Source organism: Glycine max, chromosome 9 (assembly GCF_000004515.6).
Source record: "Glycine max cultivar Williams 82 chromosome 9, Glycine_max_v4.0, whole genome shotgun sequence".
NCBI lineage: Eukaryota > Viridiplantae > Streptophyta > Magnoliopsida > Fabales > Fabaceae > Glycine > Glycine max.
In genome coordinates this window covers 30,056,062-30,128,150 of record NC_038245.2, presented here as the reverse complement: position 1 = coordinate 30,128,150, position 72,089 = coordinate 30,056,062, and the positions used below count along the sequence as shown (strand labels likewise).

Below are 72,089 nucleotides of genomic sequence, written 5' to 3'. Positions count from 1 at the left end.
AATGGTGAAACCAATTTTAGATATTATGACACAAGTATTGTTCATCAAGACAAATGGACAATTAACCAGAAAATGGAGGTTAATGCACCAAAAGTTCTAAATCAATATCTTCAAAGTCCCACGTCTAGATATGTCCACAATCAACATAAAGTGAAATATCATATGAATTAAAAAAAGAGAGAGAGAGCAAATTATGACCTTTTGTATCTGGAGATTTTTCTTTCTCAACATTGCTGCACAATCACAATTGGTGGAAGGAGGACAAGGAGTTCTCAACTCACTCTCTAATCTGGCTACCTCTTTTTGCAGCTGCTTGACCAATACCTTATCAGACATCACTACATTAACCTGTGCTTTAGTAGTCACTTGTTTTGCACAACAAGCAAAAAGAAGAGTGTTTCTAGTTTGCTCAACATGGCTCCGCGCAGGGCTCAAAGTGCAAATGATGGATGTTCTAGAATTGCCACCTAAGGAAGGCTGCAGTATGCGCGTCAACTTAGAATCTCTGTAATTGATGTGTCCTTGTCTTCCTTTATTGAATCCAAGCACATGATGTCAGCCAATAGAAACTACTGAATTTTACATTTGAACAACTTCATAGAAAGTGTAGCCCATCAGATAATTATACAGTGAAAAGCTCTTTCTAATTAGTCAGAACACAAGGTACATAATATGAATATCTGTCTTGCTTCTTCACCCAAATTTTTATTTACTGGTAAAGTTAACATTAACTAATATTCAACCCTATACAAGGAATTCAATATCTTATAATTAATAAAAGAAGGCTATCTTAATGCTCTTTTTCTCTTTTTTGAAAGAAAGGCTATTTTACTGCTATGAGCCCATGATGAAATCAATAATTTCAATCTGATAGTGGCGAAAAGAAAAAAAATAAGCTAGTCAGTTCTTGCATAGAAAATACAAAGTTAACCTTGTAGCCTGACAGGTTGTGAAGTCATAAACAATGAAGATATGATTAATTAATCAACAATAAAATAAGAGGCAGGCATCCATATGACTTACAGTTGAATTAAACAATCCAGATGTAGGTTTGCTAACAATATTAGAAGCTGAATAAAGAAGGTAGACACCATAGGCTAAGAAAGAAGGGGACAACCTAAGTTTACGAATAACTGTTCCAAGAGTGAGTAAACTCCGATTTATATGACAGCCTTCTTTCAATCTGGACTCAGCTGATAATGCTTGAGATGCACGCTCACTCCCTGCCAAATCAACAAAATTCTGCAGAGAAAAGAAACAAAAATAATAGTAAAATGATCTAAACATTTTATGTCGAGTGAGAGGAAGAACTTAAAATGTTAAACATACCACACTAGCAGCTAAGGTGGTTGAGCTGCTTTTACCCATGAATTCTCTGGCAGAACTTTCAATTGTCTGCAAGGTTACAATTCCAATAACAAAAGTCAACAAGATATAGACAACACAATGCTCTAAGCAAGCAAGGGGGAAGGCACACGCACCAGTCTGATAATTTGGTGAGATCGAGAACTCTTGTCATTGAGGTATGAGTTTCATTGAGTAGAGCTATACAAAACAAAATAACATTTTCAAAATCATGTGCCTTAAGAAGAGGGTAAACTTGTTCATACTTGCTTCAAGGAGGTGTTGTTAACTACCCAACCAGCCACTACTCTGATTAGTGACCAATTTTTACCAAGTGGGCGACTCCTAATGAATTGAAGGCATGACATGGAAAGCCTTGGTTCACAAAAGGTTGCAGTAGAACCTAGTCACCATGCACTCATGAAGTTACTCAAAAGAGTAAGTGTGCTTGTTATAAATTGCAACCTAATCACTTGTAACTCTCCAAGGTCCACTATCTAGTGCTCTATCTTTGTGTATATTCCCTGTGGTCCCCTTTTACTCTCCAAGTTTTCTATACCTCTCTTTCACTTCGCCATTGTCATTTGGCAAGTTTGCATGTTGCAAACGTTTCACAAGGAGAAACTCAATTTTAAGGACCAAAACGTCAAAGATTGGATTGAGCTCAATTAATTTATGTTGACTTGGAACAATTTAGTTGGACTACAACAATTTCAAAAAATTAAAAGGACTAAATGCTTAGTAAAAACATAAACTAAAAAGAGATCCAAAACCAAAAAATGGAAAGCAAAGTTGGACAAATTTTAAAGGAAGCAATAGGACATGTCTGCAGTCCATGGTAGCAATAGGGTCTGTTCTGCCCATAACGCAAATAATTATAATGATGGGCAACATAAAGTGGAAGTTGCAATCATGAAATTGTTGTTTAGATAAGAAGAGATGCTTCATAAAACAAACGGATCCAGAGTTGGTGGCAGTGGTTTGTGCATCCTTTATAGGCTTTCAATATAGGCTTTCAATCTCATAGAAAACGAAACATAAATAAAAAAAATCAAGCAACCCTTATAACTACAAAAATGAAATCAAAATCAAACAAACATAAACTTGAAAAAAGAAAAAAAAACAAAGATGAGTGAGGGAGAGAGGAACTTACCAGTGAGAAGAAGAAAAGCCACGGAGAGGGAGTGGTAGCTCGTGACGCTGCTGAGAGGGAAAGAGAGAGAGCTTGTGATGGTGTGCTGAGAGGAAGAGAGAGCTCGTGGTGTGCGTGCAATGAGAGAGAGAACACTCGTTGTGGTGTGCTGAGGGAGGGTTACGAGGAATTTTAATTTCTTTGCTTTTTAATGAGAATTTCAAATTCTCTTAAATTAGTATATTAAAATACTTTGTAAAAATGACAATATTTTAATTACTTTTAAAATATCCCATCCAAACATATTAGATTATTGAAAGGCAATTTAATATCTCTGGTGAAATATTTTACCTAGTTAAATTTTCTCATCCAAACACAACTTTAACGCTCGACACATCAAAAAAGGTAAACACTAATTGTTTCTAGCTTCCTATTTCCAAAAAAGCTCTCAGCGTGCTCCTAAAAACTTGTATTTCCATAAAGTTTCAGCTTCGTCCTCTAGCCTTTCTTTGTACTCATTGAGTGACCAAAGGAATAAATCCATGGCAGTGCTCATTCTAACCACTTTCTCATTAAGCTAAACATAACAATTTATATAGTTAGAAAATAATAAATTAAAATGATAATATTATAAACAAATAAAATAAAATACCCATCGCACTAACTTCATTCGGTTGAAAGCAATGCTCCATATTCATCCATTCAAGAATCCAAACGACAGGGTTGTCACTGTATTTTGGGTTTAAATAAAATTTCAATATTATTATTATTTTATATTCATATATAAGAGTGGCAATATGCTGGAATAAATTGTCAATTTGATCCTTGAAGTATATCCTTTCTCCTAAATAGTCCTTAAATTAATGAAATTATATAAATAGTCTCTAATGTATTAAAAATCATGTTACAAAGACCTTTAAGCATTATAAAATTGTTCAAATTGGTCCCAATGTTAGTAAAATCTATCAATTTAGTTAAATTGATTGATATTCAATACTATAGGAATTATTTATATAATTTCATTAGTTTAAGGATTATTAGAAAAGAGGGTAATGCTTGAGGAACTAAATCTATGATATATTTCAATATATTCACTAATTTAATTTAATCATCACTATTAAAATATTATGATTTTATGACGTACATTATAAAATGTTTATTAGAGATCATTTTAAAATATAAGATGATGATATTTTTTAATTAAAAAGACTAAATAATTTGTATTTTAACGTATTTTAAGACTATAAAGAATCATCTTAAAATAAAATATATGTTAATGGTAAAATTGTAAATAAAATGATAAGAGACATCACGGGTCTTTCGTTTAAGACCGTCGTCGTTATTGGGAACATTATTAATTAATTCCCTCCGCATTGCGCCCGCGCCACCACAGCTCCTTCCCTCACCTCTCCACTGCAGCTCCTTCGACGTCGTCACTACAGGAAGCTCTCGCCCCCTCCATCAGTCACGCTGTCTATCACCGTGTATATTTGCGGCTTGTTTGGGTGCCCTAATTAGGGTTTAGAATGCTTAGTATTTGGGAACGTACCACGAATGGTTTATTTGGCATTGAGATTCTGTGAGCAATGTCAACATAGACCATTTCGTGGACTTTGAGTTGCTGTACACATTGCTACACACCCTAATGCCATTAGGGTAACTTGTATGTTCCTGCGATGAAGTTTTGTTTAACCAGATTCTTTGAAAATTGTAGGAGACCCATGTTATCTGGTTTTATCTTTAGTTTGAGCATGGGCATGGTTCACGACCAGTTGCGGTTTTAATACGGTGAGTGAATGGCATGAACTCCCTTACATGTTCTGTTTCTCACTGCACTGCCCTTTTAATTAACAGTGGTTTTCAATTTAGGTTGAGATGCTTAAATGGAACAAGTCATATGATTTCTGGTAAGGTCATTGCAGTAAGTATTAATTAATTAACACGATGTGTCCCACTTCTCATATAGACTAGGAACTTGCCAGGAACATTGGATGTTACCTAATAATTCATTTCTTATATGCATTCAGGAGATGATTGCAATTAGAAGATCACTCGTTAGTCTCTAAGGTACATACTTAAATGCATTCTTAATGGTTTTCATATTTCTTGAATCCTTTTAAAGTTGGTTCTTATGTGATGCCCCTGCATAGTATTTTGTTCCATGTATGTGAAAGGTGCAAATTATGTGTACACATTAATGTGGTTTGTCTTGACATAGCTAATGTAATTGATGTTTTGATTTAGTTTCTATATTTATCCAATCTTTTGCATGGTTTGTTCACCTTATCTCCTACACAACAGGTTTTCATTTTTTTTTTCAACACTGTAAATTTGGTTTGTTCACATTATCGCAGCCAATTTTGGTTACTGAGATAGGAACAACATTCTCAATTTTGATTAAAAAAACAGTATCCTTAGTGTGGTGGTTTCTGGTTGTAGCTTCTTCCAGCAACTTAGATAACTCGTCCACCTTCTTGATAGATTCAGGTTCCGTAATTCGGAGTTCATCATTTTCTTGAAACATACAGTGCAACTCATTTTCTTTATCCAATAAGTTCTCCTTCAATTTCATGTTCTCAGCTGTTGTTTCCTTAAGAGCTTCCTGCAGTTGGATTGCCTCAGCCTCAACTTCCTTCAGATTTTCCTTCAACTGAGCTTCTTCCTCCCTGTTGGCATTAGCTTGTTCCTCTGTTTCTTCAAGCAAATAAAGAAATCTTTTTATTTCTTTTTCCAGGGACACCTTCTCTTCTTCATTTTCTTTATGCAGCTGACTAATTGAAGCTCTCTCTGCTCCCTCTCAGCCTTGGAGTTCTCAAAGGCACTCTTAGAATTTTCAATACTACATACAAGAACATCAATCTCATGTCGTGCCTCATCAAGCATGGACTCGTATTTTTCATTAGTAGCTTTTAACACTAACTTTAAGTCTTCAATCTGGGCATCATAGCTTTCACTTTTAGCTTGGATGTTTAGTAGATTTTCTTTGGCTTCTCTAGCATCTGCAGATACTTCATGTAATGAAGAAGCTAAGCTTTCCATTGCCTTTTTACTATTTTCTTCTTCATCCCTAGAATTCTCCAATTCACTGATGAATAAAGGTTTTTCTCTTCTAATAAGGCTTGAACACTAGAAGCAGCAAGCTTTTCATCGTTCAGAGCCTGTGCTTTCTCTTCCTTAACCCTCTGAAGTTCAGTTGTCAGAGCCTCAACTTCCTTTAATAGAAACAGTTTACATGTGCTACTCCTGCACAGGTTCCAATGCTGTGCTTGGATTACCATATGCTAGCTTTGGTGGTTTCTCCACATACACATTGTGGTGTGAAAATGCAAGATTCTGTCCATTTTTCAGTTTCCAAGAAATTTTAACACTTAGGATCCTTGAATCTTGAGGACCAGATTTCCAATTGATGCATTCACCATTAACTAGCTAGGAAGTAGAAACTGGAAAATCTGGCTTATAGTTAGAAGTCTTGACAGTGATGTGACCAAGAACAACAAAATAATCAGTTGAGGAAGGCACAGCATGATCAGGACCAAATGGTCTGGATTTCATGGAAGGAGCATTTGGCCTATAGCACAAAGCATGGATTCCAGTGAGAATGTAACCATTCATTTCAATTGTACCTTCATGTATAACCCATCCAGGGGCATTTCCCTTGTGCTCACTTGTTAGGACTACTTTGCTAAATTCGCTTGACAGATAATCCATTCCATGGGAAGTGAGTAGTAAAGACGTTGTTTTGTTGATGGTAGAAGTGAAGTCAAGTACAAGTTCCAATGAAGAATTGTATCAGATTTCATCTGCATTTGTCACAGATTTCAGGTGTCAAATGGACTAAGAAAAGCGGGTAATAGGAATCTCAAATTGTATATGATGATTTTGGTGAACTAGTCAGTATGTGCACTATACCATTGGTTAAGGAAAGATACATACTTCACTTCCCTTCCCTCAAATAAGTATCTAGATTTAGCTCCCTAGGAAGATAAACAATTTTTAAGTAAACTTTTATTTACACTGCTGTATTGACAGCTATTTTAGGTTAGATGAGTCTGATGGCCAGAGATGTAAAGGCATAAAATCATTGGTGCATTTGCCTTTGCGAGAGTTGGTTCATGACAGTATTAGAGCCTCTATGACCAGAAGGTCTAAACTTCAACCTTTGCCACTATAATTTCTAATAAAAATTTGAATTTCAATGCAAAGCAAGTAAGCTTCTGCATTTTTCCTAGTTCAAGCCCAAAGGGTCTTACACAAAGTGGTGTGTTGAGGATAAATTATTAGATAATCTTCGATCACATGGTCTCCATTAATCTCCCTATGATATGTTATCAAGTGTTATTAATTTTTCCTTGTAAATTGAAAATTTTGAATACATGTCATATAAAGATTAGTTGGGACCATAAACAGTGGTGGCCCTGGACCACTTTATAATTTCTTGTGCTTGAAATATACAAATAGAAAACAATTCATGTGCCTTTAGCTAACAATTTAAGATTTTGAAAGACATGAGCATGTAACCTCCCTATCATGCTTCAAACCTGAGGATAGAGATATGTACACATTTTCCAGAAATTTTAATAGAGGTGATAGCTTACAGAATAAATGAAGTGGATAGGCAACTTGGCTAAAATGGACTGTCCTTGAAAGATTCTTCTCTTTAAGTAAGTACCCTCTCCAAGAGATCCTTTGAATGTAATATTTCCCCCTCCACTATATGATGCTTCCTTCAAGCTACATTTTATAAGCAAGACAACATATACTTGGGAACTTATCTGAACTAGTTCTGAAATGTAGTAATTTAATACCTTGATTTAAAATAGAACAGAAAAGAAAGGAGGCATACAAAATCATGGAAGGTTGTAATACTACAAAAACTAAAAGTACATAACATAATAATATGACAAGTGTTTGCACACTATCAGGTCAGCCATCAAACTCTATAAATAAGTTCCAGAAGCACATAATCATAGCAATATGTGATGCTTAATCATATTTCCAGTCTCTTGGTACCAAAACAGGTCCTCAAAATTCAATAAGGAAAGGAGCCTATAATCTACACTGAATTTTTTGTTAGTGTATCAGTGCCTACCATTTAGGCCATTTTTTGGGGATAACGACTCGCTATCAAGGCATTTAACCTCCTGTATACAAACACCTCGTTTTTATATTACAGAGCACGTCTATAACAGGAGAATTTCCTGTACAAATTTCTGCTGTAGCTACAACTATAACCTAAATAATTATTTTCCTAAATCCATAAAACAAATATCAAAGAGATATAAACCAGAAGATGAGGCTTCTGAATCAGCTACTGTCATTATCGGCAGGCAGCGTGTACCACCTCCTCACTAGCAACACACCACTAGCTAACCTCAATATTCTTAGACACTGTAAACTTTAATGTCCCCGAAAATCCAAACTTCCTGAAAATTTGTTTGACAATAGGCAGTCCTGATCAATTATAAGTACCAGAATTGAAAAATCTGTGGACAGAAAAATTATACTACTTACCACATACAACGTTGGCCAAAGTTATCCCAGAGGTTCAAATTAAATTGGCTCAGGGGAGTGACAGCATGGCTTTTCCCAAAGTTATACGCCATATCGTCTCAAAGCATTGCTCAAGCTTGGCATCACATTATATGCTTGATATGATCTTCTGAGTTCAATAATGGAACCAACCTGGATCAATAAAACCAAGGACTAAGTGAATCTATACAACAGACTAGGAAGTTGAACAAAGAATTTGATGGTTTATGTATTATGTTTAAAGAAAGTCTTTCAAATTTTCAGTACTGTATATAAGTATGACTCTTGAACCAATTCCATTTTTTTTTTGTAGAAGGAAAACTGTTCAACTAAATCCCCTTATACCCAATGCAAATCATTTATTTCTTTTTTTGGGTGATGAAAATAGAAACTATAAATCAGTAAGATACTACCAATACTAGTGACATGCCAGTTATGTGCTCCCAAAATTGGAATTACATAAAAAGCAATTCAAGCCAGGGAAGTGCAGGTGGCATGAATTTCTTGCCTGATAATGTGGTGTTACCTATAAGTTTGCATGCAAAGTATAATTACAAGAATCCTCCTTGCACTTACAATAATTAGAACTGATGTAAAACCAATAGCAAATCCAGCATTGACACGCCGCAAATAGTGGTCAAGAACGCTTGATGCAGTGGCCAGAACACTTAACAATAGCCCCCCTGCAAATTTTCCACTGGGTAGTGAATTAACATCATGTAACTGGAAAATACAGGCCATTCACCAGTAACATACCCCAAAATCGTGTGGATGCCTGAACCTTGGAGAGGTACTCTATGGTAGCCTTCCCAGGCTTTATGTTTGGTATTCTCGCACCCATCTTATTTAAATAGTCAGCAATTTCCTTTGGCATGTTATCCTGTACACAATCCACATGTAAGACCATTTACAAAATTTATACTAGTCATTCTGATAATTGTAGTATGGAAATTTTTAATGAGCATCAATTCAACCAGTTTACAGTAAATGTATTTCAATTGTGTTGAAAATAATCAAAATAAGAAGCTGAATCAGATAATTGCATAGATACATAGAGGACAGCTTTGATACTGCTTTTCTTGCTCCATTCCATATTCTCAGTAGAAAGCAAATTTAGTCTACAACAGTACTAAGGAGAGAACCATTTGGCTCCATACAATAGTTTAGTTTACATTTACAGTTACACAATGTCTTGGCAACTAAATTGTGATCCCTGCCAAACTTTTGCCAATATCATTCCTTAGTCCCTCAAAATAATTCCACTTGGAAATGTGCTAACCCAGTTTCTTTACTGCCAAAAAATCTGGTCTCCAATCCTAAATTGGTTTTACACTCACCAGGGTATAAGCTGCTGCCTATTCTTTGTTCATGCCAAAAACAATGTATTTTTCATTTCATATTACCTGGAAAACAAAAAACATAAGAAAGAAATACGATCGAATTTCAGGGTCAAGCTTGAGATTCATTGCTAACCCATATAGTTAGTTTGATAGAATAATTTGATAGTTGAGTTAGTTACACGCAGAGATAATGGTTGCAACAAGGCAAGTTGCCTATAAAAAATGCTTGGGTTGAGAGGGAGTGTTATGAACAGAGGATAAAAACAGAATGCAGAGACACAGAGGTAAGAAGCTTAAGACAGAGACAGAAGGAAATTTGCTTATATTCTTCACATCTCCTTCTAATAATACACCACCTATATATAGTTATATGCGCATGCTACAAGACAAAAGCTAATAACAGAATCTCTAAGGCACTAAATAACAGAATTATAAAAGCATAAGGCACTACTCCTCCTAACAGAATCAAGCACTACTGCTCATAACAGAATGGAGCACTACAAAATAATGGATTTGGTACCAAAATCCCTTAGACATAATCCTTCAAGTGCTAAGGTGGTTTGGTTTGCCTCTTGTTGAGTCCTTATCTTCCTCTTCCTATCAGGGAGACTGTATGTTGTGATTTGGGAGGAAATTCAGACTGTTATGATACAGTCCAGGCCTGAAATCAGGCTGTTTAAAATCACAAGTGACGGCTCCGATGACAAGATTGACCACTTGACTTGGCCAAATTCATGACACACCCTTGAAGGACAAAACATGTCATCCATAGCATAAGCCCTGTGTTTATACGCCAACATCCTTGGAAGATGAGTCAAATAGAAAGCACGAGACAGGTGTTGAACATCACGAGGAAAAATAGTTGATGCCAAAGCTGATACTAGTGAGACAAGCACTATGAGCTGCAGCAACTAGTGGTAATGGGCCTCAAGTCCAACATGGTCTGTGGAGTGAAAATTAATTGAATAGTTCTTTAATTAATTTTGACATGATAAATACATATATTGTCAGTGTGTTTGAATTAATTTTCTTTGACAATTGGTTTCCTACTTTTAGCTTAAACAATTTGTATTGCTTGTAGGTACTACTATTTAATTGTGTAACAAAGTTAAGGCTCTCGAAGAACTTCTTGTTGCTGGACTGAACATAAAATCATCAAATTATCACCGGCCTTACTGCACCCAAAGTTTTTGTTACTAGCACATTTTGAGGTATGTATGTCATTGTCAGACTTATGTCGTTTATTATTACATTTGTTGTACACATATGAGTATTGTTTAATATTACAATTGTCTACATTGTCAGCGAACCATAGTTTCTTATTTGAGATTGAATACAACAATTAATACAGTTTGGATTAATCGTTGTAAGTGAAAACATACATGCAGCAAAAAGTAGCATTGTATTGCTGAAAATATAGAATTGAGTCAGTGTTTTATACAGTACCACATTAAATTATTGTCTCCTCGACCCCGACTCCCCAACATGTCCCCATACCTGTACCCGGTACTCGACGGGTTAAAATTTATTATCCCATCCTCGTATCCGTTGGGTATCGGGTATCCCTGATCTTGACACGTACCCGATTCAAATTCGAAAAGTAATTTTTTTTTGTAAAAAAATATTAAAAATTTGATTCTAGAAAAAATAAATTGATTGTTAAACATTTATTTTCAACTACTTATATATCAATAAATTTATTATAACGTATGTGTCTACAAAATTCGTTAAGAAATGAATATTAAATTATGTAAAAAGTCTAAAATAAAACTAACTAGTAATAAATAAAATTAAGACTAACACATTTGTCTAGCGTGATTCTATAATTTTTTAAGGTAAATAAAATACACCAAATATGAAACAACATAACTCAAATGTTCATTAGTTCAAATTACACCAAATTAGAAATAACTAGAAAATGAAAACAATGTCCATCATCAAAATAACCACCAACTTCACTAAAGATGTCATCAACATTTCTTCCTCAACCTGGTATTTATAAAATCAAAACATCATATTTTAGATGTTGTTTCAAATCTTAAAATCATACATCACATTAGTAAATAAGTATAGTTATTACTTTACCGATCAACAATAATGTCTACTAATCTTGCAAACATTGAGTAATGCCACTGACCAAAGATCCATCTATATTTTAAAATTTTTGAAAAATTAGATATGAATAATGATATTAAAGTTTTTTTAGAACAACTAAAAGTGAATATACCTTCATCATCGGATTCAATCTCATCAGTAAAAGTTGATTCTTCAATTGATCTAGAACTTATAAATAATAATTATACAATAATAAATATCAAGTTATAAAAGCCTTAGAAGGCCAGGACACCAGACCAGCAACGCACCAAAAAAATAGCCAGCCTCAAATGAGGGTCACCACCATACAGCAACATCAATCTTCGGACAGTAAAGAGGAAAGTCAGCGCCCTGTGCATAGAGAAGAGACAACAAATTGGGGGGTGGAGGAAGAGGCATGTGAAGGAGAAAGGGAGAGGCAAGAAGCAACCACAATATGGGAACTCGCAAAGAAGTTGGGGGTAACGGGAGTTGATGACCAAGGGAGGATAATGGACAAACTTATGACAATGAAGGATAGAGATAAAAAAGAGGCGGATAAAGTGGGGAATAGGAACCACAATCCATGAATATTATCACGTATAATGTGAGAGGGTTAGGGAGGGGGGTGAAATGGGCAGCAATAAGGCATTTGGTGAAAAGAGAGACTGTAGATATGCTGTGTATACAGGAAACCAAGAAGGATACAGTAGATAAATCAATGTGCCAAGCAATTTGGGGGGATCCAACTGTTCCATGGGAGGTACAGCCAACAATGAACTCTGCAGGGGGAATTCTTTGTATGTGGAGTGAAAAGGCATTCAAGTTAGAAAGGAGAGCTATCGGTAATGGCTTCATCTGGTTGACAGGAAAGTGGATTCAGGAGGATGTGCAAGTTAATATCGTATCCATATACTCGCCATGTGACGTGCAAAATAAAAGAAACCTATGGGAGGCCATCAAGCAACTGAAAACAACAAATCAAGGGGGACTTTGGTGCATTTTGGGGGACTTCAACAGCATTAGAGACCCCTCGGAAAGGATGGGAGTTGGTCAAAGAGGAGTGGAGGAGAGTAACATCAAGGAGTTCAATGACTGGATTGATGAGCTTGAGGTGGACGAAGCGCCATGGGTAGGAAAAAACTTCACTTGGATAAGACCTAATGGAGTTACAAGAAGCAAATTGGATAGATTTCTATTATCCCCAGAATGGCTTGCAAAATGGCCGGGGAGTACGCAACACCCATTGGAGAGGAACTTTTCTGACCATTGCCCGGTCGTACTCAGATCCAAGTGTGTTGATTGGGGTCCAAAACTGTTCCGGATACTTGACTGCTGGATGTTGGACAAATCATTCAATAAAATAGTGCAAGAATGTTGGTTGTCGCACCAACAAATGGGATGGGGAGGGATTGTGCTTAAAGAAAAATTGAAGAGATTGAAAGCAAGGTTGAAGACATGGAATAGAGAACAATACGGGGACACTTTTAAGAAATATAAGAAAATTGAAGGTGAGCTAAACCAGATAGAAGCAATCTCAAGTGACAGACATCTTTCTTCCCACGAAAGCCTTACCAGGAAACAGTTACAAGAAGAGTTATGAGTAGCTGCACAATCCCATGAATGCTTACTAAGGCAGAAGGCGCGAGTAAGATGGCTAAAAGAAGGTGATTGCAACTCAAGATATTTTCATTTGATGGTAAATGCTAGTCGAAGAAGCAATGCTCTAAATGGAGTCTGGATGGATGGAGATTGGATAGAAGAACCGACGAGAGTAAAAGAGGCAGCTAAAGTGTTTTTCTTTCGTAGATTCCATGAGGCTGATCCAAATAGACCCCGATTGGATGGTATACGTTTTCAGACCATTGGACAACAGGAAAATGATATGCTAATAGGCAGATTCAAGGAGGAAGAGATAAAAGAGGCAGTTTGGGGATGTGGGAGCGATAAGAGTCTGGGCCCCGATGGTATAAATTTCAAATTCATCAAAAGATTTTGGAATTTAATGAAGCCGGATATTATGAGGTTCTTGGATGAGTTCTATGTCAATGGAATTTTCCCAAGGGGATGCAACACATCATTCATAGTTCTAATCCCTAAGGTGACAAACCCACAAGCTTTGGATGAGTATAGACCAATATCACTAATTGGATGCATTTACAAGATAGTGGCTAAATTGTTGGCCAACAGGATGAAGAAGATCATGCCCCTAATTATTGATGAAAGACAATCTGCCTTCATGGAGGGAAGACACTTACTACAAAGTGTTCTAATAGCAAATGAGGTGGTGGATGAGGCTACAAGGAGACAGAAGCCATGCATCATCTTCAAAGTGGATTATGAGAAGGCATATGACTCTGTCGTGGGAATTTCTGTTATACATGCTTAGCCGAATGGGCTTTCCTGCTAAATGGATACAGTGGATAGAGGGATGTTTAAAATCTGCATCCATCTCAGTTTTGATTAATGGCAGCCCCTCGTCTGAGTTCTTCCCCCAAAGAGGGCTTAGGCAAGGGGACCCATTAGCACCCTTCCTATTTAATATTGTGGCAGAGGCACTGACTGGACTAGTAAGAGAGGCAGTGAATAAAAATTTGTTCCGGGGCTTTACAGTGGGCTCATCCAATGTCGATATCAGCATCCTGCAATATGCGGATGATACAATATTTTTTTGGTGAGGCATCATTGGAGAATGTGTTGGCAATCAAAGCAATCCCGAGGTCCTTCAAACTAGCTTCAGGACTTAAGATCAACTTTGCAAAAAGCTATTTTGGGGCAATAGGTGTGTCGGAGAGGTGGAGTTTTGATGCGGCCAGATGTTTGAATTGTAGATTGCTGTCCATCCCTTTTGTCTACCTAGGCTTACCTATAGGGGCAAATCCGAGAAGGGGGCGGGTGTGGGATCCTATTATCTAAAAGTGTGAGAGAGCTTTATCTAAGTGGAAGCAAAGACACTTATCATTTGGAGGGCGGGTCACGCTTATCCAGTCAGTTTTAACTTTCATTCCTATCTATTTCTTATCTTTTTTCAGGATTCCTAAGAAGGTGGAGGACAAATTGGTTAGATTGCAACGCAGATTCTTATGGGGAGGTAGTGAAGACACACAAAAGATCGCTTGGATCAAATGAGAAACAGTATGTCTCCCAAAGGAGAAAGGTGGATTGGGTATAAAGGATATAACTACCTTCAACCTTGCTTTGCTCGGTAAATGGAGGTGGAACCTTTTCCAGAATGAAAGTCAGCTGTGGGTCAAGGTCTTGGAGGCAAAATACGGAGGATGGAGGGGTTTGGAGGAAGCACCTAGCGATAAGTTTCAGTCCTTATGGTGGAGGGACCTAAAGATGATGTTACAAACAACACAACAAGGGGACACGATCAAAAAAGGTATTAAATGGAGGGTTGGGGGCGGAGAAAGGGTTAAATTTTGGGAGGATAAGTGGATACATGATGAGGTTTCATTGGAAGTTAAATATCCTAGATTGTTCCTAATCTCGGAACAACAAAATCAATTAATACAGCAGATGGGAGGGTACAAAGATGGGGAGTGGGAGTGGAATCTATCTTGGAGAAGGCCATTGTTCAACAATGAGATAACAATGGCTGTCAATTTCCTAAAAGATGTTGAAAGGTCAGTTATTCAGCAAAAAGGAAGAGACGCATGGGTGTGGATGGCAGATCCAAGTGGGAGTTACTCGGTGCAATCTGCATACAAGGTAATGAGGGGGCCTGTAGTTGATGGGATCAAGGACAGGGCTTTTGAGGAGCTGTGGCAGCTGAAGATTCCAACCAAATATGCAGTATTTGCATGGAGGCTTCTTAGAGATAGACTACCCACTAGAATAAACTTACACAGGAGACAAATAGATATATTGGATAGGCACTGCCCATTTTGCAGCAGAGAGGAAGAGGAAGCAGGACATTTGTTTTTCCACTGCAATAGAATCATCCCTATTTGGTGGGAATCATTATCCTGAGTGAACAAATCTGTAGCTTTTCCAAAAGATCCAAGACAGCATTTTCTACAGCATGGAGATATATTGAATGAGGGGAGAAGGGCTACTAGGTGGAAATGCTGGTGGGTGGCAGTGACCTGGACCATTTGGCAGCAACGGAATAAGATAGTATTCTCCAATGAAACATTTGACAACAACAAATTGATTGACGAAGCAGCTTTCTTGTTGTGGATTTGGCTGAGGCATTTGGAGAAGGATTTTTTTTGTCATTTTAACCAATGGTCTAGTAATCTTAGAGAAGGGATAGTGTAATAGCTCAGAATATAACTTTTGATTAGCAGCTTTTCATTAATATGGTCTATGGCCTGGCTGTGGTTCCTTTTTAGACTCCATTCAGTCTAATCTCGAACCACTAGCTTGGGCAACAAAAATTGTATTTCAGTACCTCTGGTACTCAATTATCTATATATATACTTATTTTTGCTGATAAAAAAAAAGTTATAAGTTTTAAAAATATAAGCAATTCATAAAGTATCACATAAGCATTCAAAATTTTACCTGCATTCTCTGAATTCCATAACCAACTTTTAGAACACATCCAAGCTTCTAAAGTAGTATAATGAAGTCGGCTACGATGGAGAGTTAATATCTGACCTCCAATACTAAATGCCGATTCAGAAGCTACAGTGGAGATCAGAATAGCTAACACATCCCTTGCAATTGCTTGTAGTGTTGAATACTTTAGCTCATTCAATTTCCACCACATTAAGATATCAAAATCTGAACTTCTTGGTAAAACTTCCTCCTCTAAGTAATGATCTAACTCTGTTTTCATAGTTGAGGTTCTTGACCTTTTCTTTCTTTCAATGTATCTATCATAATCACACAATTTATTCTTTTCATCACTAACCACATTTGGCGATTCAAAAGAACTATTAGAATCTTGATGCTTTTTGGCTTGATATTCCGAAACCAAATCATAACACAAGTTTCAGATCCTATTAACTTGTGAAAAAAAATCCATGGGGTAAATTGATTCAAAGTAAAACTCAAGCAACTCCATTTTGTATCTTGGATCTAAAACAGTAGCAACTCGCATGATCACATGAATAACACTCCAATAAGAATCAAATTTTTGTAACATCTTTTCTGCCATTTTTTGAATCACTTCATTAGGGGAATTGACCTATTCAAATAAAGCCATCTTGATCTCACGAATTTGAGAAAATAAATGCTGGCAATTGGATATTTTGTACTAGAAATCATTTTTGTGATATCATTAAATATGGCTAATCTCTTACACACTTTGCAAATTTTCATTGTGAATCACTTGGAAAACAAGAGTATTGAGTTTCACGCTGCTTTAATCGGGAAAACACGTCCTTATATGATATTGCAACATCAAGCATCTTGTAAGTTGAATTCCATCTAGTTGGACAATCTAAACTCAACTTTTTGGTGCAAGGGATTCGCAATTGTTTAGCAGTTTCTTGAAATTTTTCCAGCCTTTTAGGTGTTGCAATCCAATATGCTACACTATCTTGAATTTTTTCCACTCCATCCTTCACAACTCCTAAACCATCTTTTACTATCAAATTTAAGATATGTGCACAACAACGCATGTGAAGAAACACTACTTCCTTAATTAAAGTGCCTAATTGCAACTTATCCTTAATTTTTTCAATCATGCAATCATTGTACTACAATTATCCAAAGTGATAGTAGACAATTTTGTATCAATGTTCCAATCAGCAAACACTCAACTAGTGCATTGCAAAGTCTTTCATTTGTGTGAGGTGAAGGAACATAAATGAACCTAGTATACAATATAACAATAAATATGTACTTAAGATACCACCTAAGGCAGCGGTATTTACATGGAGGCTTATCAAAGACCGCTTACCAACGAAGATGAACCTAAGAGGGAGACAAGTGGAGATAAGTGACCCAATGTGCCCGTTATGCTACAATTCGGAGGAGAATGCATCACACCTTTTTCATCAATTGCAGTAAGGTCCTCCCCTTGTGGTGGGAGTCACTCTCATGGGTTAAATCAGCGGGTGCTTTCCTGAAAGAACCGAAAGATCATTTCATGCAGCACAGCAGAAGGAATGCTACACGAACAAAAGATATAAGATGGAGCTGTTGGTGGATAGCCCTCACAAGGACCATATGACAACATAGAAATAAGCTGGTCTTTGATAACCAAACTTTTAATGCAAGCAAGCTGATGGATGAAGCGCTTCTTCTAGTCTGGTCCTAGCTTAAAGCTATGGAGAAAGATTTCGATACACATTTTAATCAGTGGTCTTCTAATTTGTCAGATGCCTTTGTGTAATTAGAAAGGGAGGGTCCAGGCTGAGACCTCTTCCAAGAGGTGCAGCATATATGTACTTAAGTTTTGGGGTGTAGCTGGTCCATAATAGTTAATTTCATCTTTTGAACCAGCTATGTGTTTAAACTATACTTGTACCTCTGGTACTCTTTAATATATATAATATATATCTACTTTTGCTGAGCAAAAAAAAAAAAAAAACAATAAATAGCTTAATCACATTATCACAGAAAAAGGTCTAACACAATATATCAAAACAAAAATATCTAACACAAAATTCTAAAAAATATATATTGGGAAGCTATAAAATTAAGGATGTTGCTAGTACCTCAAAATGCGATTTTGCAAAGTCCATGAGCTATCAATGTAATGAGCTGTGACTGTCCCATACCCTTTCTTTTGGTTGCTTGCAGTCCACATATCTAATGTAATTGCCATCCTTCCTTCATTTGTATCCAACAACTTCATAACAATTGATTTTTCAAAGTCATAAACATTAAATATCTTTCTTTATAGTGTTTCGTGAAGGACATTGAAATTGTGGTTGGAGTGTAGCTAAAAATCTTCTAAACCCAACATGATTCACTATTGAAAGTGGATATTCATGCATGATAATAGCACATGCAAGATCCTTCCTTGCATTTTCTTCATTATAACTTCCAGCAGTCAATTCTTGTCTACCTTGTGTAACCTTAGGAATAAGAAATGTTTGTACCTTCCCATTGTCATTTAATCTTTTCTGAATGCATTTCTTCATATGGGCATGCAAATGCTTTGTTCCATTCTTTGATGCTCCTCCGAGAAACTTTTTGCAATATTTACATTGGGCCTTGTCTTGTCCATCAATAATTTTAATCTTATCAAAATGGTTTCACACAATACTTTTGAGTCTCCCTCCTCCAGTTTTTGTTGATGATGCAACATGGTCATCCACCTTCATGCTAGGTGGTTGTTGCATAGGTTCATTATTAGGACCTTCCGCTGTACCGGTAGAACTTTCTACTGGAGTTGGTTGGTGTGAAGACAACGGGAGTAGGATGGTCTAAAGACTGTGGAGTTGGTTGGTGTGAACTAGGTTCTTAGTTTGCATATTTTCTGCCATGGACTTCAACAACAAGCTATTATTTTAAAACCAAAGCAATTAATACAAATTAACAAACATGAATCAAATATTAAGATTTAACAAAATTCATATGCATGCATATTAGTACATATAGCCTGTAATCCGTGGCAGCTAGTGCAGAGAATAGTACTTCAAACAGCAATGATAGGTGACAGCTAGCTTAGAAAGAGGAAGAACAACAGTAATGATTTTAGAGTAATGTAATTTTAACAAACAGTTCTCATGACATCTTTTATAGCAAGGAGAAGCCCCCAACCGTGAGTGACATTTTGATCAAAATTTACTTACATCCACAACCATATCCTCCTTTGATTATTACAGGCTCATAGCAGCCTAACTTCTTCAACCAGGCTGTGAGGATGGCTTGAATTTTGTAGCAAAAATATAAATTAGTCCTGTTTAAATAATCTTCTCCATAATCATGTATAAGAGAAAAATAAAAATAAAATTAATTGAACTTCTCTCATAAGTTAAAATCAACTTATATACCACAACTTTTGGAGAAGTAAGATGAGAACTATAAAAGTTAATTACATAAGTTGATTTTAATTTATAGTAATTCAATTATTTTATTTAATTTTCTTTTCCCGTTAGTGTTTATGGATAACTTATTCAAACATGAATAGTTCATAGGCATCTTGAAAATTGTTTGCAATATGCACCGGCATTTAATGTTTTTTCAGTTTTGACTTCATTCTTGCATTATGCTGCAGTTAGAGAAGGCGAAGAACTAAATTGGACAATGAGAATGAGGATAGCTATGGGGATAGCCTACTGCCTAGAGTATATGCATGAGCTGAAACCACCCATTGCCCATAGAAACCTGCAATCTTCCTTTATATACCTTACTGAAGATTATGCTGCTAAAATATCAGATCTTAGTTTATGGAATGACATGTGTGATACAAAGAATGGGTCTGCAACCATACAATTCTTGGAATAGACCAGAAAAATATTTCTATGTATGTATGTGCAATGGGTCTGCATTTATCGCTTTCATATATCTGTGGTGGCCCATGTCCTCAGTTTGGCTCTATATATAAGCCTTCAACTTGGACTTAAGTACATCACAATGAGTACATAAAAAAAAAAAAAACTATCCTTATCAGACATTCATAATAACTTTATCTAACTGATTAAAAATGTTTTCAGTAAAAATAAATATATGTGATCTAAAAAAAAAAAGAGTAATATGAATCAAATATCCTTACTGTCACTTTTTTTTGTCTTGATTTTTGTTTTTGCTTTCAAAATAATTCAACCATTATATTTAATATCATTATCTTATTAATTTGGTGTATAACTCTAACTCTAGAATGCGAGGAAGTGATTTCTTCCTCTGAGAATCTGCAAGAAAATATGGATTGATATTTAATATATATAAAAATCTGATGATTGACACCAAAAGTTGCAACAGCTCACCTAACAAAAGTTGCAACACAAGGGACAACACCAAAAAAAACTCTTCCTACGAAGAAAAGTAAGTAAAACCACCTACGTGCCCTTTGTTCCTCCTTGAAGGAGTGCATTCAGTCCCTTTCCCTTACATTCACTTTATGCTAAAAGGACTCATTCTTTGTATCACACAATGCCCTTTGTTCCTCCTTCAAGGGTCTGCTAAAATATTTATATGTATGCATGTGAAATGGGTTTGTTGCAGTGAAAGCTAAGCTTCAATAAATGGACCATTTTAACTTTGGCAACTTCTTTCATAATTAAAAGACCAGAAAAATACAAAATAAAGAAGGGGAGATGGCTCTAATACAAAGCCATAATTATGACTATGTGCTGTTTCTTTTTCATCCTTTTTTTTTCTTTCTTTTTTCTATAATAAAATGTGTTATTGGCATTGATTAAAAAAAAAAGAAAAAGAATATCCACTTGAACTGTTCAAAATTATTTCTATAAAAAAGGAGTTGAAATAAGATAATAGATTGTTCATCATCCTCTGGGCATTCTCACACTTTTCGAGTGTGAATTAATAACTCTTTGAATTTTGAAATACTAAATCAATTTTGATACTATTGATATTTTTTTCCTTTAAAAAAACAAAGAGACAATGTTTACAGCTTTGGAATAGTATTGTTTGTGTTGATTACAGGGAGAATTCCGCTTGCTGGGAACAATGAACTTCTGGCAGATTGGGCAGCAGAATATGTAAGGTGGGGGAAATCCTTAAGACATGTTGTGGATCCAAGGCAGAAGTCTTTGCAGGAAGAAGAGATTGAGGAATGGTCTGAAGTGATAAGAAACTGTGTACAACCAGATCCGGAGAGAAGGCAAGCATCACCACTTTGGTGAGCAGAAATGGCAATTACATCCACTGATTCAAGTTGAGACATTAATATTATAACACAAATAAGAGTTGGATGATAATTTGTACAGTTACTCTAAATTTGGAATTCATGCACTTTTGAAATATTTATGTTTATACTAATGTTTTCTAAACTAATATTTTGAAGCCAACCGAAAAAAAGAAGCATGTAGAGAACAAATAACATTTGTCTCATTGTAGAGGAATTGACTTTTGTTAATATTTGGAGGGACAGTGTTTCCTTAATACCCTTTCGAATATGTTCTTTTGGGAAACTGCTGTTGGGGCAGGGTAAAGGGCTGTTATATGTTTGCCTACTATCTATGAGCATAAAATGATTTCATTTTGTACTGTGAATACATAGTTGACATAAACTAGAGTGTCCTTGTTTCTAAAATGCTAGACATGGAAATGCTGGTGACGTCTAGTTGACATAAACGATTTCATTTTATAGAAATTCAATTATTTTATCTTCTACACTATTTTTCTCCACAGCAGACTGTAGTGTTACAAAATTTCAAGTAAAAGAAAACTTGCAGCTTTGACAAAATGATTTTAAGCTTCTTGAACAAGGTATGCCAATGTTGTGCCAGAGTCAACTATGATTCCTCAATTGTTAGTTGCTACAAATACATTTGAACCGTGAAAAATAGCAAGTTAGTGAACATAGTAAAGATGATAAAATCACACAAATGTTATTTGTTCTCATATCCCCATACACAATCAAGTAATCAGTAATTTAAAGAGAGATAGATTTCCTTGGATATTCTCGTTGATTCTCCACAATGGAAGACAATTGATCACTTGTATCCTGAATTTGGAGAGGAACCAAGAAACCTACAACTTGGTATTGCTTCAGGTGGCATGAATCCATTTGAGCACTAGTCATAGTTCATGACCTATTTTGCTAATGATTTACAACCTTCCTCCTTGGTTGTGCATGAAGTGAAAATACATTATGTTGTGTATGATGATAGCAGGTCCAAGACAGTCAGGAAACAATATTGGTGTGTGTTTTACTCCCTTGATTGAAGACTTGAGAAAATTGTGAGTAGACAGGGTTTATGTTTATGATGGGAATGTTCAACAAACCTTCAGGTTGTGTGCGATAATATTTTGCACCGTTAATGACTTTCCAGCTTATAGAAATTTGAGCGGATATAATGTGAAAGGACACCACACATGTCCAATTTGTGAGAAAAAAACGAGTTACATCCAACTAAAACATGGAAAGAAGACAATATATACAAGGCACCGAAGATTTTTGAAACATTATCACTCATATCAGCGATTGAAGAAAGGATTTAATGGAACCCACGAGATTGAAGGTGCATCGAAAACCTTAGCTGGACATGAAGTTTATGATCAGGCGAAAGACATTGTAAGACACAAAGGAAGGATCCGTCTGAGAAGAACATTTGGAAGAAAAGGTTAGTATTCTTTGATCTTCCTTATTGGTGCAATCTACATGTATGCCATTTTCTGGACGTAATGCATGTGGAGAAAAATGTGTGTGATAGTTTAATTGAAACCCTTCTTAACATCAAAGGAAAGACAAAGGATGGTATGAAATGTCGTCAGGGTTTGGTTGAGATGGGTATTCGAGAGCAGTTGCATCCCCAAGCATAAGGTCAGCAAACCTATTTGCCCCCAGCATGTTACACAATGTCAACCAAGGAGAAAATTTTTTGTTGTCATTGTCTAAAAAATGTAAAAGTCTCACTAGGATACTCTTCTAATATTAAGAGCCTTGTGTCAGTTAATGATTTGAAGTTGGTTGGCTTGAAATCTCATGATTGTTACGTGTTAATGCAACAACTGTTGCTAGTGGTCGTTCGTGGTATCTTGCCTGAGAAGCTATTTTGGGACAATGCATAATGCACAATGCACTTGATAAGCTATTTTGGGACAATGCACAAATTTTTTAAAATACAACAACTGATAGCACAATGCACAATGTTTCTTCCATTTTGGGACACTGAGTTGACAAGCTATTTTTATGGCTAGTGAAGGTGATGGCAGTAAAAGCAATGGAGATGCTAGCAGTGGTTATTATTACAAGTCCATGGATCATAGGGATGAAGATCAAATGCATAAGAGAGATAGAGAGCAACATATTGATACTTATGTGGTAACAAATTGAATTGATTGAAAAAGATGAGAATTACACAGTGAAAGCTCTTATTCATATAGCTGATTATCCTTACCTAACTTTCTAACTTCCTAACTCACTAATTTTCTATAACCTCTATTAGTTATTATGGCAGTAAAAGAGAGTATTGTGCAATGTACAGGTGAAGATGAAAGGAGAGAAATTGTCTCCTTATGTTTGTTCTCCCTATAACATATATATATATATATATATATATATATATATATATATATATATATATATATATATATATATATATATATATATATATATATATATATAATGATCTTTATTGGATAAAGATTAATAAATCTCATTCATTAAATTACATATATAGATGATGTATATGTGAATCTCATCATTGAACTGACTTAATAAATCTCATTCATTAAATTACATATATAGATGATGTATATGTGAATCTCATCATTGAACTGACTTAATTGAGAATGTTTATGATAGTAGTTAACAAGTTATTTATTATATTCTAATTTCGGACACCTAATGTTTTAGGGCACTAGTTGAATGAGTATTGGATATGATTAAATACTTGTAGAATTAATGATTAATTAAGGAGGAATCCATCAACTCTAGGTAATGAATTTGAGCTTTATGATTGAACTAAGACCTTGGTCAGACAATTGAATGAAAGAAGGAAAAAAATTTTCTTTTAAAGTTTTCTTAAGTTATTCATCGATTAAATGTGTTAGCTTATTAGAGTTTGACCATAATACTATAACCTTGAGCTATAAATGACGGAAAAAAAATATTACATTAGTCTTCTATTGGTTATTGAAGGTAAAGATGTTACTTCATGCTATTCGAACGTTAAGGAGTGTTACTATAGGATTTAATAAATTGATTATCATTAATTTACTATCGGTTTAGTAGTGACTACGGGATCACACACAAACGAGTGTTCCAATCTTTACAAAAGAAAATAATTTATTTGATAATTAAATTAGAGAATTTAATTTAATCAAATAAATATTTTAATGGAATATTATTATATTTTTTGCTAGCACCAAAAATATAATTAATATAAAAAAAGGGAGTATTATTCTATAAATGTGAAAGTTGTCCATAAAATAAGAATAATATTCTATTGCTCCATACCAGGAATGTGATTAATTATTATGATTAGTCATGTAATTAATTGTGAATTATCTTTGTCTTATATCAAGAAGCTTTTTAAAATAAACTATATGAAATCATTTTTATTTTTAGAAAGATAAAGAGATATGAAATTATTTTAAATATTTTCTTTTTTTTTCTTTGAAAAAGGGCCAAAATCCAGATCTCTATAACATCATATATATGAGCATTTACCTCAGGCAAAATGCACCCGACACAAGCTAAAAAGTTTAAGTCTAGTTTTAGACCTGAAAAGTAGAAAGATGATTTTCTCTTTAGAGTTCCACTCATCAAAGAGTTGAGTTGATATCAGAGATTTGATCTCGGTGTGGATACATATAGAGTCTTCGCACTATTGAAGAAAAGTTTTGTTGTTTAAAAAATGCACGTCTAGGTACACAAACCTATTTTCCTCTATTTATTATTGTTGTATATTTTTTAATGTAAAATAGATCATAATTTTCCACTACAAGTGTTGGGAACACTTCTATGTAACTCACTCTCAATTGGTATTAGAGCCTCGTTCTTTTGTGTTTAAAATTACACTATGAAAATGTGTTTTTCTTCTAAAAGTGAATATGTTTTTCTCAGTGTCATCAAACATATTGCAATTGTTGGGAAGAAATGTGTTATTGAATCTGAAACAAGTCGAGATGCATAGTCACCATATTAGATTATTAGATATGTGATATCTCTCTCTTTTTTTTTTTTTGGGGGGGGGGAGAAATCTGATAAAAAAAATAATAAAGCACCGTGTGTGCTCTTTTTTTTTTTTATGTTACAAAACTAGCTTGTTGAAATATCTTTGACTTGATTTGTTAAATTAAAATCTATATTTAATTGTTGGATTAATGTTAATGAATTTTGTGTATTTGTCATGTGAATCGAGATTCTAATATATACTTTAGATTATTATTATTATTATTATTATATTATATCTTGTATAACATATTGTGATTGCAATGAAAATAAAAATAATATATCTTGATCATCGTGTGATATTGGATTGGGTGTACATGTGATGTATTGATATATATATATATATATATATATATATATATATATATATATATATATATATATATATATATATAATAGTAGATTAGTTTTTTTCACCTATTGAAATGTCATATAAATATAGATTAAGGTAATCTTTATTAGATGTAACATGTTTTCAATAGCTTTGAAGATGAAAACTATTGTCTTTAACATTACTATATAAATCAATGACTTTGATATAATGAGTATATCAAATGTTAAAATAATGAATATGTGTCTAATTAAATGTTAATGAGTTCATTCATTTTAAGTGAAATTATATTTCATATAATTTATAGAATGATTAGGCTCGATCCTTTTCACTGTGAAGTTGTTCACAAAGTATATATCTATATATTGTGATATATTTATTTAGATGTTTAGAAATTCTAAAATTAATATCTCACATCTTTTTTACGTGAATATTTATTAAATATCTAGGGAGATATTTAAATTGATCTATAATTCATTGTTGGCATTGATGTGTGAAATATCATATATACTGATGTGCGTCAATTTTAATTGGTGATTTTTTTCATGATTATTATTATATTATATGATTGTAATGTATGGAGATATATTGTAGCATATAATTTATAGGATTGTATCAAAATTTTGATTATTGTGATAAAAGTCAATAATATATGATATTATGTCCACTAAGCTATATCCTTCTAATTATATACTTATGCATATAGATATTTGACTTATTAGATTGTTATATTATATTGATAATATATTCAAAATTCTTATTATATTATTATATACATATAATATATATCGGATATATTATATGATTGCAATATATAGATATATATTGTATTATATAATTTATAGGTTTGTGTCAAAATTTTGATTATTGTGATAAAAGTTAATAATATATGATATTATATATCCTTTTTATTTTGTTTTCCTATGTGGAGATATTTGATTTATTGATTAGAAACAAAAAAAAAGATTTTGCTTTTAATATGCTAATAGTTGGCAAATAGAAACAAAAAAAAAAAAATGATTTTTGTTTTTAAATTTAAACATTAGATAGAAACAAGAAAGAATGTATCATTTTTTTGTTCGGATAGTTAGAAAAGAAGTTTTTTATGTGTGCTTTAAGAAGAGTCTTACTCTCCACATTGAAAACACAAATAGTTATTATTTCTCTTGTTATTCTCTCAAAACGAAAGCACCAAAATTTTTAATTTTTTTCTTTTTATTCTTTATTGCACTTGTGAAGGAGGTTGACAACAAAATTGATTCTATTTCAAACAACTAATATAGAAATAAGATTTTGAATTAAAATGATGTAATTCAAGTTGTATCTTGTCAATGACTATAAAAAAACTTATTTTAGGAGAAAATTTTTGTTTCTCCACATGTACGTTGTTTATAGTCTTTATGGAAAAACATATTGTGATATATTATCCAATTTGTTTTATATATTAAATTTTTTAATACCAAGGAACTTGTGGTTTTTTAAAAAATAAATTGGAGCATATGATGCAAATTATTTTGATGTACTTTATTACAAGGAACGACCTGACAACCAAGAGGAGACTTGTAGAAAGCATGTGATGCAAGTTATTTATTTAATTAATAATAAGAAATGACCTGACAACCAATCAGAGGATTTATAATTAATTAATATAGCACGATATGTGAATTTTGAAATTGTTTTTTATACTAAACATCTGGACTACCTGGGGGAGTATAAAATTTAATTTGTAGATACCAATAGGATTGACCTGACAACTAGATACTTATCTTGTATAATTATTTTTCAAAGTGTATGTGATACATCATGTCTTAGAAAAATATATGTGATATATTCTGCCTTAGAATGTGTTTGAGAAACGACTTGACAACCAAGTGACTCATTTATAGTTTTAAGGAATTTCCCACATAAAGAAATATTGAAACAAAATTGGTTTGATCCAATTATGAAGATTAGTATCCCTAAGAATTGTTTTCATGCATAAGATGCTTAATATGCTAATTGACCTTAAGAATCAAGTTACCTATGATCTTCTAGTAAGTTTATGTGCATATATGCTTTAGAAGAATTAACTTATTTGCCAAATAATATTTCTACAAAATCAGTATCTACAACTCCATATGTGATATGGGAAGGGCTAGAATGAATCTCAAACACAACAAGGCTAGGGATTGTCCCACTTACACTAAGAGATTGCGAATAAACAAACTTGAGACAATGTATGGGAAACGTAGATTCATTGGGTATCCCAAAGAAATAATGGTATATTCTTTAAACCACTTCAAAAGGAGTTTTCCCAATCGACACATGATAGGTGGTATTGTACCAAAACTCAGCCCAAAAGAGCCAATTTGACCAAGTTCTGGGCTGATCTAAAGCAAAGCATCTCAAATAGCTTTCCAGATATCTATTTATCACTTCCGTTTGCCCATCCGTTTCCGGATGATAGGAAAAACTCATCTGCAATTTAGTGCCCTGCAATTTAAATAATTCCAACCAGAAATGGCTCACAAATAAGGGATCCCTGTCACTGATAAGGGACTTTGGAATTCCATGAAGCCTCACTATTTCTTTTACAAACAATTCAGCAATGGATTTAGCGGTGTAAGGATGCTTGAGCAATATGAAGTGACTGTATTTAGATAACCTATCCACAACCACAAGTATAGCCTCATAACCCTTAGACTTAGGTAAACCTGTAATGAAATCTAGAGAAAGATCCTCCCAAATGCCATTAGGAATGGGGAGAGGTTGCAGCAAACCTTCGGGAGTCGTGGCCGCATATTTTTGTCTTTGACAGACATCACAAGCACGCACAAAATCTCTCACCGACTTTTGCATTCCCCGCCAATATAAATTATCCGCCAGCTTCCGATAAGTTCTCAAGAAACCTGAATGTCCACCCGTTGGAGTGCAATGAAATTCCTCCAATAGAAGAGGGATAGATGGGGACTTGGGAGAAAGAACCAGCTTGCCATGATAAAACAACACACCTTGCTTAACAGAATAGCCGGGCTTGGAATCAGGAGCAGACAACATGGTTTGTATCATGTCCTGAATTTCTGGATCATCTATCACCTCATCTAAAATTTCTTGCTATCAGTCCATTGAGGGTATGAAATCAAAGTACCCAAATCAGCATCGTCATAACATCTGGATAGAGCATCAGCAGCTTTGTTCTCCATCCCTGGTTTGTATTTCACCTCAAACTAATAGCCAAGCAACTTAGCCAACCAACACTGCTAGTCTGGGGAAGTTATCCGCTGCTGCAGGAAGTGTTTTAGACTCTTGTGATCAGTGTATACTATGAACTGCTTTCCCAACAAGTAGTGTCTCCAATGTTGAATGCACAATACCAAAGCCATAAGCTCTTTTTGATACACCGACTTCGCTAAATTGCCTTGAGATAATGCTTTGCTAGAAAATGCTACAGGTTTCCTCTGCTGCATTAACACTGCTCCAATACCTCTACCAGCTGCGTCACATTCCACTTCAAAGGGTAAAGAAAAATTAGGTAATACCAAAACAGGGGGTGAAGTCATGATAATCTTCATCAATTGAAAAGCTGCATTTGCCTCTGTTCCCCATGCAAAGTTGTCCTTCTTGGTCAGCTCCGTCAAAGGCTTGGCTACTTTGCCATAATCCTTAATAAATTTTCTGTAGTACCCAGTAAGTCCCAAAAACCCACGAACTCCTTTAACATTCTTTGGTTCTGGCCAATCCAAAATGCACCGTACTTTAGCAGGATCAACTGCTACCCCTTCACCTGAGATGATGTGCCCCAAGTAATCAATCTGCTTACACCCAAACTTACACTTAGCTTGATTTGCAATAAAATAGTTCTCACCTAAAACCGAAAGAACCTAACTTAAGTGCTTCTGATGCTCTTGAATGTTCTTACTGTATATGAGAATATCGTAAAATAAAACTAAGACGAATTTCCTCAAAAAAGGCCTAAAAATATCATTCATAGTTGCTTGGAAAGTGGCTGGAGCATTCATTAACCCAAATGGCATCACTAGATACTCATAGAGGCCATTGTGAGTTCTAAAAGCTGTTTTGGGAATATCATCTTCATGCACCCTAATTTGATGATAACCGGACTTAAGGTCAATCTTCGAAAAAACATTCGAGCCGTATAATTCCACCAATAATTCGTCTACGATGGGAATAAGGTACTTATCTGGAACTGTAGCTTTGTTAAGAGCTCTGTAATCCACGCACATTCTCCAACTTTTATCTTTCTTTTTTACCAAAATCACCGGACTAGAAAAAACACTCATACTGGGTCTGATCACTCCTACCTGCAACAGTTCAGTCACCTGTTTCTCAATCTCCTCTTTCTGATGGTGAGGATACCGGTAAGGTCTAACATTGATTGTCCCCTGATTTGGAAATAATTTGATATGATTCACTTGAAACCTCTCTGGAGGCAGCTGAATTTGATCTTTAAAAACTGCAGGAAATTGTTCCAGAATTGCATTTAATTCTGTTGGCACAGAGACCTCACCAGCTTTGAATTAGTGATGCTGAGATCCCCACCATTCAACTCCCATCCTATTCTATTTGTCTTCCAAAAATGAGTTCAGATAACTATGCTCTCCTTGCCTGCTACCTTGACCCAACACCTTTACCATCTGCCCCTCATACATGAACTGCATAGACAACACCTTCCAATCCATTATTACCTTTCCCAGTGTGCTCAGCCATGAGACTCCCAACACCATATCCAAACCTCCCAGATCCAGTACCAATGCATCAATGACTACCTTCATAGAACCCATCTTCATTACAATTCCTTTACACACCCCTTGAGAATTCACCCTATGTCCATCTCCAAGTTTGATGCTCCTGGCAAGTTCAGGAGTGATTTCTAACCCTAACGCGTTTGTTACTTGAGGGGAGATGAAATTGTGGCTCGCACCACTATCAATCAACACTAACACATCCACATTTTCAATTTTTCCCTCAATTTTCATGGTACGATTTCCACTCATACTTCCCAACACACCCATGGATTGACATTCTACCTCCTCTTCCTCATCAGGTGCTAATTTCTCACCACCAATTTGCATTGCCTCCATAGATAAGATTTCACCTTCATCGTTAAGAGTTTCTCCTTCACCCAGAATCAACACTCGTAAGGATCTCTCAGGACACTTATGGAGAGTAGGGTGATACTTGCCTCCACACTTGAAACACAACCCTTTCGCCCTTCTCTCAGCCATCTCGTCGTTGTGAATGCTGCGAACCCCTTTCCATTTTCCAGATTGTGAATCATTTGCACCCTTTTTCCTGGTTGAAGCTAACGACATCGTGGAGAGCGTGTTAGATCCACTGGATCCTATTTTCTGAGTCGGGTTTGCCCAACTGGAACGATTTGTCTCTTTTGGGTTTGACCTGCTCCTGCTTCGAAAGGCTGACCCGGCCCAATCATTACGGCCCAATCGATCCTGCCCTCCTTTTTTGCTACCATATTTGTCGACATCATCATCATCTTCTCTCAACTCTTCCTCTACGTCTTTTGTGATACGCATCATTTGCATCCGATTTAGGGGATTGAGAGTCTGAACCCTACGACGAATTTGTGGCTTCAAACCACTCATAAAATAACCTAGATACTATTCCTCTGGAAGTCGTCCCACTTGTGACGAAAAAAGTTCAAAAGCTTCCACAAATTCTTCTACACTACCACTCTGTTTCAACGTGGCTAATTCCTCAAAAGGATTTTCCGGACATCTTCCTCCATATCGTGCAATCAGTCCCTTTTTTAACTTTTCCCAGGATAGATTGTCCTCAGTTTCCATCAAAAGGTTAAACCAGTGTATGGTAGAACCTTCCATACTCAGACGTGCCAACTTCACTCGCATCTCATCAGTCGTATTCTGCACATCAAAATAGGTTTCAGCTCGTGTGATCCATGCAACAGGATCGTCTCCTTCGAATAGTGGCAATTTCACCTTCTTCCCTGACAAACGTGATTCCTCATGCGAAGACTCACCCGTGGAACCCCCACTCCCCTGATTCGTATTCTTCTGACCGATCTGCTTGCATAAATAAGAGAGAACCGAGCTTTGTTGTTGCATCTGTTGAGCCAACGTTTGTAGTGTTGCTTTGACATCAACCATCTGTGTTTCCAATGCGTCCATACGATCTCCCATCTTAGGCTTTCGTGGCATCTACAACTCCGGTGCGGTGGTGATTTTTTTTTGATCTGGCAGGTCGGACCAATTGATGGGTTCTTAAAAGAATATATGGAAAAAATAGCGGATAAATGAATGAAATAGTAACAAAATAACTCAATTATAGAATAATAATGCTGAAAATAACAACTGATGGTGAAAACCTATCAGCCCCTAAGCACACAGTGCTTCCCTCACCAAGATGGTGAATCTTAATGGAATTCCTAGACGATTAATCCCTACCTTTCTGTCCTCTTTTATAGCCATAAGCTTATTCCTAATGTATCGACACAAACCCCCCTAATTAAAATAACAAACTCCCCTAATTAAAATAACAAACTTATTCAATAACAACTCCTATAATAACGATAATAGACTCCTATGATTATTCATTTTATTCTTTTGTTCCTTTATTTCTCCTGTAAACCCTCCAAATCTTTGGCTTGGGCCCACTGTCAAGGCCCACCACTTGATCCACCTTTCTATCAAGAAACAACCAACATTTTAGAAATAAAGATTTATTGAGATAGATCTAGAAGGTTGCTTGGTGTCTCCCAATCTAGGTCATTAATACCATCTTAAAGAGGTATAACATGGAAACTCTAAAAGTGACTATTTGTTAATAGGAATTGAAGTTGCTCTCAGTATGAAGGATTGTCCTAAAACTCATGAAATGAGAGAATACATAACTAGAGTACCATATGCTAGCCTAGTGGGAGCTATTATATATGACATGATTTTTGCATGTTCTAATATCATTTATGCACTAGGTGTAACAAGTTGATATCAATAAAGTCTTGGTGGGGAACATTGGAAGTGGATAAGACCATCCTTAAGTACTTAAGAAGAACTAAATATTATGCCTCATTATGGAGACTCAAAAATTAAAAACGAAAGTAGTTTGATGAGCATATGCTGGAATTAGTAATGGAGTACATGAATGATTGACTCTTTTATTGGATAATTAAATTAGAGGATTTAATTTAATCAAATAAATATTTTAGTGAAATATTATAATATTTTTTGCTACCACCAAAAATAATTTTTTATTACTACATATCAGGAATGTGATTAATTATCATAATTAGTCATGTGATTAATTGTGAATTATCATTGTCTTATGTCAGAAAGCTTCTTAAAATAAAATATGAGATGTTTATTTTTATTTTTATAAAGATAAAGAGGTATAAATTATTTTAAATCTTTTCTTTTCTTTTTTTTTGAAAAAGGGTCTAAATCCATATCTCTTTAACATCTATTTACAGGATATAAAAGCTGGACTTCCCACTGTTACGTTGCCACATCATCAAAATTGATGATATGGAGGAAAGAGAACAATCTCCTTTTGTGTCTATCACTTTTTTTTTTCTTTTTCAATGTTACTCACAACATAACAAAACTCTTTACCAAAACATTTCAATTCAATCTTATTTACCTTCAAATCCTTTTCATGCTCAAGACCCTCATTCTTTAATGTTGCTCACAATCTTACAAAACCCTATACCCGTACATTTCAATTAAGACTTACTCACCTCCAAATTCTTCTCATGCTCACAGGCATCAACAATGGCAATAAAAGAAAGATACACACGACTTGCAATCACAAGCCTTACCCAACAAGAGCACCACAAACTCCTCCATGGTCATGGAAGCACCATATGTGCCATGTGATTGCTAGCAAAGCTGCAATGCATTGATCTTAGCATAACAACATTGGAATAAATGTCCTAGTCTTCTGCATTCCCTTTATATATTTTTATATTTAATACTATATACATTCTATATATATATATTTTTTACATTATATATTTTAATAAATGTATAAGCCTTTCAAAATTAATTAACAATTAATATTTAACTGATAATTAAATAGAATTTAAAATTTAAAATTATTCATTACCAGTTGTAAACAAATTTACTACATTTTAAATTTTCAATAGAACACATTTTATTTATTTATTTTATATTAAAAATACTTAATTCAGATTTGATTTTATGATTATTAATGCATGACAGACTTTTGAATTTTAAATTTAATTTTTTTTCATTTTTATGTTTCATTATGACACAATTTGATTTTTGATTATTGATATTAATTATATGATTCAGATTTGATTTCATTATTAATGTACAACATAATTTTAAATTTTAAATTTGAATTTCTTAACTCAATACATATTAAAATCATTTATTACATTACATATCATACTATTATATAATTGTAAATGTTTTATAATTATATACAATTTTTGTCTACTATACAAGTTTCTAATTGGAATATGAATTTATCAAAAACCTCAACAAAAATCATGATGATTGATTTAAAATTAATAATTTCTAATTTCTAATATATTTTATGCTCTATAAATAACAAAAATATTTCACATAAACAAAGTTCATGATCTAAAATTAGTTTTCAAACAAATCTATAAAAAAAATATGTTGGTTAAACAAAGTTGAAAATGATTTATTTTTCACATTAGTATGTAAAAAATATATTTCACATCAACTTTAACTATTATAAATATATTTTATTTACTATCACTAATATTACATATCGCAAAATGCAAAAAAAAAAACATTAAATTACTTTAAACAAATTTTATATTGATTAAATTTATTTAATATTTTCAATTTTAATCTGATTAGCACTTTTAAATATATTGCAACAGCAAACTTCACTACATGTAGTGATACAAAAGAATATGATTTCAAAATTTAATGATATTTTACAAAAGGGAAACTTATGCAAAATTCAATGACTATCTTAAGTATTGTTTTCAATTCAACTTATTTAATAAATAAAAATTAATTTAATATAATTTTAAAATTATAAATTTTATTCTAAATAACTACTTCGTATAAAAAGAATTGAGCAACATCAAATAAAAAAACTATATTCTCTAAGTTCTGCCAACATTGATCTTGACAAGAAAATATAAAAAAAAAATAGAAGATCTTTACAAAATATAATGTTCATGAAAATGGGTATGAGCATCACATATATGCTAACCTACCATGACCTTCATATTCATAATATTCAATAGTAAATAATTTTTTCTTGGTTTTCAATTCAATGACTATATCATACTCTTTGTTTACAATAATTTTTTTGTATTTTATTTAATATAATAATTTTAATTTACTAACAATTATATTTTAATAATTATTTTTTAGATGAGTATTCAATCAACTCAACTACAAGTACAAAAATCTACATCAACCTTGACAATCCTGATTTTACAAAGTTCAAGATAGGATAAAATGAACTTCCTTATTTTATTTTATTTTATTATACACATTTTGTAACATTCAACAAACAAAATCGTTAGTTTATTCTAATTCTTTGGTTGATGTAGTTAAAAAATTATAAATTTTTTGTATATCTTAAGTATTGTTTTCAATTCAACTTATTTAATAAATAAATAATTTTAATTCAATTAAGTCTATATCATACTTTTTGTTTACAATATTTTTTTTTATATTTTATCTACTATAATAATTTTAATTTACTAACAATTATATTTTAATAATTATTTTTCAGATGAGTATTCAATCAACTCAACTTCAAGTACAAAGATCTATATCAACCTAGACAATCCTGATTTTGCAAAGTTCAAGATAGGATAAAATGAACTTCCTTTATTTTATTTTATTATACACATTTTATAACCTTCAACAAACAAAATCGTTAGTTTATTCGAATTCTTTGATTGATGTAGTTAAAAATTATAAATTTTATTCTAAATAACTACTTTGTATAAAAAGAATTGAGCAACATCAAATAAAAGAACTATATTCTCTAAGTTGTGCTGCCAATATTGATTATGACAAGAGAATATAAAAAAATAGAAGATCTTTGCCAGATATAATATCCATGAAAATGGGTATCATAATCACATGTATGCTAACATACCATGACCTTCATATTCATAATATTCAACAATACTTTATTTTTTTCTTGGTTTTAACATATATAAAATAATAGGATAATGTATTCACAATTCATGCAACAATCGATGAGATCGACGATAGGTTTGGTTGGAATTATGTTGCATGTGAGAGATTCCAAAAGAAAGTTATGAAAGAGAGAAATCAATACACTTGTAGAAGAGAATGCAAACAACCATCCAAGTACTCAACAATTGTATATAATGAATTTTTTTTATAACATAATTAAATAAATATTAAAAATTTTAAGATCTTTTTTAGGTTCAAGATACAATTGAAAGTCTTTGATGACACCAGTGTAACAACATTCACAATGTTCGATTGAGATGCGCAATAAATAAACACAACAACATTTGAACTCCTTCACACCCAAAATGCAAAGAAGGCTAACATACCCCAATATTGTATACCTTTTCCAAACACACTTTTATCTTTGAAATCAAGCTCACAACTCACAACTTGAAGGAAGGATTTCAAACCTATACCATCACAAGGACTTTTATCCCAAAGAATATCATTCAAAATGATCCTCTCCTCAAAGAAATTAAACAAGCAACCATATTTATAATTTATTTACATTCTTATGTGTTTAATCAATATGGTTGACTATTTTTCTTTCATTAAATATATTTCTTTGGTTGTGTTATTATGTCAATTTTACTTTATTCTTATATTGCTCTTACAAAATTTATACATAATGCTTACTTTTATTTTCACGTTAATTAAATTTAATTGAGTGGTCAGCCTCAAATTTTAGAATATTTCTTTATAAATATATTAATAAATAAAAAATATTTTAATTTATACGTAAATTTTTTATCTCCTTTAACAGAAATTGATATAAAATATCACTGACGGTTATATTTTTAAGTTTGATTTATCAAGCAAATAATTTATTTAAATATTTCTTTAATTATTTATAAACTCGCGCGTTGCGTCGGTCTGTGTCTAGTTATAAATAGAAGCATATACCTGAGACAAAGTGCACCAAACACAAACTAAAAAAGTTCAAGTATAGTTTTAGACCTGAACAAGGGGATTTACTCTTTAAAGTTCTATTCATCAAAGAATTGATAGCAGAGATTTGTCTCGGTCACATAGAGTCTTCACACGATTGAAGAAAAATTTTGTTGCTTCAAGAATGCAAATTCGAGTACACAACCCTATTTTTCTCTATTTATTATTGTTGTATATTTTTAATACAAAATAGATCATAATTTTCCACTGCAAGTGTTGGAAACACTTCTACGTAACTATTAGTGCAGCCAACACATAGATCCCCCGAATCACCATGGCTATTCTGAAAACACTGCCATTTCAACATGCTAAAAGGCACATCCTATTACGGTTCTTTGCTTTTAATGTGATCTTTTTATGAAGGTTAAAATATATTTGTAATTCCTATAAAATATTCAAAGTTGATTTTTCATTGTAAAAATAAAATATATGTTTTTCTTTCTTGAAAAATTAAAATATGTGATTTTCTATTTTAAACTAGACTTAATTGTGTTGGAACTTACCTGTCTAATATTTGGCAACTAAAAATTGTTCACTTGTAAGTGAGTATTTTTTTTCTTTTTGTTCCCCCAACAACTCATGTCCTTCCTCTCCACTCCAAGGAGGGGTATTCACGGATATGGATCACTCGTGAACCCGAATTTATCAAAATCGATCTGAATAATTTGGGTTGAGCCATTTATGTATCTAGGTCAAAATCGAACCGAACCAATCAAAATTTTTAGAATTGTTTGGTTAGGCTTTAAATATGACTGATATTGAGACTCTAAGTGTTGGAACTATAAGCGTTGAGACTAGGCATGGCACCCGCGCGAGGCGGGGGCGAGGAGTACTCCCTCGCTCCTCGTCCCCGAACCTTACCCTGCTCCCCGTCCCCGCTCCCTGTGGTGTGGGTATTTTTTGTCCCGTTCCCGTTTCCCGGCTCCCTGAGGGGACATGCGGGGACCCTGTTTTACATTAAAAATGGTCAAAAATTATAAAAAAATATATTTTTTTTTGTTTTATCTCAATTTTTCAACAATAATAAATTTAAGGTTTAATTCTAAGTTTAAAACATGACTAAAAATACCAAAATAAATCAATAATAATAGTAATAAAATCACACAAGCACAAAAGGTGAAGAAGTAAGTCAAGGAACGAAGTCTGAATGTTTGATGCGACGTTTTAGGGTTTGGGTAATGTTTGTGTCTTTGTGACTTGTGAGATATTACTTATATATATGATAATTTTATTTTGTATTTTTTTTACTAATAAAATACTATATTAACCCTTATATTTATGTTATACATATTATAAGTTATAAGGGTATATAAGTAAAATTATATATACGCGGGGATACGGGGACCCTGCGGGGCAAGAAGCATAGTCCCCATCCCCGTCCCCAAATTAGCTGCGGGGGGTTTTCCATTCCCATTCTTGTCCCTGCGGGGAATTTTTCCCCGACCATAGGCCTCGAATGGGGGCAGTCCCTGCGGGGATCCTCGGGCAGAATTGCCATGCCTACGTCGAGACTACTAGTGTTGGAACTTCTTAAAGTATTATTTTCAGGTACATTGTTATTTGTTTAACCTTTTTATATTTATTTTTTCCGTTATGTTCATAATATTAAGGGATAATATTTTGTTCATTTGTTTTAATAAATTTAGTTGTAACAAATCTGGTTCTAGCAAAACTTATTACAAGAAATTAGTTTATAAGAAATAGTTGTGATTTAAACTACTATAGTACATCTCGTTGAAGAATATGTTGTTTTAATTTGTATTAGTCTATTTTAGAATATTATGTTGATGATATTAAATGAATATATTTTACTATTTTTAGAAATTTTATAATATTGTGTTAATTGTATTGAATATTTGGATGAATCATGATATAAAATAGTAGTTCTAAGTAAAACAAAGGTCAAATTTAAATGGGTAACTCGTTAGCTCAAACCGAATCAAACCATTTATGAATGAGTTAGGTTTCAAAAAAGAAATTGTGAAAGTCAAGCTAAACCAAACCGATCAAATTTGATTGAATTGGGTCTTGAATTTGACCAAAATCGATCCAAACCGACCCATGAATACCCCTAATTCCAAGCATTCTATCATCCCTCCCTTAACATTGTCAATACTTTATTACTTCATAGTAAAAGATTAAAACAAAAATGATCTTTAAAGAATTAAAATAAAAACAAAAATATTTAAAGTACTAAAAAAACTCCTATTTTATAAAAATTAAAAGGTTATTTAAGTTTTTATAGAATTATAAGGGTTTTATAAAATTATCTATTAAGATAATTAATAAATATAAAAATCAATACTTTTATATAATTTTTTTTTGATAAAATATTATTTTGAGATATTTTAAATTTTAATTGTAGAAAATATATTTATTAGTTTTTAACTTTTCATATAAATTTTTTAAAATATGACAAAAAATAGACATAGTAAAAGACATTCACATTACACTAGGGATGTCAATGGGGCGGGACGGGGGCGGGGAGTACTCTCCCACTCCTTGTCCCCGCCCCCTAGCTACCCCCCATCCCCGTCCTTGATTCCTATCGTGGGAATTTTTTTTCCCGTCCCCATCTGTGCCCCAATTTTTTTTTTTAAAATATCAATTTTAAATTCTGAGAGGGCTCAGTTTGAGATCTTGTACATGCATCTATGCTAAAGCTTGGTTTGGAGATTCTCATCTATGAATTATATTGGGCTACTTTCTTGAGAGGTAGGTTCCTAAGAAATAAACAAGTAAAACATATGGATCTATACTATTCAAAAACAATATGATTGGATGGAAGATAAGTATTAGCCAAGAAAACAAAATAAGATTTGTTTGCCTTCTCCTTCCTGGCCCCTAGCAAACCAACCTTCTACAAATGCTTCATGAATATAGCTTCCAAAACACAACAAGAAGAAAAACATAGACAAACAAAACAAATATCTTGCGCTTGCAAAAGAAAATACCCTATTAAATTCAAACTAGAATCTTGTGTAATATTTTTTATGCCTATCCATAAGTTTTACAGAAAGTACATATTGGATTCGGGTACATTAGATTAGATTCTAATACATCCTAGAGCTATTAAATATATAGATTTGTTTAAAATAAGCCTACATGAGTCTAGAGTTGTTGTAGCCAGTCAACCAGGAATCATGATATATAATGCTTTGATCAACCAGTCAACACTATAAATATAAGAGTAGCATAAATATCAAATTGAAATAGATAAAATTAGATAAAGAATATATAAAAAAACTAGTGGAAAAATATATGAAAAAGATTAAAATGAATTACTAAAAGTCTGATAGACCAAGAGTGTTTAGATTTTTAGTAACTAAGATATCTTATTTATACTATTTTGTAAAAATAATTTAAGAACTTATTCGAAAGAACACGGTCTAACTTATTCACAGCTAGGGCCCAAGATGTTAGTTAGTTTGAATGTGTTAGGAAATATTTTGGTGTAATTCAAAGAGAATTGGTCTAATTAGTTCCATATTTTAGTCAATTATTAGTGAAAATATATAAATAATCATTTCATTTTTCAATGTCCACGGATCCATGTAATGGTAAAATATAATAGAACTTTTAAGTTACTTGTTACAATGAATATTTTTTGAATAACTAATAAGCCCATTATAAGTGCTAAGAAAATAAAATGGGAAACTAAACATGAAGTTTTGCTACATTGTATACCACACTCATCATTGTGCTGCAAGTAACACTTTATGGCAAAAAAAAGACAAGAAAAAACAAACAAGGAAACAACTGAATCCCAAATTATATATTGTTAATGATGGACCACGAGCATAACTTATAATATCATCCACAACCATTGATTCACAAAAAGAAAGATCTTTCAAAGAAATAAAGAAGCTCCAGATAATCAAAACATGAAAACAAATTTGGGTTTGAACTGAAAACTCAAATCTAAAAAACCAATTAACCAAAGAAAATAAAAGATTAAAACTTTCAAACGTAAAATGTAGTTCTGAAATGATCAAACAAAACCATAGCAAAAAAAAAAAAAAACAATGAAGACAATGTATGCCAAATAAATCCATTTGTAGGAAGAAAGTAGTCAGCATTCACACTTTGAGGTGACCAACGGCAAATGATGATGAGACTGAGTGGTGACAGTACGGTTTGGAAAAAAGTGAACAGCAGAACACGGTCTAAGACGAGAAGTGAAATGAACAAATTATTTGAGGGAGACTAAGTTTCTATAATTTTTTAAAATATAAAGATAATTTTGTAATTTCTTCATATTTCCATCCAGTGGGGAGGAGAATGATTCTCATCTTCATCTTATCTGTGGGAAAATATTTATCTCCCTTCCCGTTCTCGCGGATCTCTGTTTACCGGCCCCGAACATGACCATTTTCACGGGAATTCTCATTTAGGATATAAATTGACATCCCTATATTACACATTCTCCAAGACTCCATCGTCGCCTAATATGCTGCCACATGAAGCCCAATACTCTTTCTTTCTGCCTTCTTTCCTAGGATTAGGTTCTCTACAATAGTATAAACATTACACAAAATCTAGAGGCAAATTTCCCGAAATGGGTTACTTTTAGAAACATATTCCCGAAATGGGTATGTTTCTAAAGTAATTCTTGCATGGTGTTGGTTTTTACGTGGAACACATGCAACTCGCAGGAGTCATTGGCGAGTTTGGTGACGAGGTGACAGGTGACAGCTGGCACTGGTCTCGCTAGTGATGTTAGCGCTTTCAGGTAAGGTTGGACTCACCAGTCAAACTGGCGAGTTGAGCTAGGGTTCTTGTTTGCTCAGTGTAGGTTGCAGGAAGCGTGGCAGCTTTAAGCAGTTGAAAATGCCAGTGCTACTGGCGATTTGCGCTGCAGTTGGAGTTGCTAGTAGCACTGGCGAGTTGAGCTTCAAGTAGCCATTCCCAATGGCGAGTTGATCTCCTTTATAAAGCGTAGCTCCCTTGTCATTTTATGTGCGTTTTTTTTAAAAATACTGAGTTTCAAATTGCTTACTATCCTATTTTGTTTTCATTCCTAAAAACGTTGTTGAAGCCAGGTTTAAGGTACAACTTTAAGGTATTTTGTTCAAATGTGTATTGCATGAAAGTTATTTTTATGAAGTAATTTTTTTTACGCCGGAAAAAAGTATGAATGTTAAATGTTTATTATAATTTTTTGTAATGAAGTTGTATTTTTTAAAATTAAATTTGTGAGGGTTAAAATAAAATTTTGTTTTAAAAAAACAATTATATCATCATATTTATTTGAAGAAAATATGTAGAGTAAAAAAATTGTTTTGAATATGAAATTTATAGTTATTTTATAATTATATTAAGTTGGTGTTGGTGTTTATGTTGTGTTATTGTCTTAAAAATTTATGAGTCTTCTTTGAAGTGTGTTTATGTTGGTGTTTATTTTAATATGAAGTTGTAGTATTTTTTTAATTAGATTAGGTTTATTTGTTGGTGTGTTAAAAATTTATAAATGTTCAAGTTGAAAGTGTTATTTGATGATGCTTTGTTGTTTCTCGTATCATATTTATTTTAATATATTTGTAGTAATTTTGTAATTACCTATTTTTATTTTGAAGTTATTATTGTTAAGATTAATTATTTATACTACTAACTTCGTTCATGAATTTTTTTTATTTTGTCTTTAAAATTACTATCTTGAAATTATTCATTTTTTTAAGTGTGTCTCATGAAATTAATTTGAAGTTAATTAAATTATTTTAAAAGAAAAATTGAATGTGAAGTTTCAATAAAAGGACCTTTTGTGATTACATTTTATTAGTTTGGATTTAAAGTTTTATAAAATCGTTTGTGTTATTTAAGTGTGTTGATGTGAAATTTATTTAAAGTTAATAATTTTGATTACATCTTGATTAGTTTAAAATTACTACATTGATATCGTTAATTTTTTTAAAGTGTCTTAATGTGAAATTGATTTGAAGTTAATTTTTTTTTAAAATAAAGTTTTATTTTGAAGTTCCAGCAATGACTTTTTTTTATACCCATTTTATAATTTATTTGACGTGTTAAAATATTGTTTTTGTAGGTACACGATGAATTCGGTTATAACAGTGTTGTATTTCAATGGAAGGGTCTATGAAGATAATGATGATGTAATATTTGAAGGTAGTAAAAAAGCGATTCAGATTAAACATGGAATTAGTTTCAATGCTTTGAAGAAAAAAATTGGAGATAAGGTAAAGTTACAAAATAATGAAATTATTTCTGCTATCAGCTGTAGATTTTTAGTGTCAGAAAAATATATTGCCTTGCAAATTTGTGATGACGAAGACGTTGAAACGATGCTGGAAAGTTTTAAACAACAAGACCAAATGTCAGTTCTGGAATTGTACATATAAAAGGATGTGGCTGGTGGTTCAATGTTTCATTCTGCAAATTCGCTTACATCATGTGGAAATTATTTATCTAATGCTGAGACAACCACCAACAAATATGAGCAATTTACATATTGACAAAGATGATGATGATGATGATTATGTTGTGTCTAACTCATACGTTGAAGAGTCTTTAGACGAAGATGACAGTGTTGACGGTATATCTGATACAGACGATGATGTCACCGACATGATTCAACCAGTAAGAATTGTTCACCCAGCAGAAGGTATAATTTGCTGTATAAAAAAATTAGACAATACATTTATTATTTGATGACAATTGTATTTAATGCTAAAGAAGTATGATTTGAATTTGTTTTTGAACTGTTAGGTGCACAACGAATTGAAAATCCATTTTGGAATGATGCTTTACATTATAACAATATCAACTGGAGTTATCCTGATGAGGAGGACATTTGTGGTTTGGAGATGCCATCGACCTTTAATGTTGGCCAAGAATTATATGTTGGCATGGAATTTGATAGTAAAGATGCGGTAAAAAATGCAGTCAAACAATATGTTATGAAGGTGCATCAAAGTTTCAAAGTCATTGAAAGCAAATCGAACAAGTATGTGGTTTGTTGCTTGAATAAAAGTACAGAGTGTCATTGCCCTTTCTACATGAGGGCAATTTTATCTAAAAAAACAAATATGTGGAAAGTCACACAATGGGGTGGACCACACACATGTATGAATATGACCATGACACAAGATCACGAGAAACTTGATTCAGATTTAATTGCCACTTGTGTAGTAGGTACATATTTTATGTTCATTTTTTGTTAATTGTCATTTAAATTTTGTTATGTTATTGACAGACATGATCAGAGAAGATCCATCAATAAAAATTTCTTTGATTCAAGAGAGGATTAACAGTGAATTTGCGTACAAGGTGTCGTACAAAAAATCTTGGTTGGCGAAACAGAAAACCATTGCAATTGAATATGGCGATTGGGATGAGTCATATGCGAAACTTTTGTCGTGACTAACACACATGCAAAATCATTCTCCTGGATCATATTTTCAAATACTACATGACGATTTTATCGTTGGGAATATGGTTAGTCGCGAACACCGTCAATTTCATAGAGTTTTTTGGACTTTTGGTCAATGTAAAGAGGCTTTCAAGTACTGTAAGGCAATCATACAAGTTGACGGCACACATTTGTACGGCAAATACCGTGGGACCCTCTTAATGGCCACACTTGCGTGAACACGTCACAGATAAAAAGGGTATTTGTCTGATATCTGATCGACACGCGAGTATAAAGTCCGCTGTCGCTAAGGAAGCACTTGGTTGGCAACCTCCCCACGGTTATCATGTCTACTGCGTGCGACACATAGCAAGCAACTTCAATAATGCCAAACAAAAAGAAATGTTGAAGAAATTGGGTAAGATTTTATATTTGATGATCACATTTATTTAACTTTTATATATACTTAAAATTGTTATTCATAACTAATTTTATGCAGCCTACACTCCTTGCAAGAACATTTTTGATCAAAATTTAGAAAAATTTCATGAACTGAGTCAGCCATAGCAACATGGATTGATCGCATTTCAAAGGAAAAATGGACGATGGCTTATGATAGAGAAGGATGTCGTTATGGCCACATGACAACCAACCTCTCAGAATGTATCAATAAGGTTTTGAAGGATTGTCGCAACATTCCCATATCAGCATTGGTCAAATCAACGTACAGTAGGTGTCGAAAGTACTTTGTTGAGCATGGCCGCCAAGCCCAAAGACAGTTAAATGAAGGGCAAGTATATTGTTCAAAGCTTGTTAAAGAACTTAGAAAAAATCTAGAACAAGCTTGTTCGCACATCGTTCGCGTGTATGATATCCACTTCACAAGGTTTGAAGTAGAGGAGAGCTTCAATCCTATTACGCAACGTGGCGGACAAAAGTGGGCAGTTAACTTGAATGGTCATTATTGTCAATGCGGAAGGTATTCTGCGCTTCACTATCCATGTTCACACATTATTGCAGCTTGTGGTTATGTGAGCATGAACTTCTACCAATATATAGATGTTGTTTACACATATGAGCACATCTTAAAAGCTTACTCCGCACAATGGTGGCCTCTTGGGAATGAAGCGGCTATTCCTCCTTCTAATGACGCATGAACACTTATCCCTGACCCAACTTCAATTCGTGCGAAAGGTCGGCCAAAATCAACAAGGATAAGGAATGAGATGGATTGGGTCGAACCATCTGAGCACCGACAAAAATGAAGTAGATGTGGAGCCGAAGGGCATAACAGGCGTCGCTGTCCAATGTAATCTGAGCGTGGGAGTTGTTCAAATCATTAATTTATGTATGTTAGTCGACTGAGCTGTATTTGTTTAAGTTCTCTTCAATGTATTGAATTTATGGGGTTGAATGAATTCGTTAGTTAAAAACATTACTTATTTTGGTTTGTGTATTGTGGGATTCAATGAATTCGTTAGTTAACAACATAACCATAAACCCTATCCACTAAATCCTAACCCCTAAACCCTAAGCCAAAACACCAAACATTAAACCCTAACCCAAAAACCTAAGCCTTAAACCCTAACCCAAGACACTACGCCTTAAACCCTAACCCAAGACACTACGACCTAAACCCTAACCCAAAGGCCTCAGCCTTAAACCCAAAACCCTAAGCCCTTAACCTAACCCATACCCCAACACCCTAAGCTCAAACCCTAAACCCCAAACCCCAAACCCTAAACCCTAGGCAATAAACCTTACCCCTAACCCAAAACCCTAATCCTTAAACCTTAAACCCTCAGCCCTAAACCTAAGCCCTAACCAAAGACCCTAAGCCTTAAACCATAAACCATAAACCCTAAAACTAAACACTAAACCGTACACCCCTAACAACAAACCCTAAACCTAACCCCTAACCCAAAGCCATAGGCCTCAAACCCTAACCCCTAAACCCTAAACCATAAGCAATAAACCTAACCCCTAACCCAAAAGCCTAAGCCGTAAACCCAATACACTAAAACATAGGTTGAGTGAAAGTGGGGAGTCCAATGCTGTAGTTAAAGGTATTCAAATTGATACTAAAGGAGAACTATCTACAATGATGAACTATGGACTTAGTCAATGTGGAGTATCTGCACATATGGCGTTGGTGTTCGGCTTTAGTTACTAAAACTAGTTATTTTTCGTTTGTCTACCTTAGTTTTATTTTTATACTTTCTTTATTATTATAGTTTGATGCGCCACATAAACTGTATACATTAGTAAGGCATAATAAATGAGATGCGATAGATTAACTGTCAAAATCAAATGTCATACATACAACAACAAATTTACACAGAGACATGAAAATCAGTCATTATGGTGTCCGTGATGTCGTGAGGATGTGCCACATGGTCGATCCCATCTTCGCGCTTGACGATCAGGATTTCTTCTGCCGTGTTGTCTCCCCGCTTCTGCTTGCTCAGCCTCAGCAGAAAACTCCTGACGCAAATCAACACCTAATAAGTCGCCCATATCAGGTATTGCTTCGGGTACATTCCATTGCGGAGCAAATGGGGCATTAGGTGTTGCAATTGGGGCATCGTGTTGATGTGAAGGAGTCATAGTGGGCCATGAAAAATGAGGTTGTGTTTTCGCAACACCACCGTACGAATGTTCACTCGTAGAAGTATCAGTGTGATGACCTTCAAAAGGATACTGATACATCTGTGAAGGATATTGGGAAAATGTTGCTAGCGTGTAATACATTCCATGACCACGCTCCATCATTTGTTGGGAATATTGTTCTGCTTCAACAGGCTCCCTTCGTCTACCTATGCCCCGAGTTTCAACACTTGATTGAAGAATGTGAAACTCTTGTGCTGGGAATTCACGCTCTGATGCTGGACCATGTGACACTGGCTTAGTGATTCTCTCTTGTTCTTCACCTAAAATTGCTAACTTTTCCACGTAAGGCACGAGATCATCAACTAACATTGTGTTCCTCCCTTGTGGTGACACCATATACTATAAAGACTCCACAACTTCACCCTGCAATTATTAGCGTCAGGAAATTAATGTTCATGCTTAACAAAAAAATTTCAACTTAAACATTGAAAAAATAGATAAGTACCAATTCAGTTGTGTTTGCATTGTTTGGGTCGACAAACATCTTTGTTTTACGCCTGTACCAGACCATGTAGTCCGAGTTAAAACCCAGTAGGCCCTCCTATCGAGGATAAACGTCGACCCTAAACTCAGCTCGATTGTTCCACTGACTAATCATTGGGGCCAAGAGATGGAACCAATTTTCATCTTGTTTGCCTTTGAGCGTTATGCCATAGAGATTCTGCGGTTGCGAAGGACACCCGGGAATAGGTTGTTGCATTCCACATTGTCGCAAAACTCTATCGGGTTGGTGCCACTCAACAACATGGAAACAAATCAGTGACACCACTGCGAATCAGGCTACACTTCCAACCACACAAAGTGGAGGCAACGCTGCCATCACAGTTGTTGTGTATGACTCTCAGACAAACTGCATATAACAACACACTTGTCAATTTTCAGTCAAACACAACATATTAACATTTCATTTAACCAATACATTACGATCTTCTTACCTCATGTCGTTTCATGAGATCCAATTTGCAACGGAAAACTCTAAGATCATCATTGCCAATATGCTGATTTCCACGTCGCAGCCACCTACAATAAAAAAAATCATCATTGTCGTGCATCGTTCCCATGCCCACATTTGGATTAAGATGCACATACCTCCGATTAATTTAACTTTGTAATCGGTGGTGCTGCACATCTCTCTATATAAATACGCAAGCACGGCAGGTCCCCACGCATACGTGTTGCACTGTTCAAAGTCACGTAAAAATTATAGGTACCTTAAGGAAACTTTGCTACTGCTTTTGTTAACAAAGAGGACACCTCCTATGAATCGAAGGATCCATGCCCGGGCAAACCTTTGTAATTGTTCAATGTTATCGTCATGAATATTTATGTGAGAAAAATGGTGAGCCAGCCAACTTAATTTTACCACACTTCCTTCAAGTTCGCCTTCCTGTGGTTTGACTCCTAATAATTCTTCACATAAATCCGCCCAATCAAGATTTGTTGAACCAATTAATGGTGCGCCGTCAGTACGAAGACCTAATAAAACTGACACATCTTGAAGAGTAATGGTAGCCTCTCCGCATCTCAAGTGAAACGTGTGTGTTTCGAGCCTCCATCTTTCAATCAACGCACTAATTAAGGTCGCATTTATCTTTAAGTACCCCATCTTCATTATCCAATAAAACCCAGATTGTCGAAGCAGAGAAACAATTTCCTCTGGTATTTGTTCTTCACCTTGATATGTCGGGACTGCTCGTCTGATGTGTAATTTTTTGTCTGGTTCCCCATTCCAAACATGTTCTGAAACATGTTTAGGTTGTATCCACAAAACGTCACCATCAATTGGACCAGACCTAGTTTGTATATTTGATGAGCATGACGACGAAGATGCCATTGATCTTGCAAAATAAAATATAATACAATAAAATGAATAATAAAATTTACACATACTCTCCAAATTTCAAAATAAATAACAAATAATATTTTTCAAATTTCAAATATTTCAACAACAAAATATATTACACAATTAATCTACTATATAAATTTTTTTTTAACTAAACCTAATCTACCATATAAAAATTAAAACTATTTCTAATTTATCATATTAAATATTTAAACTAAATGTAATGTACCATATAAAAAATTTAAACTAATCCTAATCTAAAATTAATAACTTATGGAACCTAAAACTATTTTTAATGTATTATATAAAAAATTTAAACTAAACCTAATCTACCATATAAAAATTTAAAATATTCCAAATTTATCATATAAAATATTTAAACTAAATGTAATGTAGCATATACAAAATTTGAACTAAACCTAATCTAAAATTAATAAGTTACGAAACGTCAAACTATTCTTAATCTACTATATAAATTTTTTTAACTAAACCTAACTTACCATATAAAAATTTAAAGTATTCCTAATCTATCATATAAAATTAATAACTTACATTTCCTAAAACTAAAACTATTCCTAATCTACCATATAAAAAATTTAAACTAATTCTAATCTGCTATATAAAATTAAGAACCCAGACTAATAATATTAACAAATGAAACTAATAATATTAACAAATCAACTAAATCTAATGTATCTTATAACACAAATAATAACATACTAAAACTAAACCTAATATTATTTAAAACTAAATCTAAAAATAAATGTACTATATAAAACTATAATTATCAAATTAAATTTAATTTATCATTTCTAACTAAAACTAACTTAAGATAAAAAAAACTAATAACATATATTACTAATTATCATCATAATACAAATAAAATAAAAAATAATTAAACAAACTTATTGAAAAAACTACAAATGAAGTTTGACTGGCGAGTCCAACCTTATCTCAAAGCGCTAACATCTGTCACCTCGTTGTCAAACTCGCCAATGACTCCTACGAGTTGCATGTGTTCCACGTAAAAAACAACACCATACAAAAATTACTTTAGAAACAGACCCATTTCGGAAATATGTTTCTAAAAGTAACCCATTTTGAGAAATTTGCCAAATCTAGATCACATCAAATATTACTTTTTTTTTTGTAATCACAAAATATTATTTTCATATATAATTATAATCTAAAAAATATTTTTTAAATTACATGCGTCCCGTAGGATGCAATGCAACTGCACCGTGCAGTTTTATTTTTTTTTCTTTTTTAATAGGTGATCTTAAATTCTTAATCCTCTTTTCTATTATGCTGTACAATATAGTACAGTTTCCAAGAAGCATCACTCAATCAATAAGCTGTCATTGTATCCGCCAAGTTACTTAAACTACAGATAAAGGAAATTTTAATTTTACGATACTAGAATCCTTGTACGCGTCCTTTCTAAAAGGTATACTTAAAGAACGGTTTTATTTTTATTTTTCCCGTGTATATGTACGTGTCAGTTCGTCAATTGATTTTCGATAAAAAGAAAAAAGATTAAAATTAATATTAAAGAGTTTTATATAGTGTAGTACATTGATTGTCAAATGCATAGAACATAAGTATAAAAATAGTTCCAAACAAAGATAACTAAAATTTTCTGCCAAAATAACAAAATAGATTTAATAAGAACACTAAAACCTATCTGTGGCGTCTAATGACAACTTCCCATATTTTGTCGTGACCCTTAGAACGAAACTTTGTCTCCATGGCTGAAATCGCTCTCTTCAAGGAATTTATACCAAGGCTGAACCACATATTTATCACCAATCCCCCCACTGTCAAGCACGATGACATTCCATTGTAGTGGAGTTCCGAATCTTCTGAGAATTATCATATGCTGACCATAGTGGATTAGACATTGTGTGGCAGAGGGTGGAAGTTGTTGTAGGAAAAAGAAAAGTTAAGCATTGAAATTAAGATTTGTATAGAAGCTATAAATAGATATGAATATTTGTATAGAAGCTATATATTAATAATTTGAATATTTATTTGTTATTATTATTATTATTATTAATATGTAGACTTCAGCTGAATGCCCTTTTTTATATTGTGATAACAAGAGTTGCATGATTTTTTTTTGTCACTAATTTTTTCTAAACCTGATTCCTCTGCTATGAGAAAGTGATTTTTTTTTTTGGTTCATGTTTGTTCATTTTTTGTGTGAAAGAGAATAAAATGGATAAACACACTATTATTCCTAACAAGGAAGCAAAGGAAATTTTGAATTCTATAAAAAGAATGATGTCCATAACCACAAAACTATTTGTAAAATATCAATAAATTTATAAAAAAGGAAGCATGCATTCACAAATTACTCATAAAATTTATCAGCCTGAGAAAAAAAATATACATGTCTTACAAATGGAAACAATTAGTAATAAAGCAAACATGCATAACCAAAAAAAAATTAAGAGATAGGAAATATCAGTGTTAATCCCTGTCATGACAACATAAAAAAGATTCAATAATAATAATAATATTTCAAATTTTATTTTATTTATTAAATTTTTTATATCATTAATTGATGATAATTTTTTTTCCAATATAACTTTATTATGATAATTTTGTGATCAAATTACAATATCATTTCTGTACACCTTATTCATTAATTAAATTATTCTTTTATTCATAATGATAGAGCTTATGCATAAAAAGCATGAAACAAATAAAAAATATCTTTGCACCCCAATGGTTATGCTTACTCCTATGCGTCCTGTGGCACTGAATCCTTGCAAACTTTATGGTGATGGGACTGGAGTGTTCTTGCCCTGGAATGTGTCATCTAGAAAACCTGCTAAGCATCTCCCCCCACGTATATTCACGACATTGATTAAGAAATCACTACTTGTAAAAAAATAAATTAAAAACCAAGTTAGAGCATTTGGTATCCTTGCTTTAATTGTCATTCACTAAAAATAATAATAATAAACAATATAAATACTAACTTACATCAAACTCAGACAAAACTTTAATATCCAAACTCCAAACTCCCAAATAAAAAGATTTTAGATAAATACAGCAACTTCTTAAACATTTTTCTAGGAAAATCAATGTATTTATACAACTGAATAAATATATCATATTATCCTTAAGCACGCTCAAAATAAAATGAGATTAAATTGAAATTCGTAGCCAAAAGTAGCTTCTTTGAAGCATAAGGCCCTTATGCCTGGGGCGACACATGTGCTACACTGGACAGGACAAAGGATCACGATACCGCGAGGGTCAACTAACTCAAAAAATCCGTCCTCAGTTCGGATTGTATGCTGCAACTCGCCTGCATGAAGAAAATAGGCAGTTCAGATAGAATTGAACTTTTGATTGATTCGGGTGCTTGGAATCCTATGGATGAAGATATGGTATCTCTGGATCCTTTTGAATTTTAAAGTGAGAAAAAACAAACAAGCAACAAAAAAATTCACTTCGTGAGGGAATTCTATGGTTAATAGAATGAAAGCAGATGACAGTGAATGAGAACATGTGACTTTGTTTTGCTGGGTCCGAGCCATCTCGGCTTCAATTTCTTTGATCTTTTAAATGATACCCATTTTGATTTTCCGCTGTAACCACCAAAAGGGTAATCAACATCTTGGGTGCAGTGGTTGATGCAACCCACATTAGGCTGTGATTGTGGACCAAAACCAAGCCTTAACTACAACTACAATTTAAAGCATGATCGACTCATTCTTCCTATCATTACATGCTTCACTTTTTAAAGTTTATTTTTTCCCTTCCCAATCATAAATTTATTTACAACATTATCCCAAATTAAGTGTTTGACATTGTGAATTAATCATAATGATGGGTTGTGTTTCTAATAGAAAATATCTTCTGGGTTCTGTTCTTCGTAGTGAATGAAGTAGTTGTTAATGGTCTTCTTGCCAAGAGGTATGTGATTTAGTTACTTTTTTTTAATTTTCTTATAAGTAATTAACACAATTACATTCATAAAACTCAAATTTAAAATCTCTAACTTCAACACTAATCCTATGTCATATCAATTAATACATGCATTAAGTGATTAAAATTGATTATATAACAAATTAATTTAAAAGATTTCTTTTAAGTATATAAGCCCACTATATTAATGCATGAATATATATTATAAATGTTTAATTCAAATTATTAATGAATGAAATCTATTTAATTTAATTAGTTAGTTAAAATTTAAATCCTTTAAAAAATTACATAAAAATGTATAACATATTATAAATTATAATCTTATAAGTAATTACATTTAAAATAATTATATAGTCATAGTGTTCAAATACCAATGTTATTTAAAAAATAAATGATACATATTATAAATATTTAATCCCAGAAATAAAAAATATTGACGATTGTGTAACTAAATTAATTAATTAAATCTATTTTATTTGATTAGATATTAAAAAATAAAATCCTTAAAAATTCAATTCTATTAAAATGCTGGAATGAAAATATATCTCATATTATAATCTTGTAAGTGATTGGATTGAAAACAATTATATATTCATAGTATTTAAATATTAGTGATCTTAACAAAGGAATTATACATATTCTAAATATTTAATTCCAGAAATTTTAAAATATTTAATTAATAAAAACATATTAACAAAATTATATGATAGTTTAACTATATATATATATATATATATATATATATATATATATATATATATATATATATATATCAATATCTTATGTGCTAATTAATTTTATATATTTTACTTTAACATATCATTGGATAACATCATTTAAGAGAAGACAAAAAAACCCAATTGTGTCTCAGATACAAAAACACACCGTGTGACGTGTGAAAATTTATAGGACAACCTAAACCATAACAATACCTTATTGCTAAGAAATACATCATCATATCACCCTCAAAAATCAAAATACCCTATCATGCATATAAAAGACTCCCAACATATATACTTAGGAATCCTATACATGAAAACTTTTAATCACACCCCTCTAAACAACAATTGTAATATATATCAAGTAACTCTTTGTTATGAACTTAGTTTGAGTGGAACATGACTAATGCATGGTTGATTCAGAACCTTTTAGAATTTCAAATCAAATAATAACTCTAAGATAAAGATAAAAGATGGATAGAAAAAATGGATAAATTAGATTGGAACAAAAATACTAATTTTCAATGTAAGCAACAATTGTAATACATAGCAAGCAAATTTCAGTTATGAACTTAAATTAAATTAAAGAAAACATCCCACAACTTTATGCAAAATTAATGGTTTAGCTCTTCTCTTTCAATTTAGCAAACTAATATCTTCATTTCTCTTCATTTTGTCTTGCATCTTTTCTCCACTTTGAACCTTCATCTTCTACTCAACCATCAACTGGATTACAATTACTCACATTTGTTTGTGCCAATGCTCACTTTGATAGTGGTATTGCATCAAATTTCACAATTGAATATTCCATTCATCCTGTGCCCACTACTAAAAAAAAGGCCTTCTACATCGGTTCTAATGACCTTTCTACATCGGTTATGACGCGTGGTGATAACACAGTGTCGTTGAATACCGACATCGGTTAGAGGACCGTCTTTGAAGGACGACCTTTCTACATCGGTTGTGTAGCTCAACCGATGTAGAATGTAAGCTTTCTACATCAGTTCTAAGGCTGAAACCAATGTTGAATGGTAGGGTTTCTACATCGGTTGACTGATAACCGATGTAGAATGAGTAATAATGGCAATGTTTCTACATCGGTTATAAGTCAACCGATGTAGAATTTGAAGGATTTCTACATCGTTTATTACTGAACCGATGTAGAATGGGTAAGAATGGCAAGGTTTCTACATCGGTTATAAATCAAGCGATGTAGAATTTGAAGGGTTTCTACATCATTTATCACTCAAATGATGTAGAATAATGAATTTTTTATTATTATTTGTGCGAAATTTATAATTTCCCCTTCAAATATTTATGTGATGTTAAAGTGAATGATTGTGGTTTACTAAATGTAAAAATACACATATTTGAGCCAGTAATAGAAAAATCACAAACTATGTGCTAATTTAACTTACTAGAGCTAATTACAATCTTAAATTGTATTAGTATTTAACTACTATATATATATAATTATATATTGTGCATTCTTCCTAATATTTCAACTTTTCAACTGAGTGCTAATTTAAAAATTAAAATTCTATACTAGAAAATAATAGCCACGTACGTTATCTAACTTTCAAACCAAACTATTGTATGAATAAATTTATTAACCTAAAAATCCAGCATCTTCACATAATAAATTAAACTACCAAATCACCAATAGTCTTCAAACACTAGTTAACAGGAAACTAGCAATGGGTCTAGCTCACTCAAATAATACCATTAACTAATGACGTGACAATTATAATTCATTGACTAACCATAAGAAAAAATTGACAGGACATAATCACGTGTTTTGTTTTTGGTAACTTGTTCTTTAAATCCCATCATGCAAGCGTAAATAATGAGGATTCCCTACCCATGTTCACGTTAAAAGAAAAGCCCAATTGAGGCATTATCAAACAAAACTATACCAACAAAATTTGCTTATCAAACAATTCTAAATCACGTGTATAATGATTTTCATATCTGAAAAATACCATTATGATGGATCCTTAATATTTATCATCAGAATGAAGCATCCTGCTACGAAAGTGCAACTGACCTGGTCAAGATCTTTAGCAACCACAGTGTTTCTAAGTGCCGCAAAGAAAGCAAGCTTCATTCTTTCATCTTGAACTTTCACTAAATCAAAAAGGCGTGGAACCCCCTCTGGAGTGCTTACATTCTTTTTCAACTTCGAAAGAAGATCAACTTGCTTCTCCTGAAAAAAGAAATGATATCCTAATTATATTTATCAAACAAACATCCATTTTAAGTATTATCAGCACACCAAAAACATTACAAAACCAAATATTAGGGACAAATTTCTTTGGTATTGGCATATTTCTTGGTTAGACATTTTTGCATTCGACCTCCGAAAAACCTCAAAGATATCTAGATAAGGCATTCAGTATCCAAGTCAAGCTTAAGATTTTTCACTATCTCACAATGTCTATTATAACAAATCAAGGGATGCCACCTTTTTTTATCCTTTTGAGATACCTTACCCAAAAGCTCTACCTAATAGGAAAAAAGTCTACCTAACTTTACCATGTTGTAATTAACATTGTGCAATAGGGAACCTTGCCCCTGATTTTTCACTATCTCATTTGTCATACACATTTCAGGATAATTTTACCCTTAAACCATTTCTTAAATTTCAAATTTTTCTTCTAACTTTCTATAATTATTGATAATGGAAATTATTCTATTTGGTGTATATATTAGAATGAATAATTTTATCGTTAAATTACTTCTTAAATTTTAATTTTTTTTTCTAACTTATATTAATTTTCCACTACTTTTATATTATTAATTTTTTTTATTCTGTCATTTTTTATTAATTGTATTTAACTTTTATTTTTTATTATTTAAAAATTTTAGTTTTCCTAGTATATCACAAAGACAATAGTTAATATATATATATATATATATATATATGTATATATATATATATATCATTACTGTTAATAACATTTTTTTAATGTATTATTTTATTGCAAGTGTTACTCTATTACAATTTATTTGGGCATATTACTCCATTAGAGTCTCAGCACGTGATATCATTATTGTACAATGATTACAAATTGATTAAATGATAGAACAGATAAACACTAAGTTCTTTAATAATTAGCTATTTCAATCAGGATGCAATTATGCTATATCATATCATATAAGTGTAGGCTGAGTCAATGTAGTCTTTCTTCTCTCAAATTGTGTCGGTGTATTTTCAATAAATATGATATTTTATGTCTGCTGTTTTTCTCAGGCCACCATTATCCTTTAAAAATATATGGAAGCATCACATTATTCTTTTTCCGTAAACACCAAAAATCATTGAATAAATTGTTTAATCACATTTTTTTTTACCTGCATACATACATGCGAATCTAATCTAATATCATAAATTAATAAATTAAGAGTCCAGCCGCTAAGAGGTATTATTATTTATCAATTTGTAATCATGAGGATTTGCCAACAATAAAGCTCATGAGGTATATATATATTCACACACATACTATTTACATTAAAGCTCATGAGGATTTGCCAACAACTCAACAAGCATGTATCTCAACGGGCACTGCTCCCCGACCCAGTTTGGCAGTCTCTGTCTCTAAGTCTAGGATGCAGCTACAATATATATATTCCAAAAAAAGAAAGAAAAAACATATTTGTAGAATATATAAATTTTCATATAATAAAAAGAGAGAAAAGTGTGGGATTAGGTAAATGATGGGATGAGAAAAATAGAAAAAATATTATAAAAAATTGTAAAGAATACCATATAAGTTGTATAAGTCTACAATTTATACTTTCTATAGTGTCTTTATGATTTGTGGTTAGCCCTTTTAAGTGGCTTAGAAAGCAAGTAAATCGCTTTCCTCTAACATGTGGTTTTCTCTTAATTAGTCACAAGTGGACCCAAGGAAATGTGAAATCTACATCAGATGTTATATTCAAGTCCAAAGTCTTAATTAAAAGTCCAATAATATAGAAGAAATCCAAAACTATTGTTAATATCTTTGGTCCATAAAAGAAGCACTAATTGATTGGTGGACGATGGGTATACTCTATTGTGTCCCAAAAATTCTAATTGGAGAGATCAAGTATTTACTGTGGAGTCGTTCGAAGATAATAATATAAATAGAACTAAATATGGTTATTTCTTCTCAAACAAAACTTAAATGCAATTATAAGGATCAGAATTGGAGTTTCACCTTACTAAAATACATGATAAAGGATTTCATTAAAAGTAAATTCTGACTATCAAAGTAAAACATCAATTTTGATTGGAAAACAATATTAAGCAGTTTCAAAGTAATAGTCATAGACATGGAAATAGATTAAAGTAAATTGTAACACATGCCAAATATAATTTTGGGTATAAACACAAAAGGAGGGAAGGGGATCACCAGAAAATCTGATTGGGTGAGGTATGATCAAATAGTATTATGCTATGAGAACGAACATAAAGACAAGAAATATATTAAAGGACATGCACCTTGGTAAGTTGCAGTCTTTAGGCTGCCATCTGTACTTGACATAGAGTTTATCAGGACGACCATTCTTTTGGCAATCAAATTCCTTGAGAATAAAGGGACATTCTGAGGTATTATGAAGAGGGTATGAATCATCAATAACCCAGTTACCTTGAAACAAATCACAGCCCCTCTTTGGATTAATATTTCCTCTTGCCTCTTTGTGATGACCATTCCCGTGTATATGAATGATAAGTAAAATAAGCAGAACAATTAATATCCCCATGAGAGTTTGGAAACTGAAAACAAAGGTGGCAGAAGAGGTTGGTGGAGCTTCAATTCAATGTAGATGACAATGAACAAGGAGGGTGTAATGTGTTTTTCTTTCTAATTTATTAGTAACTGTGGTATAATGGTTGAATTGATATTTGCCAAAATGGTGATGAAAAGATTGATTATTGCAAATTTTATTGGTGCTTAGACTTGCGCATAAAAATTGATATAGTAAAGGAATACATGCCTAGGTGAGACGATAGAGAAAAGCAGAGAATGAAAAAGAGGGAGATGACACTTGAAATGGATAGAAACACAGAATCTTCCTATATATGGACCCACCTTCCAAGTATCCTCTATCCAATAGTGATATAATAGAAGTTAGAAAACGAGTAGAGGGACTAGCTAGCAGTGGCAAAGCTTGGCACAAAAAATTGGAGGGACATGCTATGTTTACAAACAACACTAAAACATTCATGACTTAAAACCACAAATGTTTACTAACTACTAGCCTAACACAACAGCATTAGAGGCATATCATCACATAGTTGGAAATGACACAACCTGCATCTTAACATTACCAAGAATACTACACGTGAAAAGAACTGCATACCTTTGCATGCAAGTCTGTAATTCAGGCACTCCACAGTGGCATCTCTTATGTAGAAGATTAAGAAGCTGACCTCCACGAATATCATCACGCTCAATCTCTAGGATGAGCTCATACAGAGGAGGCAAAAGGCAAAGAAACTGGAAAGCAAGTAAAAAACAAAGACAATATCAAAATACACACACACACACAAAAAAAAGGTGGGAACAGAAAAAATTACCTTGTTAAGGCCCTGAGTAACTGTGGCCAAGATAGGCATGTTTTCAGACAACAACTTCTGCTCAATATGCAGAACCGCAGACCTATAAACTGAGAGTATTTCAACAATGCCATTGGCAAGTGCCCTACGATAAACACTTCCCTTCTCCTTTTTCTCCAAAGGGTTCGCATTTGCAGACCTTATCCAACTTAAATCCCTGCACTTTCCTGAAAACCGCTCCATCTCCCTATAATAAAACCCGAACACGATGATCCTCTCAATAAGTTCCCTGCACCCAACAACACAACCCATTTGAAAATTTCAATTTTCAACGTGCCCATTATAAAAATACCCCACAAAATAAACGAATTGAATATTGGGGTATAGAAAAAAAAATTGAAGGTTACAGCGAAAAATAAACGAATTTCAATTTTCAACCAATTTCCAATGTACACTGAAAAGTAAAAACACAGCATCTAATTATTGGAAAAGCAAATTCATCAGTATATCATGCAATGAAAACAAATAAAAAACAAAATCCCTAACATTGCGACGAGTAAAAGCTAGCATGTTTATTGATGTTGTCGTTTCATCAGGCACGGAACCTGGTTCACTACTCTCACATAACAACAATAGAAATAAATGTCACAAAGAAAGAATACTCACAGGCTGATAAGAGTGGTTGAAGCGGCAGCGGCGAGTTTGGGGAGGGGTTCTAGGGATTGCTCGACGACGGCGTCGATGTCGGAGACTTCGGTGAAGGATTCAAGGAACTTCTTCCTGTAGAAGCGAGACAGCAGGGCTCGACCTAGCCCCGTTTTTTGGATCTCGTTCTGCTTCTTCCCCATTTCTTCTACACAAGAAAAAAAAATTAAAAATGAAAAGCTTGGATTGAGAAAGAGAGAGAGGGGAAGGTGGTTAAGGAGGGGTTATCCATTACAGGCGGGGAGGGAAAGGGAGAGGGATTGAGCTACCTCTCTCTGTGAACGAGACGACACTATACATGATAGAACTTTAGGGTTTATTCAGACGCGCGAGTAGTAGTAATTTTAAGAAAATCAAAAAATCATTTAAAATATTAACAATTCAAAGACGGTGGTATATAGAAGACCGATGTAGTTTGCTTAGAAACAAAGGCGGTTTTACAGTAACCGTTGTTGACATGAGAAAAAGTTCATCTAAATTTCAAAAATGCCACCGTGATATTTACTACATTGGTTTTTTAATAACCGATGTAGATTTGACGATGTTAAATCATCTTTTTGTAGTAGTGGCCCTTACACCTAAATCTGTGCAATAAACATCAAGTTCCATTTACTAACCTTTTAAAAAGGAATTTAATTGAAAAATTGATTATAAAGAGGAGTAATTTTAACAAAAGATAAGAAACAATAGCCAAATATTGTACGTGAAAAGTTTTAAATTCTATAAGATAATACCAAATCAAACCGACGGAATCAACTGAAAAGTTCCCATGTGAAAAATAAATAATTCTAAAAGTGTCACAAATTTAAAATTAAAATAAGAAATAAGAAAACATACCCAAAAACATCATCTTGAAATTTGATCAAACACATAACTTCCAACCAATAGTAAAAAGTTAGATCAGATTGTTTTAGCTTTATTAAAGTTCTGATGCAATGTCAATATAATGATAATTTATTCTGATTCCTACTTTGGTGGAGAAACTTTCTTCAAGGACTCTTAACAGAACAATAGCCACAACCAAGAAAGATATAATTATATAAAAGTACCCATATAATAAAAAAATATGAAAATTCACATCACATGGTCCTTTGCAGCAAAATCCTAAAGTTTCATATAACATAACATATTATTGCAGACAAAGACTCAATAAAAATGAAATTAACACATATTAGATTAGAGAGACTGACCAAGCATGTTTGAAATGGTAGGAGGGCAAGCATGGTTGCATGGAAGATGCAAAGATTGACGCATTCGCTGCAGCCATGAATCACCGTTCTAAAATATAAACGTTTAAAAATCGTGGCAGGTTCTCACCATTCTAAAAGGGATTAAAAAATAAATTTGATATAACCAGAATAGAATACCTTTGGTGGCAAAACAGTAGCAGATTGTTTGTCTTGAGTTGCATCAGTGTCCTTGTTCCTTATCTCCAAATACAACCTTTCAAGAAGTTCAGCTGTCATGATGTCATCCTCAGGAGAACCTAAAACAACCTTTTAAACAAATAATCACACAACCATCGGAATCTAAAAAACAAAAATGTTCAGGCACAACACGTACATCATATAAAATGAAAATTAATCCAAGACAAATTTCCATCTTTACACATTTAAAAAATATATTATGTAGAAAAATACTAACTTGCCAAGTCTTCACGGCACGCTCGTGACTTCATATGAGTCACAGAAAAAGAAAAAGAAAGAAGGAAATACCTTTGGGGCGATCGAGGGTTATGACAGCGACGTTGTTTTGATGAACAAAGCCCTTCACAAATTCTTCAGCCATAGCGGAAAATGCTCGCAGAGAAAAGGAAGGTTGAAAAAAAAAAATTAGATACCAAGCTGCAAGGAAAGAAAAAGAAAAAAGATGCACGTACATCATATAAAATGAAAATTAATCCAAGACAAAATTTCATCTCTTCACATAAAAAATAATATATTATGCAGAAAAATGCTAACTTGTCAAGTGTTCATAGCACTCTCGGTGACTTCATATGAGTCGCACTGCCGGTGTCCTTATTCCTTATCTCCAAATACAACCTTTCAAGAAATTCAGTTGTCATGATACCATCCTCAAGAGCACCTAACGCAGCCTTTTAAACAAATAATCACACAACCATCGGAATCACAAAAACAAAAATGTTCAGGCACAACACGTACACAATATAAAATGAAAATTAACCTAAGACAAATTTTCATCTCTTCACATAAAAAATATATATTATGCATAACAATACTAACTTGCCAAGTCTTCACAGCGCGGTCGGTGACTTCATATCAGTCGCACTATCGGTGTCCTTGTTCATTATCTCCAAATACACCCTTTCAAGAAGTTCAGCTGTCATGATACCATCATCAGGAGCACGTAATGCAGTCTTTTAAACAAATAATCACACAACCATCGGAATTACAAAAACAAAAATGTTCAGGCACAACACGTACACCATATAAAATGAAAATTAATCCAAGACAAATTTTCATCTCTTTAAAAAAATATATTATGCAGAAAAATACTAACTTGCCAAGTCTTCGCAGCACGGTCGATTGTCCTTATTCCTTATCTCCAAATACAACCTTCCAAGAAGTTCAACTGTCATGATACCATCCTCAGGAGAACCTAATGCATCCTTTTAAACAAATAATCACACAACCATCGGAATCACAAAACAAAAATGTTCAGGCACAACTTGTACATCATATAAAATGAAAGTTAATCCAAGACAAATTTTCATCTCTTCACATAAAAAAAAAGTATTGTGCAGAAAATACTAACTTGTCAAGTCTTTATAGCACGGTCGGTGACTTCAGATGAGTCGCAGAAAAAGTAAAAGAAAGGAAATACCTTTGGGGGGGGGGGATCGAGGGTTATGACAGCGACATTGTTTTGATGAACAGAGCCCTTCACAAATTCTTCGGCCATAGTGGAAAATGCTCGCAGAGAAAAGGAAGTTTGAAATTTATTGAAAAAAATTAGATACCAAGCTGTAGTGAAAGAAAAAGAAAAAGAAGCACATACATCATATAAAATGAAAATTAATCCAAGACAAATTTTCATCTCTTCACATAAAAAAATATATTATGTAGAAAAATACTAACTTGCCAAGTCTTCACAGCATGGTCGGTGACTTCACATGAGTCGCAGAAAAAAAAGAAAGAAGGAAATACCTTTGGGGTGATCGAGGGTTATGACAGCGACGCTGTCTTGATGAACAGAGTCTTTCACAAATTCTTCGACCATAGCGGAAAATGCTCGCAGAGAAAAGGAAGGTTGAAAAAAAAATTAGATTCCAAGCTGTAGTGAAAGAAAAAGAAAAAGAAGCATGTACATCATATAAAATGAAAATTAATCCAAGACAAATTTTCATCTCTTCACATAAGAAAATATATTATGCAGAAAAATACTAACTATCCAAGTCTTCACAGCATGGTCGGTGACTTCACATGAGTCGCAAAAAAAAAAAGAAAGAAAGAAGGAAATATCTTTGGGGTGATTGAGGGTTATGACAACGACGCCGTCTTGATAAACAGAGCCTTTCACAAATTCTTCGGCCATAGCGGAAAATGCTCGCAGAGAAAAGGAAGGTTGAAAAAAAAATTAGATTCCAAGCTGCAGTGAAAGAAAAAAAGAAAAGATAAAGAAAAAAGGAAATACCTAAAGGTGAGTGTGTTGCGGTAAAAACTTGTCCTCAGTTCAGATTGTTGGTTGCAACTTGGTTGCATGAAGCTGGAATCGCTATTAATCGCCTGCAGGAAGAAATATAAAGAATACAAGGAAAAGAGGAGAAGATTGAGGAAGAGAAAGATCGAGGGAGAGAGAGTAACGGAGAAAACACAATGGGGAAAACACAGGAAAGAGAAGACAGTTCTGAGTATTAAGTGGAATTAAATGGGAAGTTGAAATACACCAATCAGGGAGCGACACGTGGCGATGGTAGTTCTGATTATTAAACGAAATTAAATGGGGAGTTGAAATCCACCAAATAGGGAGCAACATGGCAACAAAAAAAATGGTGCCAAAAAGGGAGAGGCAAAATGACCAAAAAACTCAAAAAAATGACACGTGTCAAAATTATAGGTAGGGGCACAACAGGTTTTTCCAAGTACTTCTCTTTTATTAGATAGTATATAGATATACAAATTCTTTTTCCTAAATATTTCCACAATACACCTATTTAATTTTTTTCCCCAATCTATACTACTTTTGGATATAGAAGTTGGGTTTAGCCACCCAACTTTTGTGTTTGAGGTTTTATTTTTTTAAAAAATTAAATAATTAAAAAATATAAATATTATATTATGTAAATATATTTTTAATTGGTTTTAAAATTATGTTTTTATTAAATTAATTTTTTTAAATTTTTTTTAAAGAGAAATATACAGATGAAGAAAAATGAAAAAAATTGGATAAAATTATAGTACAATTTCTTAGTTACGTTGTATGTAATTTTGTAATTAAATTTATGTGTCGTTGATGTTTTTTTTGTTATGTTTATTAATTAAAAAAAATAAAATTAGCTAGTAATATTAAAGCAAATTAAAAAATACATTGAAAAAATAATTGATACATCTGTCTTATACAATAGATATAAAATTTAAAAGTGTGGTAACTGAGATTATAGCCAAGAATAATGAATCATATTAAAAAATACAATTGCAATGTAAATATGACAAAGCTAATGATAATCCAAAATATGTTGTGCAGGATACATGTCTTCTTCTATTTCAGTTACTGGTTTGTTAAAAATAGCAAAAAATTTCTATTGGGAAAAATCGTTTCCAATAGTTGGATTGTGCCAACATCTTTAACAAGTCTTCTTCATTTTTCAATTCTGTTATTTCATATTCAATTAAATTTTCTGAATACTTAGCATGACCTGGTTGTCGAAAGAACAATCGTCTGACCAATTGTGATTCGTGAATTCCATAAGGGGGAATCCTTATAGGTGCAGTTTGCTTGATTAAATCCTTGAGTTTGTCCATACTACATCCCGAAGGAATGTCAAATCTTATTGGATTTGTTCCAGTGAAGGAGTAACCCAAAAACCCACCTTGGCGTGGTATGTTCCACTTCCCGTTGTAATACATAATTGCATCAAGAGTAAGAGTGATAGTGGATTGAAACACGTTGAGTATAGCATCCAGTGTTCTATCGATGGTACATGATAATTTTATAGGGTCAACACACGAGTATTGCTCATTGCACATTAACATTGTGCAAATATCATCATCATTTCTCAACTATAGAGATTGGAAAAAAATATTGTTGACCTAAATCTATGAATGGTTATTGGTAGTAGATTTTATCCAATAATTGATCGTTGGTTAGTTGAAGGGTGTTGTGTATTCTATGCTTGAGTGTATCAAAAGGGCAGTCATTAGGAACTTGTATTGGTGTTGGAGGGTGGGACTTTAAAAATAAATACTAGTTTGGTTGTGAGTGATTGATCCATTTAAAAAAATGAAGGCTAATCTCGAGTTAGCAATGGTTTGACTGCTTGTTTCTCCCAAAGATGACAGTAATAAGATTGAATTTTGGCTTATGAAGGTATGTTGTGTGAAATTGTGCGTTTGTATCAAGTGTGTTTTGTGTTATTTATAGTTGTATATTGATGTGTATTGGAATCCAATGTTTCTTTTTCCCTGATAGCTGATGTAGCAGACGTCCATTATAATTTCAGAGTGAAAAAAGAGATTCTAAGTTATCCATTTCATGTCAATTTTGATGGTGAGTAATTTAATTTTTTAAAGACTAGTGCAAATTGCAGAGTGTTGTCAATTTAGACTGTGATTTTTCCCATGTAATTAATGCAGCAGACGTGCATGATAATTTTCAGAGTGAAAAAAGAGATTATGAGTTGTCCATTTCATGTTAGTTTTGCTGGTGAGATATTTAATTTTTAGAGATGTGTGCAAATTACAAAGTGTTGTCAGTTTGGAGCAGTAATTTTTCCCTTGTAATTAATGCAGCAGATGTCCATGATAATTTTTAGAGTGGAAAGAGATTATGAGTTGTCCATTTTATGTCAGTTTTGCTGGTGAGACATTTAATTTTTAGAAATGTGTGCAAATTACAGAGTGTTGTCAGTTTGGAACAGTAATTTTTCCCTTGTAATTAATGCAGTAGATGTCCATGATAATTTTCAGAGTGAAAAAAGATATTATGAGTTGTCCATTTTATGTCAGTTTTGCTGGTGAGACATTTAATTTTTTGAAACATTGTAGTGTAAATTGCAAAGTGTTGTGAATTTTGACAGTTATGTTACCATGCCACCTACTGCAATAGAAGTGGATAAACTGAAAATTGCTAGCTTAAATTTAAATAAAAAATTTATTTCATTACGTAAAGTGATAATTGAACACGGACATAAGACATTACATGAAAACCTCAAAGCAGAAATAACTAAGACATGAATGATCCATAGATTACCAATCCTGTTTGAATATTGTTTCGTGGGATGGAGACATGTTACTTCCTTCGGGCCCGGAAGAGGAGTCAGTATTACTATCATGGTTTTTGACCCAAGTCTCGTATTCATTTGATAAGTCCTCAAGATTGGAGGTTGAGCCATGTTGGTTGCTTGGTGGGTTATTATTGTCACAGATTATGGCAAATAACTCCATAAATGGTAGTGATGGATTGTTGTAAAAAATGTTGAACATCAGCATCATCTCGTAGAATAAAAGATGTGTACATATAACGTTGTGCTGAGTCAAATATAGGGCACCGAAAGTGGAGATGTTGGATATGTTGTGGTTCAATGTTTAGTTTTTGGTGAACAAGTTCAAGAAATTGTGTAAAGGTTATGACCTTGATGACCATGAAAGTTTTTGTGTTGTTACTAACGAAGGTGGTGCCCTCATTAGCATTGCAGATTTGCCCTTGTAGTAAGCACAAACATATGCAGTTGGGTGACACATTGTGGTAGGGATTGAGATGAAAATTTGAAAGTGTTACGAATGTCTTTAGCTGTAGTGGTATTTATAGAATTTTCTTATAGTTGGGTGAGTCACTAGTTAATTGTGCATTTATTTGAATGGGTAAACGAACACTTAAGCATATTTGCAAGGGTCCATAATGTGCAAATTGCAGAGTGTTGCTGGTTGGGCATTTAATTTTTTAGAGACGTCCACAAATTGCAGAGTGTTGTCAATTTAGACTGTGATTTATCCCTGGTAGCTGATGGAGCAGAAGTCCATTATAATTTTCAGAGTGAAAAAAAAGTTCTGAATTGTCCATCTCATGTTAGTTTTACTGGTGCGACATTTATTTTTTTAGAGACGTGTGCAAATTGCAGAGTGTGTCACAAATATATATATTTTTGGATTCTTTGACATTCAAACTATGGAAAATGTGTGTCATGAATATCATTAATGTGTTGGACATAATTTTAAAAAAATGCAGAAGATGGGCACTTAAGCATAGTTGCAAGGGTCCAAATCAGTTTTTTCGATTTTGTGCTTCTATTTTGAGGTGGTTGTCCATGGAAATGGTGCACAATATATATATTTTTTGGATTCTTTGACGTTCAAACTATGGAAAAAGTGTGTCACAAATATCATTAATGTGTTGGACATAATTTTAAAAAAAATGCAGAAGATGGACACTTAAGCATAATTGCAAGGGTCAAAATCATAGTTTTTTCGATTTTGTGCTTCTATTTTGAGGTGGTTTTCCATGGAATTGGTGTACGATATATTTTTTTTGGATTCTTTGACGTTCAAACTATGGAAAAAGTGTGTCATGAATATCATTAATGTGTTGGACATAATTTTTAAAAAATGTAGAAGATGGGCACTTAAACATAGTTGCAAAGGTCCAAATCATAGTTGATGAAACCGTTACACAGGTACTTAAACATATTTGATCCCATTATCACAACATTTTATACTTTAATGACCAAGACGATGACCAGTCCCACAGGGCAGTGGACATCGATTACGTCACAGATTTCTTCTTTCTTGTATGACTGGTTCTCCCACGTCATGATGATGTTGTTGTTTTATGTCAATATATTTAGTGTGGGTTGCTGCAGCTGAAGAACTTTGTCCTTGTTCTACAAACGAATGTGGTGCATTGTGTTAGTGCTTAGCTCTACGGAGTTTTAAAAGATTGGCTAAGATTTTGTTAAAACATAAGCACTTAGACAATGAAGGAAAGCTGGAGTTGCTGCACATGATGTCCAACGTTATGTCAAGGAATAAGATCGGGCTGCACAATGCACAAGGCAAGATAAAATGTCAAATGAAGAATTGAAGTTGCAGGATCCACGATGTCGGATACAATGTCCTGACATCCTGCCCGAAAATACTGGAGTTGCTGCACAATGCATAAGTCAAGATAAAATGTCAAATGAAGCATTGAAGTTGCAGGATCCACGATGTCGGATACGATGTCCTGACATCTTGCCCGAAAATACTGGACACATAAATCTGTTATATCTTTAACAGATTATTGTGCAGTTAGCAAGAGATTAGATGATCTATCTTTAGGAACGAATTAAAAGATAATTAAAGTTCGAATTTCAAAGTAGAAGAGTTCGTTCAGGGATTAAAGATTAAAGATAAAAACTAAAAGATCAAACTGTATCTTTTAGATCTTTAAGTGCAGATTTTCAGGAAAATGATAGATCTCATCCAGCACAAGCAGTTGCAGCCCAGAAACGCACATTGCTATATAATCATGGAGGCTGCACGAGTTCTGTACCAAGTCCGGGATTGAAGAGTTATTTTGTGAGTTTTGGGACTTGAGTGTTTTGTGAGCCACCTTGATGTTATCCTAACATCAAGTGTTGGACCTGTGTGTGTAGAGTTGATCTCTTGTGTGTAGAGTTGATCTCTTGTGTGTAGAGTTGATCTCTAGTGTGTAGGGTTGATCCCTTTTGTTCAGAGTTGATCTCTGGTGTGTCTTTGATTTAATTGTAAACACGGGAGTGTGGTTGAGAGGGAGTGAGCGGGGTTCTCATATCTAAGAGTGGCTCTTAGGTAGAGATTGCACGGGTAGTGGTTAGGTGAGAAGGTTGTAAACAGTGGCTGTTAGACCTTGAACTAACACTATTTTAGTGGATTTCCTCCCTGGCTTGGTAGCCCCCAGATGTAGGTGAGGTTGCACCGAACTGGGTTAACAATTCTCTTGTGTTATTTACTTGTTTAATCTGTTCATACAGTCAAAGACAATCTGCATGTTCTGAAGCGTGATGTCGTGACATCCTGTACGACATCTGTCCCCAGTATCAGAATTTCAATTGGTATCAGAGCAGGCACTCGAAATCACTGAGTGAGATCTAGGGAGATAAATTCTGATGAACATGGAGAAAGAAGGAGGACCAGTGAACAGACCACCAATTCTGGATGGGACCAACTATGAATACTGGAAAGCAAGGATGGTGGCCTTTCTCAAATCACTGGATAGCAGAACCTGGAAAGCTGTCATCAAAGGCTGGGAACATCCCAAGATGCTGGACACAGAAGGAAAGCCCACTGATGAATTGAAGCCAGAAGAAGACTGGACTAAAGAAGAAGACGAATTGGCACTTGGAAACTCCAAAGCTTTGAATGCTCTATTCAATGGAGTTGACAAGAATATCTTCAGACTGATCAACACATGTACAGTGGCCAAGGATGCTTGGGAGATCCTGAAAACCACTCATGAAGGAACCTCCAAAGTGAAGATGTCCAGATTGCAACTATTGGCCACAAAATTCGAAAATCTGAAGATGAAGGAGGAAGAATGTATTCATGACTTCCACATGAACATTCTTGAAATTGCCAATGCTTGCACTGCCTTGGGAGAGAGGATGACAGATGAAAAGTTGGTGAGAAAGATCCTCAGATCCTTGCCTAAGAGATTTGACATGAAAGTCACTGCAATAGAGGAGGCCCAAGACATTTGCAACATGAGAGTAGATGAACTCATTGGTTCCCTTCAAACCTTTGAGCTAGGACTCTCGGATAGGGCTGAAAAGAAGAGCAAGAACTTGGCCTTCGTGTCCAATGATGAAGGAGAAGAAGATGAGTATGACCTGGATACTGATGAAGGACTGACTAATGCAGTTGTGCTCCTTGGAAAACAGTTCAACAAAGTGATGAACAGAATGGACAGGAGGCAGAAACCACATGTCCGGAACATCCCTTTCGACATCAGGAAAGGTAGTGAATACCAGAAAAGGTCAGATGAAAAGCCCAGTCACAGCAAAGGAATTCAATGCCGTGGGTGTGAAGGCTTTGGACACATCAAAGCTGAATGTCCCACTCATCTCAAGAAGCAGAGGAAAGGACTTTCTGTAAGTCGGTCTGATGATACAGAGAGTGAACAAGAAAGTGATTCTGACAGAGATGTGAATGCACTCACTGGGAGATTTGACTCTGCTGAAGATAGTGATACAGATAGTGAAATCACTTTTGATGAGCTTGCTACATCCTATAGAGAACTATGCATCAGAAGTGAGAAGATTCTCCAGCAAGAAGCACAACTGAAGAAGGTCATTGCAAATCTGGAGGCTGAGAAGGAGGCACATGAAGAGGAGATCTCTGAGCTTAAAGGAGAAGTTGGTTTTCTGAACTCTAAACTGGAAAACATGACAAAATCAATAAAGATGCTGAATAAAGGCTCAGATACGCTTGATGAGGTGCTACAACTTGGAAAGAAGGTTGGAAACCAAAGAGGACTTGGATTTAATCCTAAGTCTGCTGGCAGAACAACCATGACAGAATTTGTTCCTGCCAAAAACAGCACTGGAGCCACGATGTCACAACATCGGTCTCGACATCATGGAACGCAGCAGAAAAGGAGCAAAAGAAAGAAGTGGAGGTGTCACTACTGTGGCAAGTATGGTCACATAAAGCCCTTTTGCTATCATTTACATGGCCATCCACATCATGGAACTCAAAGTAGCAGCAGTGGAAGGAAAATGGTGTGGGTTCCAAAACACAAGACTGTTAGCCTTGTTGTTCATACCTCACTTAGAGCATCAGCTAAGGAAGATTGGTACCTAGATAGCGGCTGTTCCAGACACATGACAGGAGTCAAAGAATTCCTGGTGAACATTGAACCTTGCTCCACTAGCTATGTGACATTTGGAGATGGTTCTAAAGGAAAGATCACTGGAATGGGAAAGCTAGTCCATGATGGACTTCCTAGTCTGGACAAAGTACTGCTGGTGAAGGGACTGACTGCAAACTTGATCAGCATCAGTCAGCTGTGTGATGAAGGATTCAATGTAAACTTCACAAAGTCAGAATGCTTGGTGACAAATGAGAAGAGTGAAGTTCTAATGAAGGGCAGCAGATCAAAGGACAACTGCTACCTATGGACACCTCAAGAAACCAGTTACTCCTCCACATGTCTATCCTCCAAAGAAGATGAAGTCAGAATATGGCATCAAAGATTTGGACATCTGCACCTAAGAGGCATGAAGAAAATCATTGACAAAGGTGCTGTTAGAGGCATTCCCAATCTGAAAATAGAAGAAGGCAGAATCTGTGGTGAATGTCAGATTGGAAAGCAAGTCAAGATGTCCCACCAGAAGCTTCAACATCAGACCACTTCCAGGGTGCTGGAACTACTTCACATGGACTTGATGGGGCCTATGCAAGTTGAAAGCCTTGAAGGAAAGAGGTATGCCTATGTTGTTGTGGATGATTTCTCTAGATTTACCTGGGTCAACTTTATCAGAGAAAAATCAGACACCTTTGAAGTATTCAAGGAGTTGAGTCTAAGACTTCAAAGAGAAAAAGACTGTGTCATCAAGAGAATCAGGAGTGACCATGGCAGAGAGTTTGAAAACAGCAGGTTTACTGAATTCTGCACATCTGAAGGCATCACTCATGAGTTCTCTGCAGCCATTACACCTCAACAGAATGGCATAGTTGAGAGGAAAAACAGGACTTTGCAAGAAGCTGCTAGGGTCATGCTTCATGCCAAAGATCTACCCTATAATCTCTGGGCTGAAGCCATGAACACAACATGCTACATCCACAACAGAGTCACACTTAGAAGAGGGACTCCAACCACTCTGTATGAAATCTGGAAAGGGAGGAAGCCAACGGTTAAGCACTTCCACATCTTTGGAAGTCCATGTTACATTTTGGCAGATAGAGAGCAAAGGAGAAAGATGGATCCCAAGAGTGATGCAGGAATATTCCTGGGATACTCTACAAACAGCAGAGCATATAGAGTATTCAACTCCAGAACCAGAACTGTGATGGAATCCATCAATGTGGTTGTTGATGATCTAACTCCAGCAAGAAGGAAGGATGTCGAAGAAGATGTCAGAACATCGGGAGACAATGTAGCAGATACAGCTAAAAGTGCAGAAAATACAGAAAACTCTGATTCTGCTACAGATGAACCAGACATCAACCAACCTGACAAGAGACCCTCCACTAGAATCCAGAAGATGCACCCCAAGGAGCTGATTATAGGAGATCCAAACAGAGGAGTCACTACAAGATCAAGGGAGATTGAGATCGTCTCAAATTCATGCTTTGTCTCCAAAATTGAGCCCAAGAATGTGAAAGAGGCACTGACTGATGAGTTCTGGATCAATGCTATGCAAGAAGAATTGGAGCAATTCAAAAGGAATGAAGTCTGGGAGCTAGTTCCGAGACCCGAGGGAACTAATGTGATTGGCACCAAGTGGATCTTCAAGAACAAAACCAATGAAGAAGGTGTTATAACCAGAAACAAGGCCA

At 33.8% G+C, this 72,089-nt stretch overlaps 2 protein-coding genes, 1 long non-coding RNA gene and 1 pseudogene across 10 annotated transcripts; 1 reads left to right on the top strand and 3 right to left on the bottom strand.

Annotated features, from left to right (window-relative positions):
• Nucleotides 1–1,526, bottom strand: part of LOC102660902 (kinesin-like protein KIN-7E) — a 2,708-nt pseudogene extending 1,182 nt beyond the window's left edge.
• Nucleotides 1,527–3,784: 2,258 nt separating this feature from the next.
• Nucleotides 3,785–21,390, top strand: LOC102666658 (uncharacterized). 8 transcript variants are annotated; one of them, XR_001382691.3, is made up of 5 exons: nt 3,785–4,264; nt 4,346–4,383; nt 4,504–4,543; nt 10,427–10,556; nt 20,911–21,390. It is a non-coding gene; the product is annotated as an uncharacterized lncRNA (long non-coding RNA). The 8 variants fall into 8 exon arrangements; XR_003262834.2 differs by lacking the exon at nt 20,911–21,390 and adding an exon at nt 19,544–19,791 and having other exon boundaries at nt 3,802–4,264; nt 4,507–4,543; XR_001382693.3 differs by lacking the exon at nt 20,911–21,390 and adding an exon at nt 19,544–19,791 and having other exon boundaries at nt 3,805–4,264; nt 4,346–4,397.
• A 7,150-nt stretch (nt 21,391–28,540) lies between these two features.
• On the bottom strand, nt 28,541–30,994 carry LOC121172839 (uncharacterized). Its single transcript, XM_041005480.1, has 4 exons — nt 30,073–30,994; nt 29,435–29,913; nt 28,814–29,251; nt 28,541–28,666 (listed from the first exon to the last, which is right to left on the bottom strand). Exons 1-4 carry the CDS (start codon nt 30,992–30,994, stop codon nt 28,541–28,543), a joined length of 1,965 nt encoding a protein of 654 aa, XP_040861414.1.
• Nucleotides 30,995–58,423: 27,429 nt separating this feature from the next.
• LOC102666534 (gamma-tubulin complex component 4 homolog) lies at nt 58,424–59,717 on the bottom strand. Its single transcript, XM_006587189.4, has 3 exons — nt 59,359–59,717; nt 58,714–58,981; nt 58,424–58,633 (listed from the first exon to the last, which is right to left on the bottom strand). The coding sequence occupies exons 1-3, from the start codon at nt 59,538–59,540 to the stop codon at nt 58,424–58,426; spliced, it is 660 nt and encodes a 219-aa protein (XP_006587252.2). The 5' UTR covers nt 59,541–59,717.
• Nucleotides 59,718–72,089: the final 12,372 nt, after the last annotated feature.

Bases quoted from the DNA above. Each gene is read 5' to 3' on its own strand.
- LOC121172839 (XM_041005480.1), bottom strand. From the start codon at position 30,994: ATGCGTATCACAAAAGACGTAGAGGAAGAGTTGAGAGAAGATGATGAT. The intron at 29,914-30,072 runs GTAGCAGGCAAG...AATTTCCTGCAG, and splicing joins GGTAAAGGTGTTGGGTCAAG to TTTTTAAAGATCAAATTCAG. The intron at 28,667-28,813 runs GTATTGTGCATT...CTTGGCTATTAG, and splicing joins AAAAAGAGCTTATGGCTTTG to TTTGAGGTGAAATACAAACC.
- LOC102666534 (XM_006587189.4), bottom strand. From the start codon at position 59,540: ATGGGGAAGAAGCAGAACGAGATCCAAAAAACGGGGCTAGGTCGAGCC. The intron at 58,982-59,358 runs GTGAGTATTCTT...TGTTGGGTGCAG, and splicing joins TCAACCACTCTTATCAGCCT to GGAACTTATTGAGAGGATCA. The intron at 58,634-58,713 runs GTAATTTTTTCT...CTTGCTTTCCAG, and splicing joins TTACTCAGGGCCTTAACAAG to TTTCTTTGCCTTTTGCCTCC.